The sequence below is a fragment of the Dipteris shenzhenensis genome, chromosome 28, assembly GCF_047967505.1.
Source record: "Dipteris shenzhenensis isolate YYH24624 ecotype China chromosome 28, Dip_SZ_1.0, whole genome shotgun sequence".
NCBI lineage: Eukaryota > Viridiplantae > Streptophyta > Polypodiopsida > Gleicheniales > Dipteridaceae > Dipteris > Dipteris shenzhenensis.
Genome location: NC_141623.1, coordinates 32,785,587 through 32,857,675, shown reverse-complemented (window position 1 = coordinate 32,857,675; position 72,089 = coordinate 32,785,587). Strand labels below are relative to the sequence as shown.

General features: G+C 44.5%; 2 protein-coding genes across 3 annotated transcripts; both read left to right on the top strand.

Annotated features, from left to right (window-relative positions):
* Positions 1 to 8,950: 8,950 nt before the first annotated feature.
* LOC147883470 (Fasciclin-like arabinogalactan family protein) lies at positions 8,951 to 10,891 on the top strand. Its single transcript, XM_087399866.1, has 2 exons — positions 8,951 to 9,934; positions 10,186 to 10,891. Exons 1-2 carry the CDS (start codon positions 9,337 to 9,339, stop codon positions 10,203 to 10,205), a joined length of 618 nt encoding a protein of 205 aa, XP_087255992.1. The 5' UTR covers positions 8,951 to 9,336; the 3' UTR covers positions 10,206 to 10,891.
* Positions 10,892 to 15,841: 4,950 nt separating this feature from the next.
* On the top strand, positions 15,842 to 68,949 carry LOC147883469 (magnesium transporter MRS2-1-like). Of its 2 annotated transcripts, none has more exons than XM_087399330.1 (5): positions 15,842 to 16,834; positions 46,058 to 46,186; positions 46,327 to 46,653; positions 46,749 to 46,796; positions 68,724 to 68,949. In XM_087399330.1, the coding sequence occupies exons 1-5, from the start codon at positions 16,244 to 16,246 to the stop codon at positions 68,781 to 68,783; spliced, it is 1,155 nt and encodes a 384-aa protein (XP_087255456.1). In that variant the 5' UTR covers positions 15,842 to 16,243; the 3' UTR covers positions 68,784 to 68,949. The 2 variants fall into 2 exon arrangements, with proteins under 2 accessions (XP_087255456.1, XP_087255455.1); XM_087399329.1 differs by having other exon boundaries at positions 68,564 to 68,949.
* Positions 68,950 to 72,089: the final 3,140 nt, after the last annotated feature.

Here is a 72,089-nt window from a genome sequence, read left to right as displayed (position 1 = left end):
AGAACACTAAGCTGTGGCATGAGAGGTTTGGTCATCTAAACCTTAGTTCTTTGAAGGAGATGCATAAAAGTGGAATGATTGCAAACCTACCAGAAATTACAGATCTGCCCGATGTATGTGAAGCTTGCATGATGGGCAAGCAGCATCGGCATCCCTTTCCTAAAGAGGCTAGCAGGGCAAAGGCTCCTCTAGAGCTCGTTCACACGGACCTCTATGAAAAGATGGAGATGGAAGCTTTGGGTGGTTTTTACTACTTCATGATGCTGATCGATGACTACAGTAGAAGGATATGGATATCCTTCCTAAAGACTAAAGATGAGGCTTTTAGTAAGTTCAAGGAATGGCATGTAATGGTCAAGAAAGAATCGGGGAGGAAGGTGAAGAAATTGAGATCAGACAGAGGTGGAGAGTTCACATCAAATGAATTCGAGAGTTACTACAAAAGTCACGGGATCAAGAGGCAGAAACCCCCGCCACATACATCACAACAAAATGGAGTAGTAGAATGCAAGATGCATGTCATCTGTGAAATGGGCAGAAGTATGATGAAAGGGAAAGATTTGCCAAAGACTTTGTGGGCTGAAGCATGTAACACGGTAGTTTACATTCTGAATCGTAGCTACATGAAGGCTATGAATGGGATGACTCCACTGCAGGCCTTTTTCTGGTAAAAAACCTTCAGCTGCACATTTCAGAGTTTTTGGATGTGACTGTTTTGTGCATGTACCTGATGCTAACAGGACCAAATGGGAACTGAAGAGCCGGAAGTGTAATTTCTTGAGCTACAGTGAAGAGGCGAAGGGTTACCGTCTCTATAACCTTGTTACCAAGAACGCAATTGTAAGTCGCAATGTGGCCTTCTCAGAACAGCCGCATCAATTGGAGGAGGATGCTTCATTCCCAGACAACCAGGACCAGGATATCCATCCAGTACAACTACCAACAACAGACTGAACTCCCTCAATAGTGCTTGGGAGGATTCAAGATAAATAAGAGGAAGAAGAGCCTGCAGAACCACAATGGCAACGGCCATTCCCAAAGTGGGTAAAGCAGCTTTTGGACGGCAGAGAACCTCCAGCCATTGAGGAGGAACCATGCGAACACCACCGGTCCAAGAGATTAGAGGAGCAAAGAAGGGTGTAGGAACACTTGGTCAACTACGCATTGATGACAGAGGTGATCTGTGCTGAAGAACCCGTGTCTTGAAGAGGCACAGGGTGATGAAAGGTGGATGGACGCTATGCAGTCGGAGTATGGCTCCATAATGAAGAACAACACTTGGGACCTTGTGGATTGACCACCAAAACGCAAGGTAATTGGAACCAAGTGGGTGTACAAGACCAAGTACAAGTTCGACGGCACGTTGGATAAGTATAAGGCTCAGCTCTTTTTGGGGATTGAAGTTTGGCAAGAGCCAAAACAGATCTTCATTTCATAGCTGAAGTGTGCTGGAGAGATACTGAAGGCATTTGGCATGGCTGAGTGCAAGACAGTTGGTACCCCTAAGGAGGTTGACGTGAAGCTCTCAAACGAGGATTCATCACCACTGGTGGACGGAGCGAAGTACAGAAGGCTTGTGGGCAGCTTGATTTACTTATGCCACACACAGTCAGACATCAGCTTTGCGACTAGTGTACTAAGCAGGTTTTCCAAAAAGCCCCAAGAGAACCATTGGAGGGCAGGGATGCAGGTGCTAAAATACATCAAAGGCACACTTGATTATGGCGTCACCTATACCAAGGGCAACATCTTGACCGGATTCTGTGACTCGGATTGGGCAGGAGACGTGGACAACAGGAGATAAGTGACAGGTTATTGTTTCTCACTTAGATATGGAGCTGTGTCATGGGTCAGCAAGAAGCAACCCTACAAAGCTTCTTGCGAGGCAGTGTGGTTGAGGAGGATTTTGGGGGACATGGGTGCAGTTCAGAACAAGCCTACGCAGTTATCATGTGACAATCAGAGTTGCATGGTGATTGCAAAGAACCCTATGTTCCACGCTCGGACAAAACACATTGAGATTCAATATCACTTTGTACGCGAGCTCATCATGGATGGAGAGGTTGCCTTGGTGTATTGTTCAACTACAGAGAATGCTGCGGATATCTTCATGAAGGCTCTTGGAAGAGACTTGCTGGAGAGGCATCTTCATCGACTTGGCATTGGGCCAAAAAAGTAAGTTCACTTGCAGGTGGACATTGAGGGGGGGTGTTAGATATCAATGCTCGACTCTCGTGTAACTACGCGGGAACCAGCTAACTCTACTTGTAAGCCCCCCATATGAGGAGAAGGCATTTGAGTAGCTCGGTTATCCAGTAGGTCCTGGTTTGGACACCAGATGGGGGCCACGTGTTGCCTGATGGCTAGACAGCTTCAAATAGAGTTGGCACATTGCCAACTAGGCTACATGCAAGTGCGAGAAGGCATCCCATGACTAACCGCACTAAGGGTAAATGGAGCATTTCCCGCAGCAGCCCACTCTCAGGTTATGGGGCCCGTTAGGAGCCTCAGATGACCGTACATGAGTTGCTCTATTTTGCGCACCAGTTCTATCATGTGGTCGGTGGCCTATTTCGGGACCGACCCCCAGTCAACCGTTTTGGGCGGACTGGGTCGGTCACCGAATTGGCTCTAACCAACTACTTGTGGTGGCTATATAAGAGCAAGCCCATGAAGCCCATTTCATCATCTGGCTATAGCAACCTTGATCCCTTAACATCCTCCATCTTCTACTATTTCCAGCACGCCATCGAAGCTTCTTTCATAGGGGCACACGGTTGGGACACAGCGCCATCCATTGTATCAGTTTTACAGTAATCAAAATTTGATTCTCCATACTATCTATTTTCTCTCTTGCATATGAGATCCTGTTATCTGTTGAGCACAGACGTTGTATTGTTTTCTTATAGTTTTGTATTGGATGTACATGTCATGCCATGTTGTGGTATCTTCATCGAGAGTTGGTTCATTTGTGTTGAAGGGAAGGAATATAGTGCAAAGTTCTCTGTAGTAATTTTCAGGGTCTTTGCTCTCACTATAGTTGTTGTGTCGGATTATCTCCTGTTTTTTCCTTTTCTTGGTTGTTTTGCTTGTAATTGTGTAGTCACTTGTAAAGGAGGCCAAGCAAATTGTGTGCAATGTAGCTTCTCACTTCAAGTATTTTGTAACAATGTCCTCAAAGAAAATATCTATACTAGTGGGGTTGAGTTTTTCTAGTTGTGACCTTCTCTTCAGAAGAAGCATACTATTGTTTGCTGTGTTTGTATTGATGTATTGGAATTGCCTTGTTGATGATGTAAGAGGCAAGGACAATGTCAAGTAGACTGCTTGTTGTGAACTTATGTGTTGTGTATTCAATATGGTATTTCCAACTCTACACAAGCATTCATTGGCAGTGGCATTGCAAGCAATGCTTTGGTTGTATGCTGCTTTCACAGCCTCAGTGGTTTCTTTGTCTATTTTTGTAATGTATGATGTGCAGTATGATGTAGCGCCATGAGGATTGATGATGAACTGAATGTCTGTGTTTGCTAACCAGAATCTTGACAGAGAATTGTTGTAATTATTTATAAATATGTTAATGGGAGATCTTTTGAGAAACAACATTGGTTGTGTTATTGTTGATCTCAAAGCATCGATGTACTCTTCCTCGCTTAGCTGGATTGGATTTAAGAAACTAGTGTGGCTTAGTGACAACATGGATTCTTCGAGAAGGGTTTCCTTTATACGCTTTATGTTTTTCTTCAGAGTGTTTGTTCTAAGTTCTTGTGGTAGAGGTGACAAAATCATTGTTCGTATCATTGGCATTCTAGGGAACCCAAACCTACTTTTTTTTTTTTTGGTAGCATGTTTTTCGATGCTTGTGAGTTTGAATTTCAGTTTGTTGTAGTGGGAACAATGAAATGTCTATAGAGATGAACTTGTCCACGAATGATTCTATTTCAGAATTAGAAGAAGTTCCTAGAGTAGGAGCTCCATCTATCCATATAAGACCATGGTTGTGCTGGCTACCTCGATTTTGGAATTCTATTATGAAGAAGAAATCATTGACTTTCCCTAGAATAGTTTCATCGTTTTTGAGGAGTGTTCAAAGATTGAAACTTGTGCACGTAGTATTGAGCTATTGTTATTGGATCAGATCGAATGAGGTCGCGGGCAACAATATTGGGATTGGCATGTTGCAAGTTTGCTTCTTTCTTAATTTTTTGAGGCATTCCATAAGTGGTTGCCATAGTTTTTCTGCTGAGGAAAGCGTAACAAAGAGTGTGGGTGGTCCAAGTTGTTGCAACACAGCAAAGACGTTTTTCTTCAAGTGGTATTTGTAATCTGCCAAAGTTCGAAGGTGCATAAAATCTCTATACCCTATATTGGATTGCAATATTTTCTCTATATTTGTGTCCAACAATGCATCCTTTACTTGCAATTGTTTTCCTCTAGTTTGAGCTTTGCACATGCGAACCCATGCTGACGACAAGACTTGCCGTACGAGGATTTTCATTGTTTTGAAAAACAAGTTTTCAACACATAGTGCGAAACAACGATCGACATTGAGAAGCTCCCATCGAACAATGTCTTGGCATAAAGTGTGTTCCGGAAGGTTGTATTGCCTTGCACTACCAAAGAACAATTTTGGAAATGAAAACTCTTCGCAAAATTTATCTTTGAAAATTTAGAGGAGAAAAACCTTCAGAAGGCACGACAACAATTGTCTGATCTTCAAAGTCTGCAACTTGTTGACTGGTGTAGATCCCATGGACTAAAGTATCTGTGAGGAAGTTGTCATCATCTAAGTCATTTTGTCGTACTGTCTCTTTATTATGTTGTTGCATCTCTTCTTGTTGCATGTTCTTAACATGTGCTTCCCATAATGAATTTAGTTTTACATTGGACATTTTGTATAGAGGAGTTTGGAGCATTTAGTTGAGTGCCACATTTGTTAAATTTGGCCGTACAATTCCACTCATGTAGTTATGCTTGTATTGTAACTTTCTTTTTATTGACACAGCTATTGTGTCTTGTTGGCTCAAAAACCTAGGAAGGACTTGTTGTGCTCTATCAACATCTACGAATACATTTACAACACTTCCATGTAATCCATATTGACCTTCATATGTAAGTTCTCTAATTTGTGAGAAGGGTATTCGAATTGAAATTAGTCTTTCTTCAATGGCATTTAGCTTTGCAGTATTTTGCAAAAATGGTGACGTTTTCATGTTAAATAAAGACATCAATGGGATTTTGTTCTATTTGAGTGATTTAAAACACAAGGAACATAATAGTTTATCATTGGAAGGAAAGTTGCTTACTTTAATGTTATAAAATTGAAGTGTAATAGCCATTGTTGGAGTGAGCTTACTCATACCTTTGTGAAATTTCAATGATCCGCAACATACACATGGAAAACAAGGACTATCTAAAATCTTCTTCTGTAATGAAGTATTATATTGTTTTCTCTTTTTGGAAGGATTATTTTGTGTCGACTCATATTGACTACTTTGCACAATGCCTTTATTTGAGACCAATGTTGGGTTAATGTAAGATGATTCTTCTTGAATAGTAGAAAAGGCTATTTTTCTTATTTTGTAGATTTTGTTGATTGTACTTTGAAGCGTGTAATTTCCTTATAATCAGAGGCTTTGATGGAGAGATGCAATTGTTTTTGCTGTTGAGTTTGAGAGCTCTAGCACAAGTTGCAATAATAATGTTTCATCTTGGTTAGTCCATTTGCAATAGGCACGATTATTAATCATTCGAATTAATGGAGTTATGGACCAAGGAAGAGTGGTTTCATTTATCAACAAAGAGTGTGCATTTGCTTATGTTGCTTTACCTATTGTAGCTTTTGTGGTGATTGTTGAACCATTGTAGCATAGCAATTTAAATGGTTACAAGAACATTGCATTGAAACGATTAAGGACATCTACAATTATAGCATAAGATCAGGATGATTTTTCCATCAAGTTTTGAATGACTCTTAAAGTCAACAAAGAATTAGGTACACCACTTAAGAGGTGCCATGGAGTAGTAGTGATTTGTGAGTTTGTCACTATGTTCTCAAAAATTACATCTAACAAATGTTGATATGTACTATTTGTAAAGAACTCTAGAAGACATAGAATGATGTTTTCATTCAAAGGATGCTTATCCAAGAACTTAGATATTTCTTTTAAGTTTTTTTGTTGAAGCACTTCATCTAGCCCCATGGCTAGATGATTATCCACCAAGAATACAAAAAATATTGATGTGAAGTCAATAACAATGGAAGAATAATCAGCAATGCATTTTACTTCATTTCAAGTGTACTAAGAGAATAGGCATACAATAAAGGAATACAAGTCATTCATTGGATTGAAATGCAATAATAAAGCCAAAACTATTGACAATGAAACTACCACTTGGCTTTGTTGACTTCAACTTGCTATGTGCCAACATGAGGTCAGCCTCATAAAACTCTGTGAAAGGTACATTGAGCTGAAGGACACTATCCACGCAAGGACCTCTGAGCTGAACTGGAATCCTCTCTCCTCCATGTTGATATATATCAGCAGTCAAACAAGGCACTTGAAGAATTGTCTGAACATTTTTGCAAGTGTAGCAAAAGGGTCGCAAAGGATCTTTGCTGACGCGCAAGCCGCCACAAGATTCGCACTCGAAGTCAAGCAAATCAGCATTCACATTAGTAAAGTGGAGCACTCCAAAGACCTACAAAAAATGGAACTTGTATTTTTCAAAACTTAAATGAAGGAAAAAACACAAATCTGCAGGGAAGATACCTTTGTTCCGTAACCCAAGCAAGCTACTTGGGTTGAAAAGGCTAACTTCAAACGTCACGACAAAGTTTTGCAAGTCCTGTGAGAAATACGATTGCACATCAGTTGAAGCAAATCTTACAACTGGGTACAGAGAAACACAGCATCAAGGAAGTAGAAATAAATGAGAGGACGGATGCCAACCGCAAGAAGAATTCACGATTTCGTAAATCCAAAGTTGAAGATTAAAGAAGAAAAGAAGCGAAGGAAGCGAAGAAAAGAAAATCGATGATGCATGGCAGTAAACCTCTGTCGAAAACGCCACTATCTATGTCCATGTACTTGAAGGAACCGTCCACTCCAGCCATGAAGCCAAAACAGAGTTTGCACGTCGAATGTGTACAAACTCTTGTGCCATGCACCTCAGTATATAGAATAGTCAGTATACAATAAGAAAGGCACGAGCTCTGACGAGCAATTACTGAGAAGGAGCACGAGATTCTTCTCCACACCTCACGAAAACAATTCTATCGAGCGGTAAGTGCATAATGACGAACCATCACCAAATCAATCTAGCAATAATCAATAGCACCATAATATCTCAACGCTGATTTTTGACTTTGTAGAATGATCACTGAATGGCGCACAGAGCCAAGCAGGCCTAGCATAATCTTCCTTCGCAAAAGAAACACAGTCTGCAACAAAAGCCTAGCAGCAAGGTGAGATGCGAGGTAAGTGCATAATGATGAACCAGCGCTGAATCAATCTGGCAATAATCAATAGCACCATAATATCTCAACGCTGATTTTAGATTTCGTAGAATGATCACTGAATGGCGCACAAAGCCAAGCAGGCCCATCATAATCTTCCTTTGCAAAAGAAACACAGTCTGCAACAACAACCTAGCAGCAAGGTGAGATGCATGCCGAAACGTAATAACAAAAGAGCAGAGGTAGGAGAGCAATTCATGCACACTGCCAAGTGGAGTTAGTCATTAAGCAGAAAACTGCCTGTGCCGTCAAACACTTCCACTTGCACCCAATCAACCAACGCAAAATTAGAATTTAGAAAAATTTAAAAATTCGGTATTCTAAAAATTCGACGATTGCTAAGGCCATGGCAGGCCAAAAAGAGTATTCACGACGAGGAGATCACTAGAATTTTCTGCTTTCTAAAAATTCAACGATTGCTAAGGCACCCCCCATGGCGTGCCAAAAAGAGTAGGAGGAGATCACTAGAAACCGTGGCTGGGAGGAAAGCATTGGAGAAGCCCTCTATTGGGGAGTACTTACGTCAAGTGGCGGGATGCTGGGACAGACTGAGTGACACAAAGAGAGATTTGGGGATGCAAATTTGAAGTCTGCGTTGGGAATTGTGTAATCGTCATCATGTAGCCTTCAGGCTGGTAAACAACCTACGAGGAGGGATTCGTACTTTTCACATCATCGAGGCTGGTCAAGCACATCTAGCCTCACATAGAGTGGCTAGTTGAAAGGCCTGGCCCGTTACTTTGCGATGTGCACAAAAGAAGTCGCAGCCTGGCAATCATCACACGCGATAGTTTCAGATAAAAGTACCGCTGCATGCTTAGTACTCGTGCTGGATAAATTCTAAGTCGATTGCAGACAGGCCCTTTGTTGCTCGCCCTCAAGCATGTGATCAAAACTACCAGAATACCGAACGTTGAATTCCCCTTTGTTGGTTGCAACGCCATATCTTTTGGTTTTTAAGAAAAAGATTCGGATAGCATTGAGCAAGCATAGAGGGCACAAGACAAATTTCGTCGTCACGAACCTTCACAGAGAAGCTGCTGTGGAGACAAAGAAGCCGCGGATCTGTGTGACGCAGGCAGCTATGGCTTGCTCAAGGAGGTTAAGGAGGTTGCCCGTCTAAGGTGTTTTTCAGTCCCTAAGAAAGGATCAACAGAGGGACATGATAGATCACATGGAGGACACACAGATTATTGGCACATTGCGGCTGTTTTTCAGTGGGAATTGAGCACTGTGGAAGTGGGAGGTCAAGTGATGCATAAGCTAAGCAATACCTCTACCGAGGTCAGAGTAAGTGGGAGGTTAAGTCATGTGCTGAGGTTAGCTGGCTAGTTAGGTTAAGTCAAAGGGTGAAGTTAACTAACTAGGGTAATTCATGTGGTGAGGTTAAGTCGTCCTCAACATAACATTCACTTTCTGAGGAGACTTGGCTATGGCGGACGGGTGCAGGGCGAATGGCTATGGCGGGCAAGCTGCAATGGTTTCTTGATCGCAATTCTTTGCGCATTTTCCCAAGATCTCAAGCCTTTCGTTTGCGATTCGCGTTCAAAGATGAGATTGTTGAATTTTGAGTCGCTCGCCACCCGACGGTGATCGCTCTTTTCTCGAGGTTATTGGCTTTACGTTCAGAGACATTCCTTCACGGAGGAGTCACGTCTGAAAGTCCGCGAGGAGCTTCTTCAAATCCTGCTGCAAAAGACCAAGTTGCTGCGCCACATTGTGATTTCGAAGAAAGATAATTGCCGATGGATTCAGGGAAGGTCTCTGGTGCAGAGAGGATTCTGTTTGGTCAGCAATGTCTCTTAGCCAATGCGTAAATGGCCAGATCCAAATCTCAGGCCACGAGGACCAACGAGAGGAGGAAATGGCTCTGCATATGGTCTCTCTCTTCGCTCGGAACCGCTTTTCTCACAGCGTTTCTGATCTCTACCTTGTGCATCTTGCATATATTGACTCGGACCGCTTCTGTTCCACTTCATTTTATTTACACTCGTCCCAGGAAATTTTTGGAAACAAAGCCTGAAAGTTCTGAATTAGGGCGCTTTGGGGAGATGATGGTCAGCTTTTTGAGGGACGATTTGCCTTTCACACTCTTTGTTCCCTCAGAGTCTTCGTTTGAAAGCATGTTTCATGCAATGAACGATAGATCCAACATGTCAGGCAATAATTGGAAGGTTGGCTTAAATGATTTCTACACAGAAGGAGTTTCAGTGTCAAACGAAGATGCATTTGCTGTGCTTTCCAGAATTTTTGGTTTTAGTGCTGTTCCCCGGCGCGTGTTCTCAGCCATGGTGCCTCTGCATGGTGAACTTGCCTTGGAATCTGTCTCTGGTAACAGATTGTATTTGGCTCGGGAGCCTGGAGGTGCTGTTCTGGTCAATAACATAGTCTGCAACCGAGTTGACATGACAAGAGGTTTGATTGTGATCCATCGCGTTGATGCTATTATCATGGATACTGAGTTTGAACAATCTGTTGTGCCATACCGAGATGAATTTGATGAGGAAAAAGGTTTTCTTGACTTTTAACTAGTGATTGCTCTAAACATTGGCCTGATATCTCCTCTGTGCCGAGAATTCCTTGGAGGTGTGTCCGAGGTAATTACGGTGCTGATCAATATGGGGATGCTGATTTTGGTTATATTTCGTTTCATGGCCATGTTACAGGCTGTCCTCAGTTTTGGTAGCTCAAATGTGGGTATTATGGTTGCTCACGCCCATTAACACAATTCAATGGAGTTGCCTATCCTAATGTTATCAATCTTGGATTGCTGCACTTATTCCCCTGCATTTGGAAAGATTGATACAGACAGCCAGTTCCAGAATCCAGGCTCTACATGTAGTGATAATTGCTGCATTTACCATGTACACTTGACATGAGTCCATGTTATCCCTGGACACCAGGCTATCTGCAAGTTGCAACATATACTTCACGCTTAATCCTCATCAGTCTTCATGTAACTCTTAGCTTCAATGAGGCTTCCTGTAAGGGTTTAAAATGGGACTTGCTCAGACCAAGGTATTCTGGGACATTTCCTTGCCAAAGAAATAAGAGGATGTTCAGAAACTAATGAGGTGATCAACTATGGTCCTGCATTTGGAAGCAATCATTCGGAGCTAATTTGGTTAGTGTGATGTATTTCTCAATATTGGTCATTTTTCATTTCATGTTGATATGCGTGTAGCACGATTATGTGCTATAACATAGTGTGACTTCATCATATAGCAATTGAGTGGAGTCAAAGCTTGTCATGGAATGTGGGACAGAGCGTCTTAGTGGAAGAAGCTTCTATCAAGGATACAGCCATGGCTCTTGAAGAGATTTGGTTAGAGATGGCAATGAAGCTAAGTTTGTGCGAGCTATTGTGCCTGAGTCGGGTGGACGCCCAACCTTTTGTACATTCTCTGAATCTTAATAAACTTCTTGTGCATTTTGCACTTGGTGCCTTTGTTCGGTTTCCATTGTAGAGAATAAGCACACATATGTTAATCCGGTTGAGCGCATGCGAAGGAGGAACGAGAGCCTTCCAGGTGCAAATTCACCACTCACAAGCGCCAGCACGAGGGCCCAAGGTGAGGAAATTTGAGGGATTGTATAGGAGGGGGCAAGGTAGGAATGAGAGCCGGAGCTACCACTCACAACCACGAGCAAGAGCGTCCTAAGTTAACTTTGAGGGACGGTAACCTTGCATCCAATTGGAGCATTTCTTAATTCGATGTGATGAGCTTTATTGGCTGAAGCTTCGGGTGACCTTGTCAGTTGGAAGTCAGAAGTAATTTTGCTAAAGGACCGAAGGATCATCTCAGGCTAGAGATTGGGAAGTTTGGCTAAGTTTGGAACGTCCATGTGTTACTAGGAGTCGACATAAATAGGACTTGAGTGCGACTAGGGTTTTCAAGAAGAATCGAAGCATCTTGGTCGTTGCTTTTTCATTGAAAGCTTTGCTTTCTATAGAAGCAAGATCTTACACCAGAGTCATGACTCTAGATAGGGCCATGGAACTCACGAAATGAGAGATTCATGATCTTTGTTTACTACACTATATATTTTGGGTCTTATGAGTACAATGAGGATGGAACTTTCCTTATTCAAATGAGCAGGAAAGTTCCTCCCTTGGTTCTCTCGGACTAGTAGGAAGCGAGTGAGGCAGTGCGTGTGAGGCTAACGGAGGGAATAGCTTAAACCTATCATGACCTTTAGCTTTGTTCTATTTTTTTGTGGTTTTACTCTATTCTTAGGAGCTTGTGGCTTCACTTTTACACCGAGAAGTACACATTTACAATGAGCTTGCTCTAGTACATAGTCATTACATAGATTATTATTGCCTACATGGCGAGGAAGCAGATTACATAGATTATTATTGCCTACATGGCGAGGAAGCAGCTCTCCTACTTGGTTGGTTTGGGTTTTAAACAGTTTGCACTAGCTTTTTGACATAGATTAGCTAACTTCCTTTATTACGTTGCTTTCATTTTTGTTATGCACAAGATTGGCTTTTGTAAAGTTTCTGCATAGACATGTGTGCATTCTCTATACTTAGTTAAAGATCTACTTCTCAAGGCTATTCTCTTGGCATTCTTGACCCTTGTTTTATATGTTAGTCATTCTCTTGCTTGGATTGTTTGTTACCTCATCAACTACACAGTACATAGTCATTACATAGATTATTATTGCCTACATGGCCAGGAAGTAGCTCTCCTGCTTGGTTGGTTTGGGTTTTAAACGGTTTGCACTAGCTTTTTGACATAGATTAGCTACCTTCCTTTATTACGTTGCTTTCATTTTTGTTATGCACAGGATTGGCTTTTGTAAAGTCTCTGCATAGACATGTATGCATTCTCTATACTTAGTTAAAGATCTACTTCTCAAGGCTATTCTCTTGGCATTCTTGACCCTTGTTTTATATGTTAGTCATTCTCTTGCTTGGATTGTTTGTTACCTCATCAACTACACAAAAGCCCTTTCCTAGTGCCACTTCTTTGTCTAGTTGTAGCTTTGATCCTACTTGATTAGCGAAGTGACTTCATATGTCGTTGTGTCATTGTAGCAAGTTTCCATTATCTTTTTCCTCGTTAAAACTATTAGCTCACATTTGTGTGACTTTAAACCAAGTGTCTTTTTTAGAAAAATAATGGTGCAACTACATGTTTCCTGGTCTTTTTGATACGTTGATGTAGACGTTTTCTTGGTTGTCTTGGACCCTCTTTTTAATAGTGCTATTCCTTTGTGCTCATTTTCATGCATGTAGTGCTCCAATAGCCCAGGCACTGTGCATTGGTAACGTTCCTTAAGGCTTTTCTCTTTCTAGGGGCTCATTAATGCTTTGCAGCCCATCCAAATTGTTTCCCCTCTCCAAATTCTTGCTCTAGCTTCTCCTTCCTTTTGATAGTTACTTGGCATTTTTACCAGCTTTAGGTAAAGCTATGTGTTTGATTTGCTTTGTTCATCTTGGCACCTCTATTCTCTCCTACCAATTTCTTTGGTGGCAACTGATACGTCAAAGAATGGCGTTCAAGTCATTCTTGTCATTCTTTGACGTCTCTCCTATTCACCTCTCCTACCAATTTCAATTAGTTTTCGTACATGGAGGCTTCATTAACCTATGTTTATCTATGTCTTAATTTATTTAAGCTTTAATTAAGCTATGTTTCTCTATGGCTTAATTTATTTATGCATGTCTTCATTTATTTTATGCATAGACTATGTGCAAGGGGGGCTTCCCCAAAGGTTCAACAAAAGGATTGAACCCTAAACTATCCTTTTGAAGGTAGTGAGCCCTACCATCAAGCTATGGGTATCTTGTCTATAGAAGAAACCTATGCATTACTAAGCCCTCGTGGTAGATGCTTATGTGTGAAGGACAATCTTGGCCTTTCATGGGACACAATGGTGTTATATTCACAATGGAAAGCATCCAAAGGCAATTATTTTGGCCAAAGATGAATCGCATAACATGTGCTTGCGTGTTTACCATGTCAACCAACAAAGTAATGAACATGGGAAGGCTTGGAAAGAACTAGAGTTAATTCCAATCCCAGAAGGACCATGGCATAATTTAGCTATTCGAGTTTCCTAAGACGTCCCAATGGTGTTAACCAAGTATTGATTATCAAATCATTTCATTTGGTTGGGGTGCTTTGGGTTGGGCAAATACTGGCATGTTTGGCGATGGGGATCATCTAGGAGCGGCTTCTTCTCAACCTTTAAGCTCGAGCTCTCTCTCACAATACCCTTTACAGTAGCTGCTAGGATTGGGCTTTCCTTACCCTTCAGGAGGGTAGCATACCTCTAGCTCCTGGGCTGGCTTGTTTCTTTGAGTTATGTGTTGATTTTGGGATGCCCAAGTGGGGTGATCTTTGTGCGTTTGGCTGGAGTATAGTTAATCGCTCGGACGCCTGCTGTGAGTTCTTTGTAGAGAGAAAATACTTGTTTATAACATTTGGTATCAGAGCTTGGAGTCACAGGAACTCGTCTGAGCGAAGTGATCAAGGATCTAATGCTAGTGAAGCGATTGTTTATAGGCGGTAATGCGCTCTCGTGATTTGATTTAATTCTTCGCAATCATTATGCGTGGGGAAGTTGTCGTGCGATGAGCCCACTGCTTGAATGCTTCAAGAGGCCTGCCAGCAGAGTCAAGAACTTCATCATGGTGAGCCAGGACATCCTTCTTCAGCATCATCCCGTGTGCAATGATCTTCTCCGCATCCATGACCCTTTCCCACCTTCTTGCCCTCCTCTGCTCTATATGCCCTGGGCGACACTTCAACAAGGCAGCCTACTCGCCACAACCTACATTACAATATAATTAGTCATGAGTCGCCAAATCAATCCTCTTAGAATCCTTGTTGATGCTTCATCGATCCACATCCAATCTTTAGCAACTACATCCATTTAGGGAAGCCCACAATTTGGCGCAATTCAAGCTCATGATTTTGGGTAGGCCTTTTGAATATCATCAATATTCACCTTGTTTCTGTTACTTTTCAAATGCAACCAAGTCTTTCATTGATAGCTCAATATAAGATTGTGAAAGGGAACAACTTTTGTCATCTCCATAGTCATTGCTTTTTGGTGTATGAGCGCTCATGTATTGTAAGTTGTAACACAAATGGAACTAAATCCATATATGTGAGGATGAAATCTTTGGGTGGACACAAAATCTTAAAAGAAGATTGTATGTATGTCTTGTGAAGTAATCAAAGGGAATATTCCCATGAAGATAGCATGAGATCCTAGGAGATGTTGTATTTCATGTCAAGTGTGTTAGCACTATAAAATTGGCTGTCCATGCCATGGGCCAAACCCTTTCATTACTCCCTCAATGTTGACAGCCAAGAAGATAAAACCTTACTTGTGGAGTGTGTAGCAAGGGTGAGTCCCATGGGCTTGTGGAGGTAGAGGGCTTGGGGGAGGTAGCTCCTAGATTAAGTATTATGCATACGTATTGAAACAGTATGCATCCTTGGAAACTGCTCACACATGGCAAGAGATGACATGCATGTGAGGATTTCATAAGCATTGTTGTCGTCTCCCTTGCATTTGATGCCATCATCTGCAAATCTCGAAAGGGAGCTACTATCATGTAAACAACGACCCTTGGAGATGCAAGCGTGTGATTAGCACAAGTGTTCCTCGAAAGACCCAAGACAAAAGTGGAGGGATATAACTCCAAATGTCAGGATGGACAACAGAGCAGTGGCAGCTGAGGCGATTTGGGCGCGTGTCGATCTGAGAGCAACTGCTGGCGTTGGAGTCTCCTCGGGAAAGGATATGAGCTACCGGTCCACGTAGCCGGTGTGTAGTTGGTCATGTGTGTGTGTGTGTGTGTGTGTTTGGGACACGTGTGTCTATAGTTGGCCCTGTGTTTGTATGTGGGGTGTGTATGTGTGGGGGGGCAACAACCTTTGAGAGTGTGACCAGCACAAGCGTTCCTCGGAAGATCCAAGACAAAAGTGGAGGGATATAACTTGATATGTCAGGATGGATGACAGGGCAGTGGTGGCAGTTGAGGCGGTTTGGGCGCTTGTCGATCTGAGAGGGATTACTACTGGCGGTGGAGTCTCCTCGGAAAGGATACGAGGTGCCGGTCCACGTAGCAGGTGTGTAGTTGGTCATATGTGTGTGTGTACTTTCACTTTAAAAAAAAGTGTGTGTGTGTAAGACACGTGTCCATAGTTGGGCCGTGTGTGTGCGTGTGGGGGGGCATGTTGGATGGTCCAATGAGTGCTGGTTCTGATTCATTTCTCCGAGGAGGAAGCATCCTCGCACGTGTGGGCGGGCGAGGGAACATTCCTCTGCCACACGTGTACGGTGTATCTTCAGTCTTGAGTCGTCCATGCTGATTTTGAGCTTGTGGGCTTTGAGCCCGTGAGCTTAAGCGGCTATGGCGACGAGAGCTTGGCTGTGGCCCGTGAGCTTGGCTATGGCGTCGCCTATACGCCACCTTTCCTTGCTTTCCCTTGCCTTTGTAGCTTCCTCAGCCTCACAATTTGTCGCTTCGAATGCCATTGCCTTTCGAATCTAGACTGCCTCGAAGACCTCACGGATCAACTGTGGATGCATGCGCGCATCAATTGATCGCAATGCACCCCTCCATGTCTGCTGCAGGCTCCCTGCACCATTCGCCTCATCTTTGCTCTTCGTTTCGATGCCTGCAACACCTTAGCCTGTAGCTGCTTGCCTTCCATTCTCGCAATTTGCATCTAGCCTGGCAGGCGGATTCCCATGGCGGATGCGAGAACGCGCCAGCTCCTGCGCCCTCGTCCGTTCACGCAAGGAGCTGCTCAGCCTATTCGAGGCGCGGATCTCTCAGCTGTCAAGAAAAGTAGACACGGTGTTCGTTCTTGGATTAGAATCGATACAAGCGGTAACTCTCAAGTGATGGATCTCGATAAGGTGGCGATTATGAAACGATGTCATCTACCTGCTCGTGATCTTCGTCTGCTTGATCCCTTATTTGTATACCCGTCGACAATTTTAGGTCGGGAGAAGGCCATCGTCGTGAATTTGGAGCAGATAAGATGCGTCATTACTGCAGATGAGGTGTTTATCCTCAACTCTTTGGACAGTTACGTGCTGCAGTACGTTGGAGAATTGCAGCGACGATTGGCAGCTAAGAGTGAGATGATGGGGCAAGGTTTGACGAGGCGAGCCTCTATGCACACAGACTATCCCGGTGCTAGTAGTTTTGTTTCTGGATTTGCCCGTCCGCGGCTGGTCAATTACGGAGGCTTTGCTTCTGCTGAAAATTTGCCTTTCGAATTTAAAGCCTTAGAGGTGGCTCTGGAAGCAGCTTGTACATTTCTCGATAGCCAGGTACTATCGATTGCCGTCGATAGAGTGAATTACACGTGAATGCACATAATGCATCGTTTGGTCGGAAGAAGAACTCTGGAGCTGCGATCTGTAGCAGGAGCTCTCGTGATGCATTTGTCGAACACTTTTTTTTTGGGGGGGGTAATAAAGACGCGGCAAGCTGACGTAGTGGCCTGTCAACCGTTCATCGACGAATCTGACTGATTGACCCTCAATAAACCCCATTATTAATATCATGGTTACTCCATGTTTTACATGCATATTTTTTAACGCCTTACCTCTTATAGCAAGAGCGCCCCCCCCCCCACACCTCCCTTCTTCTGCTCAGGTGTAGAGAAGATGAAGCATTGTCAGGAGAAACTAATTTGTAGCTTCGTATATTCCAAGACCTTGGATTCAGTACCATGAGGTAATCTGATTCACATGACCTGGGAATTCCAGAGTTTTGAGGTATTTCTTGACCTATCGCCAGTAGCATTGGGATGGCACAGCTCCCACACTTTTGGCCTTCACATCGACCAGTTAGAGAATGGATACATGATAAGGATATGAGTTCTCTCCTACCTGGGATCCGCGTCCCTATTTTGCCGTCTGTGGTTGCAAGCCCACCTAGGCACTTGCAATCGTTTTGTGACAGCAGGAAGCTGTCAATGAGTCTTTCCAAGACAAGGTCTTGATTTCAATACCTTGTATAAAGGCGTAGAAGTAGTAAAGTCTGACCCCTACCTCAAGATCAATTTTCTAGATTGTGCTTTAGCTCTGCGAGGGGTGCTGGATTGGGGGTAGGGACATGCAAATTTCATGTAAAGTTTTTGCCGATGTTGCATCTTCACAAATTCTATCTTCAGTGGGGCTTTGCCCTATCAGCTGGATAGAAATGCTCTTTTGGGAGAGAATAAGATGAGATCGTATTATGTATAGTCTTCACCAGCAGTTGTAGCTTGAATGAAGAGAATGGGGACTATTTTTTGGTTAGCCTTCTCCTTTAGTGCTAGCCTTTGTCACGGCTAAGTCTGCTCTTCACCTCTGGAGTGTTGACAAAAACTCAGTACGAAGACCTTTGTATAAATGGGTGCCTAAAAGGATGTGTGGATATGTGGATATGTGTGTGAGAGCATATGTATATACTATGGTCTACATCCATGGTAGCTAGTCCGTGCTATGCACAAAGGAGTTTATGGTTCTTGACCTTGTGATTGTCATGAAAATATGTTTTGTGCTTTTAGAGAATGAGTTTAGGCATGTTCTTGGATTCATCTTGATGTATACATTTCCAAGGTGGGGAGGCAAATCCCTTTCCCTTTACTCCTCAGTGAAACTAGCAGCCATGTATGCAAACACAATTTGAGATACTGATCAGCAACAGCACAGATTGCTCACACTTCCAAGCAGTTGAGGTAGATCTTCAGTTCCCCATGGCAGAGTCTGCAGCTACACTCTTCCAGCTAGGGGGGGGGATTCTACACAAAAAAAATTCTATAAGGATACTGAGATGTAGAGACATTGAATTGGGATGGCGTGTCTCTCTTGGCTTGCATTGGGGTCCTCACAGTAATTATCTTGTGTTGGACTATCAAGTTACTGCTACGTGTAGGTGATGATATGGTTTGATGCCTTGGGCTTCTTGGTATTTTTATGCCTGGGGCTTCTTGGCAGACATAATGCTTCTTTTTTCAGTATGAACTATCTTCGTGTAGGGTTTAGCACTCTTGATTGTGTTGATGTCTTGATATGAACACTCTCCTTCAGGCATCTAGACTTCCACCGGTGAGTTCAGGTATTTCTGGACCTATCATCAGGAACATTGTGAGAACATTGTGATGAAACAGCCCCCACACTTTGTGTCCTTTACATCTGTCTCGTCCAATTAGAGAGATAGATACACCGAAGGGATAAGGGGTCCCTCCTAGCTAGGATCTTTGTCCCAATTTTGCTATCTGTGAACATTGTGGTCTTGACATTTCCTTCCTGCACGCCTGCCCAGGCACTCCCAGGCACTTGCAATCATGTTGTGACAGAAGTAAGCTGTCAGTTTATCTTTCTAAGACAAGGTTCAATACCTTGTACAAAGGCAACCAAGGCTTCCCACTTTCATTTCAAAGGCAGAGGTCTCACATCTACCTCAAGATCAACTTTCTGGACCTTGATTGTGCTTTAGCTCTGCCAAGGCTGCTGTATTGGGGAAGGGCTATTTAGCTCTTTCCATGCTCGAATGTTAGTTCTTTTGTATACATTTCCAAGGTGGAGAGGCGAAATCCCTTTTCTTGACTCTTTAGTCAAGCTAGCAGCAGGCATGTATGCAAACACAATTAGAGATACTGATCGGCAACAACACATATTGGTCACACTTCCAAGCGTTTCAGGTAGACCTTCAGTTTTTCATCAATTGATTCTGGCAGTCTGCAGCTACACTCCTTCAGCTAGAGGGGGCATTCTAGACACCAAATATCCCAGAAAGGATATTGATATATAGAGACACTGAATTGGGGCGAGCCTGTCTCCCCTGGCTTGCACTGGAGTCTTTACAGTTATTACATTGTGTTGGGTTATTGAGTTTCTGGTACTCATAGATGATGACATGATTTGATGCCTGGGCTTCTTGATAGACATGGTTTGATGACTAGGGCTTCTAGACGTAATGCTTCCTTTTTGGGTATAGGCTTAGATAGGTAGCATGTAGCATGGTTTAGCAGTCTTGATTGTGTTGATGCCTTGACACAAACACTATCTCCTTATGTGGTGGCCGTCACTGAGTCAATGAGGTCTGTTTTGATGCCAGCGTTGGATGTCATGAGCTGTCAGCCTCCTCATTGGGTGGAAAGGAAGTACTTAATGTGGGTCTTAGTATGATATACTGACTGAACCACTGGTGGAAGTCTTACTGCTTTGATGTAATGCAGTTGGCACCAGCATTGGCACAGGCACCACCTTCTTTGCCCTAGACGGAGCCAAGTTTCTTTAGCTGGGCCACAGAAACACTGCTACATGACAAGGGACACTCTTTTCAGACAGTGACGTGTTAGAAACAGTGACATGTTAGAAGCAGAGACGGAGGTTGCTTGCTGTGGCTAACACTCCTGCAGAGGAAGAATGTAAAGAAATGTAGCTCATGAATACACAATGCTAAATTCAAATTTCACTCCTTTCCATTGTCTAACAAGTGTAGATAGAGATAGATCTTGAACAATGACTATAAGAGTAGAAATAGTAAACATATATTGTAGATTGGTCCAAAGATAGACAAAACCTGAAACAAAGATGTGCTCCGTGTGCCACGGTATAACTGATAGGGTACTGCCTAGATGTGGACCCTTGGCACAAGAGAATTATCTTATACCTCCTCTTGGCACCTCCAAAACATTTGTTAGCCTGCCTGCTCCTATGGAGCTTCAATGGGTGCACTCCATGAGACCCCCTTGCTGCACTGCAATGCAGCCAATGGTGATGCACTATATGTGTTCATCTGAGACCTCCTTGCATGCTCCTGTCTGCAGCCAGTGTCTGTGGTACAAGGACACTGATTCCTGCCCTCCCTGCTGCTGGAACAGCAGCAAATAATGAGGCTCCTGAATAGATTATCTAGGGGCCCTTTTGTAGGGCTGTATCCCCCTTCATCTTACCGATCCAATGTAGCATACAACCAAGCAGACCCATGGGCCAACACAGTCTGTGAATGCACATCCTGCTCCAGTCATCTGCTTCACATCTTGCAGCCTTGTACCAGCTCCAGCCACCTTTCTCTGCTGCTGCCAGCCTGGTACAGGCCTCTGAATGGCCGTGTACTGCGGGCCTTGCAGCCGTACTGGTCTGCTGTCCTCTGCAGGACCTGCTGCAGTTGGTGCCTACATGACAGGCTGACTGTATTCTAGGATCTGCCCATGCGGCAGTCTTTAGATCTGCCCACGTGGCTTCACTCAGACCCAAACCTATGCTGCAGGTAAACCTCCCCCATGTCCTCCTCATTTGGGGGCTCATAGGTGAGGAGGTGTCTACAATAATCCCACGATTCCCTCTCATCGACCCTGTGCCAACACCCATTGTCAATGCAGATGCTGCATCAGCTTCCACAGAGAAGCTCAGGAATAAGTCAAAGATGTTCTCAATCTTTGGTCTTTGAACCCGTATGTCCTGTTCCTCCACATCCAGCTTCACTGAGGTAAACCATCCCAGAACACAGTTACAATCTAGGTAGAACCAACCGTCCATGGTACCACCATCCTCCATCACGAACACACTCCTGTACTCGAGCATCCTTGGTACAAACATCGGTTACATCCAGCTGCCCCCTCAGAATCCAAGGACAGCTTGGTTCCCGCCAAGCACCATCTCCCAAAGTCTAATTTGACCTTTCACCAATTTAGCACCATCGGCAACCAGGTTCTCCACTTGAGCAATGAGATTCTTGTGGCTGATCCACATAAATCCCCATCACCAAGTATGTCTCCAAGACTGAAGTCCTAGACCATAAGCTCCACATGAGCTCACACTTAAGTAATCCACCAGAAACAACATACTCTCTCGATCTGTTGACATTCCCACCTCCACCATAAAGGCTGGTGTACCTTGTTCTACTACCAGTATCTTGCAACTAGCCTCCAAACTTCTATCCCTGTCAAGAAGTCATGCTCCTCGAAGCAATCATCACTGTCCTTGACAAAAGTCATGAAGGAGGTGGTAATGGCCCCTGCAACAAGTTTTCTCCCTCTGTTTTCCAGGAAGATTTTCATCCTCCATTTCCTCTGAATCTGAGTAACACAAGGCAGATACTTTGCCCAATGCATACTACTAAAGCCTAAATGTATGTACAAAGAATATGCATACCGTTGGATCAAAGCCCCCAGCAAGGAGGACTTTCTTGTGGCTTGAGAAATCCATGATTTGCGAATGGAGAGAAAGTAAGATCGATCTGTGTACCCGCTGAACCCTCGTCTTGGGCGGTCTCCTCTGAGGAAAGCTGTGATAGGTTGGACCTCAATCGAGTGTGCTCTGGTCACTTTCTGTGTCGCGGGTGGCCTCTGCAATCCATACTGACCACATATCAGATAGCTCCTCCTCCTTCACTCCACTGTGTCCTAGAGCTGACTCAAATGCATAGAAATCTATGACATGCTGCTGTGTCTGGTCAGCCTCTGTATCCTGTGGTTTGGTCACCTCCTGTAGCTCCCTGATCTGTTGTAGCAGGGTCTCCCTTTGTCGGCGCATCTCAAGTAGATAGAGCCCAATGCAAACCTGGTCATGGAAGTGGACCAATTGTGACAGTGGACCAAAGCCACTCCCATCCTGATAGAGGCAGTGGTATCGCCCCCGGATCTCATAGTAGGCTGGGCAGGCGCAGGGAAAGTACTCCTCTATCTCAATCACTCCTAGTGTGCATAGCATGCAGATCCGCTGCTCTCAGGGTATACGTGTTGCTCTCCCTGTCTCAATCCTCACTGATGGGATGAAACCCGCATCTGCCCAATGGCGATACTCAGTGCGTGTGAGACTCCTCTGTCCTCGAGATACTGGGGTCTGATGATGAATCCCTCCTCCGAGACTTTCAAGAAGTGGTTGTGGTAGAATTGGGTCTTGATGGGGAGTTCTTGATCTCCCCCCCAAGTCCGAGATGTGTGGAGTTGGAGTGGTCTAACCGTATGATACGGTGAATCTCCTCGCCGGATTGACTTAGGGGGTGCATCCATACTGTGCTGAAAGGGAGGGAGCCTATCCATCTGAATCCCGTGTCTGGCAAACCATGTGGATATATGTGCATTCCATGTGTCCGCCCCGCTCTCAGCTAGTCGTCTGGATGACTCCAGAGCCTATAGCCTCGATAGTCTCCACTGGCGTAAGTCCCAGACTCTATGAATGAATGTCAATGTCTAGAAGATGGCATCAATCTATAGTGGTTTCATGGCGAACTTGCCTGTACTATCTCATGCGGTACTCTGTGTGTGTGTGTGTGCGCGCGCGCGCAGTCCATCCTTATGGCATATATTCAATTTTACTTGCCATTGATCATGTTCACTAAGGCAAATCTTACATCTTTCATGTCTGTCTTTATGGAAATCTTCTGGCAATCCAAACATGGCAGAAAAAGTCTCAGGCTGCTTTCGATGCATCACATTTGTTCTCCCAAGATGCATGGTGGATTGAACATCACAGATATTCATGTGCATATTCTTGCCCACAAGGGAAAAATGTTATCGCAATTTTTGCAAGGTGATCAGCCTTAGGCTCTTATGATTAGGACTCTGGTCACTCATATCAGTATTTCTTCGTTTGGTCATTGGCAACTTGATCAATGGGATTTTCTTTTTGGCTGCACTGATGGCACTTTGCCTGGCTACCCTTTTGTCTCCCGCTTGCTTCTTGACTGGAAGCATGTTCTTTCTCATCTGGAATGGAATGGACGGCAATCTTTGCTTGGGAATACTTTGAGAGCTGAAAGCATTCATTGGTCGAAAGTCTTTCAGCCTCCCTTGGCTTTACAGGAACCTCGATGTTCCTACTTTGTCTCGTTTAAAGGCATCACCTCGATTGCTGATGTTATAGATGATGCTGGTATTGTGCTCTCCTTTTCTCTAGTAGCCACCAGATATGGATTGGGCTCTCATTATCGTCCTTTGTGTGGCAACAAATTACTTCTATGCTTTCACCTTTTGTTCCAATTCCTCCTTTGGAACTCAAGGACCGGCTGGAAGATTGGACTTTGACTTCTCCAGGGTCCTCTTCTCGTCCTTTGAGGCTATCTCAGATTATTATACCTGCATTGTATAAAATCCTTTTTCCTCAACCTTGGGTTTCAGAGAGAGATGATTCTATTTGGCGAATACATCGCCCAACCAAGTGGTGGAGAAAAAGATTACATCAACTTTGGGCCTATAAAGTACTGCTTCAGCAATAGGTTTTCTTTTGGCAAGCTCTTTTGGGAGTGTTTCCATCTGGACAGCTATTAGCTCATCGACACATTGCTCCTACACTTTGTCACAGATGTTCTGCTTCTTCAGAAACTGTGCCTCACTTGTTTTGGCATTGTCCATGCTCTCATGAGTTTTTTTATCTGCTTTGACAGCGCCTGCGAGCGAGATTCCCATCTGTTCCGTTTGGGAAGCTCTTCTGGCTATTTGGGTTTCATCCATCCAGACCGGAGTTTCATCTTTTCTTCATTTGGGTTAGCTACTGGGCACTATGGACTTTATGGACATATAGGAATTGTAAAGTCTTTGGTGATCCTACTTTCTGTCTATTTGGCTTTTTTAGGCATTCTCTACAACAATCTTTCTTTGATTGCTTGTAGACCCGCTGCATAGATCATGAGGTCCTTTTGGCATATACTGAAATTTTTAGTTGATGTAATTGTAGCACCTTGTTTTGAGGTTGCTACTCATATAATATAATCAATCAAAGATTTCACCCAAAAAACAAAAAAAGTGTGTGTGTGTGTGTGTGTGTGTGTGTGTGTGTGTGAGAGAGAGAGAGAGAGAGAGAGAGAGAGAGAGAGAATATATCAACGTCTATGAAAGACCAAAGAGTCTACTAGACTGAAAAGGTACTAGTTACAATATAAGCTAAGGGATGGGGCCACTAAAAATGGGCACCCTTACCCCAAGGCTGGTGTCTGAAACAAGAAAATAAGTACATCGCGTTGTGTAAGAAAGAGAACCCAAAATGTAAATGCCAATGAGATGCCGTTGGATGTCGGCCCAAAATCGGCTATCTAGACTGTCTGTGGGACCAACTCCACCATTTGGCTGAGGATAAACAAGATGATCTTGTCTGATAGTGGCTTTGGATCTGGTGAGGGGTGGCCTCAAAAAATGAGAGACAGAGACACAGAGAGAGAGAGAGAGAGAAAGTTTATTAAAGTCTTCAGAAGACCGATGGGTCTATGAGACTGTGAAAAACCTAGTACAAACGAGTTGTGGTGGTGGAGCGGTGGTGGAGCTACCAAACGAGCATCCACACCAATGCAAATGCAAAAAATGCAGAATGTCAGTACTAAATCCTAAGCACAACATAGTCATGTCGATAGTTGACTATCTCATCATCTCATCACCATCAGGACATCAGGGTGGACGAGGCAATGGGGGCATGAAATCAGCAATAGAGTGCTATCGGCCACTCAAAGGTGCAGCCCTAGCATGTCTCCTAGTCATAGCTATGCGTCTACTGTGACCCCCATTGAGCAAGACCCGCGACTCTAAATAGGGAGGGGATGTCCCCAAGTGTGATCTGTGTGTCAACCCTCTGTTTGAGCTGTCGGGTCACAGGCTCCACGGTCATGTCGAGGGTCCCATGGGTGTCCATTTGATTTGGTTGAAAAAACTCCGTGATAGAGCTCTGAGCAAGATCAGCCAAGGAAAAAGTCTGCTCGTGTCTCCGTGCTCAAAGTATCCTCTCGTGGTGTCTGAGTGCCTCATGAATGAAATGTGCCAAACATCGATGGTCTGGGTAGGAGATGAATCGGGCCAAAATCCCATAGCTGTCTGTGAAGAGGCAGTAGAAATGTCCGCAGATCTCATAATAAACAGGACACCTGAAGATGAAGTGCTCCTCTGTCTCAACCTCCTGCATGTCACACAAAGTGCGTATGCCCTGGGTAGTCACTTTGCTCTGCTGCTCTCAATATGAACTCTATGTGAAGAGACCCGAAACTGTGCCCAAGAGAGATCCTCAGTGAGTGGGGTAAGTAAATTTGTGTGTACCCTGGTAGGTCAATGAAACCCTCCGCTATGATATGTAAGAAGTGATGCCCAGCTTCACTGGAAGATCACTCGGGCCCAGCCAGGTCCGGAATGTGTGTAGCTGTAATCGATCCTCACAGATAATCTGGGCGACCTCATGTGGTAGGAGGGGAGAAAAGAGAGCATCCATGATGTACTGGAAGGGAGGTAGTCTGTCCACGAGCTCCAGTCCCTCAAACCATCTCTCTGTTCATGCATACCAGCACCTCTGGTCCCCTCCTGCTGCAAGTGCCATAGAAGAGGACAGTGCTAGCCATGGTAGCCTACTGCGCCCAGAGGTGTAATCCCCATACTCCCTGACTCGGTACAGATACGTGATGACCTGAAATGCAGCATCTAGCTGTAATGGGGGTGACCCAACCTCCGCTCGAATGATCTGGTGAGGAGCGGATGGCTTACCACGGATCATCCGTGATAACATGAGAACCTATAGCCGCTCCACCTTGGCCCACTCTGTATCCAACAAGTCTGGCCCCCAACATGGACTAGCATACATCCCCGCTAGATGGACCAAGGAGTCAAAAAGCAACCCTTTGGTCCGTGTATCTTGAAAGTGAGAGCGGAAGCACTGCCTCTCTAGTCTTGCCAATGAAGCATATCCTCTGCTCAAGCGTGCCTGCATCGCGGGTCTCATAGTGAAGATGGGTCTGGAAAAGACAACCCCAAGATAAGTGTATGATGAAACTACCTCAACAAGTGACCCATCAAATGCGAATTGCTCCTGGTGCATGACGGCTCGAGATGTATTGAAGATCATAACCTTGGTTTTACCCAGGTCGACCTTCAAATCATGAGACTCACAAAAGGACTGTAGTGCATCAAGGTGTCTTTGGAGCCCCTCTACTAAGGAAGACAAGAGAGCCACATCATCTGCGTAAAACAATATCCAGATCAGCGTGCCCGCAAGAGAGCAACCTACCCCCCCATGTCTGCATCACTGTCTCAAGCTCGTCAATGTAGAGGCCAAACAAGGTAGGTGATAATGGAAACCCTTGTTTGACCCCGATAGTGCTCATGATCTCGTCTGTCCACCCAAATCCTACCCGGACTCTGCCTGAAACTCTCTCGTAAAGTGCCATGACAGCCCAAATGATCTCCTGGTTGTAACCCAAATCATGTAGATGTCGTATGAGGCGGGCTCTCGGGACCGTGTCAAATGCCTTGCGAAAATCCACAAAGCAACAGTAAACCCTCTGCTTCCTTGTCCTCACCTCCTCGATGATACATCTGAGCATGAGAATGTGGTCCATGGTCCCATGATCACGCCAGAATCCGGCCTGTCCTGCTACTCTCAGTCCTCGACACTCTGCAAATCTATTGACCTCAAAATCAAGTACTGATGCATAAATCTTGGACATGACATGTCCAATCATAATGGTCGTGTAGTTCTCCGGGGGGCTCATGGGATCCCCTGCCTTGTGGATGGGTGAGATAGTGTTAATGATCCAAGTGCGTGGAAACCCCAAACAAATAGTTTCATTAAATAACTTTGCTAAGATTAGGGCTAGGAGGTTAATCCCATATGCAATGAACTCAGTGCATAGTCCCTCATGATCCTTCGCTCGGCCATTATGAAGTTTCATTACGGCATCCTTTACCCCCCCCCTAGTGAAGAGGGTGTAGGATGTAGGGTGTGGCATATGTGAGAGGTTAGGGACTGGCTGATTTGGGATATCATAGAGTGTGCATGCATAATCAAACCACACCTGAGTGTCAGTGAGTGGTGAGGGGGACCGTCCCTCTAGAAATCTCCGCAAAAAGTCCTTAGAGTTGTTATTGAACAAAGTGTTCAGTAGCTCCTCCTCGTTCCGACGAACAAAGTCTAGTTTCTTTCTGCGTACTCGTCAATGGTACTCGCGTAGCATCTTTGGCTTGCTCAGAAGACTGTTTTTGGTTTCGAATCTGAGCTGACGGCGTAAAGCCTTACACTCATCATCGTACCAACTATTACAAGGTACAGTCCCAAGGGGTGGTAGGCGGGTGGAGCTGGTGGTGTGGGGGAAAGCGTGAAGAGTAGCCTCGTGTATGACTAGGGCAGCACAATCCTCTAATAGGGGTATGAAGTCAATGTAGGTGAGAAGTATGTACAGACGGCCAAAGTAAGTAGGTGAGTGATCGCGATCAAAGCGTATATCATGGTAGGTGGAGTAAGAACCTAGCGGGGTGGAAAGTGCTGTGCGACAAGGAGTGGAAATGCTAAAGAAAAGATAGGTATGATTAGCCCCTAGAGGGAGAGGTGCTATGGTAAAGTCAGTGATGCGAGATGTGAAGGCAGGGAATCCCATGATGTAGCAACAACACTAGAGCCTCCCCCATGTGGAAAGCACGTGAAACCACCTGAGGCGGGCCATCTGTCAAGACCATTATAAATAATGAGATCATGCATCTTGCCGAGGTCTAATAGGGCCTGCCCATAAGATGTGAACGGTCTCATGTATACCCGCTGACTACTGGTAGTGGATGCTCTGGACTCTTATGTATCTCTGTATAAAAGACTATGCCGTGACCTATATAGGATTTCGAGAAGCTCCCTGGTTCTGACCATAAGGTACCATTACAGTTCCAGATGATGCAGGATAGGGTCTCGGATATCTGAGTCTCATAGACCCCGCCTCCCTATGTGGGAGGGGAGGTGGGTGCCCGACGGGGGCCTATAAGGAGTCGTCCATCTTGCACTACTACCCACTTTCCCTCCTTGCGGGTCTGATCCCGCTGCTGCAAGATTTGATCAGCATAGTACTTAGCAAGGATCCTAGCGGGCTATTTGCTGTAGCCCATTGAGGCTTGTATGAGTTTTCCTTTTTGGTGTATTTTGTACTTAATACCATAGGCCCGGGAGGCCTCCCGTAGACAATAATACATCTCTCTCCCTCCCTCCCTCCCTCCCTCCCTCTCTCTCTCTCTCTCTCTCTCTCTCTCTCTCTCTCGCACCCGTTGCCCGCTACCCTGTAGCTCCGCCCTCGTAGCCTCCCCCGCCCTGCACCTCTGCTACCAGTCGCTTCGCTCTCCTCCATTCTCCTCCATCCTCCGCTCTCGACTCTTCCTGGACCTTTGCGCTGCCTGCTGGCACTGCTGCTCCCGACTCTTCTTGGACCTCTGCGCTGCCCGTTTGTAGCCCGGCACTACTGCTCCCTCGACAGTGCTCTCCTGCCCGCAGCACTCCGCCAACCTCCATTTGCCCCCGCCTTGCAACCCTTTGCCTCGACCTTCAGCCCCCTCCGTAGAGCTCTCCCGCTCCCTACTGTCGCCTCCTCATCAGCTGACTACCCCCCCCATCCCCTCCTAGCCTCTAACTTAACCACCCCCCCCCCCCCCCTCTCCTAGCCTCTCCCCCAACCTCTTGCCTCAAATTCCCCCTCTCCCATAGTCTCTCACTTCCTCTTCGTTTTCAGCCCCCGGGACTGGGTGTGCCTCCCACCACGGGGGGGGGGGGGAGGGGCTCATGCTCCCGCTCCTACACTAAAAACCTGCATTGAACACGGGATCGGCCAAAAGAAATGGGGAAAGGTGGCAAAGATACAGATAAAACTGCCAAGAAAGACGACAACAAAACCAAGAAACAAACACAACTAAAACTCGAGGATGTGAAGACACGCTACAACAACTGAAGTGGACTTCAAAGCAAAGGCGGGGTCCACCTCAGCCTCAGCTTCAGTTTCAGCTTCATTCTCAGCTTCCGTCTCAGCTACATCCTCATCCTCCGCTTCAGCGCCAGCCTCAGTTTCAGCTTCAGTGTCGTCAGCCTCAATTTCAGTTTTAGCTCCAGTTCCATCCACAGCCTCTACATCCACAGCTACAGCTATTGGCAGTGATATACCCATACCCATGACATCAATTGCTCCACCCTGCCCTGAGATAGAGGGGTTGTCACTTGACATCATCTCTTCCATCTCTCCCTTCTTCTCCTGCTACAGTTTTCTCACCGATTATGATACCTACTTTGGAGGGGTCATACATTGTTCCGCACTACGCCTCGAGCTTTCTCTCCCCTCTCCCTCTTCCGATTCTCTCAGGAACTGGTCACGGTAGAACTAGGTCTTGGTGAGGAGCTCCTGATCCCCCCTGGCCCTAAGTCCGAGATGTATGGACCTGGAGGAGATCTAACCATATGACATTGTTAATCTCATCTCGTGGGATCAACTCAGGAGGTGCATCCATGCTATACTGAAAGGGGGGAAGCATGTCCATCTGAATACCATGCCTGGCAAACCATGTGGATATACGTGCATACCATGTCTTTGCTCCGCTCTTTGGTAGTCGTCTAGATGACTTTAGGGCCAGCCTCGATAGTCTCCATCGAGGTAAGTCCCAAACTCTATGGATGAATATCATTGTCTACAAGATGGCATCAACCTGTAGAGGTGTCATGGCGAACTTTGCCTGTACTATCTTATGTGGGACCGAGGGGTTACTCCAAATCATCCTAGACCCCATAGTCACCTATAGTAGCCGTTGCAATCTCCTCCACTCTGTCATTGGGAGATCACTCCCCTAGAAGGGTGCTGCATACATGGCAATCGGCTGCACTAAAGTGTTGAAAAGGCAGCCCTTTGTCGGTGGATCCTGAAAGTGTGCCTAGAAGCACTATCTCTCTAGTCGGACCAAAGCACTTTGCCCCTGTGTTGTGAAAATGGGTCTTGTGAAGACTGGTCCCAAGGCCTTCTGAATCGCGGGACAGCTTCGAAGGCCTTTTGAAAGTCTACAAAGGAGGTGTAGACTTTTTGGTGTTTGGACCTCGCCTCCTCAGTGATAGCCCTCAGAGTGAATATGTGATCTAGAGTGGAATGCTGCCTCCAAAATCCCACTTGTCCTAGTGCCTCTATATGACTGCGGAACTCCCTCTCTAATACCAACCCATAAATCTTGGCCAATGTGTGGCCAATCATGAGGGTGTGGTAATTCCCAATATCCATAGGCTCCCCGGGTTTGTGTATCGGCACAATAGTGGTGGTGCTCCAAGCAGGTGGGAAGCCATGGCATATAGCTTGGTTGAACATCTGTGCTAGGACCGGTGCTAAGACCTTTTGCCCATGTGCAAAGTGCTCAGTCCATAGGCCCTCATGATCCTGTGCTCTCCGGTTGTGTAGCCAACGGAGTGCAGCCCGTACATTCTGTGTAGTGAACAAGTGACAGGTAGTGGGCTTGGGCATAGAGGACATGTCCAGTGGTGTCTGCATCTAGGCATCATATAGAGGGAGCATGCATAAGTGTGCCACACACCTAGGTCACTGATGGGAATAGGTGGTTCCCCTTCAATAGAAACCCCCATCCAATGGTCGGATCTCCTTCTCGAAATGGTCTGATAATCTCATCCATCCTGTGTGGAAGGCCCACCTCTTACGGCATGTCAATCATTGGAAGATCCACTGTGCCTCAGATGACATCAGGTGACCCAAGGCCTGCTCCCATGTGAGGTGGCCTCTCGCCTCTCTATGCTCATCGTCGAACCAAGGATTTTGAGGTATCTTCCCATCGTAGACCCCATCTCAGACCCGTGTGAATCGGGTCGTGGGAAAGGATATGGTGGCAGTGTCCGGTATCACTGAGACAAGGGTGTCCGTGGCACGAGCGAGGTCTATATCATCTCCAAGTAGGCCGAAAAGAGCTCTCTGTCTAAGTGACTCTCATACACTGGGTCGAGGGCATGGTCAAAGTGGATCTGGATACGTGCAGGCGCGGGAGGGGCTCTCCCTGTGGGGCTGGAATAATAGTAGAGATACAGAAGGCCAGGTATGAGTGGTCAGTAGCTCTGAGTGCAGGAGGGGGAGGGACAATGAAGTTGTGTATCCGTGAGACGAAGGCTAATGGGCCTAGTAGGTAGTCCACTGTACTTGTCCCACCGCCACGTGGGAAACAAGTGAGTTCTCCAGTATGTGAGGTATCTGTAGAGTGCCTCAGTATCCCAAGCTCAGCTGCATCTATCTCTGGAACTATGTGGGTATCTCTCTCATATGCAAAGTCTAGCAGGCCCACTTATCCATGCATTGAAGTCCCCCAGAAGGAGGGTGGCTCTTTGTGTGGAGAACTTTGTGATGTCATCATTTATCATCTCGTAGGGGCTGTTCTCCTCTGTAGTGACCTCATGTGCATAAGATGACGTGTCTAGGGGAAAGTAGCACCCCGCAATAAAAATTGGTCAGGCATCTAGAGCTGGACTCGTATCAACATATGTTCCTCTCTCCGTACCATAGATATTAGTGGTCTCAAGTGTGATTTGAAAAGGACAGCTACTCCCCTAGAACCTCGTACTCTGCTCTCTCTCCTCAATTTCCTCTTATGAGCTGACTCCCATGTGTATCCTATCACTGTGGGCAGCCCTCTCTCTAGGCTCTTATGTGTCTCGGTGTAGAAGATCATATCTCTGTCAGTGTCTATCTCCAAGAACCGGACCACAGCGTGCCATTACAATTCCACACTACTATTTTCAGTTCAATGTGTGCACTCGTCCCATGGGCTTGACACTGTTCATAACTCCCCATCTTCCTTCTCCTCCTTGTCTCCTCTCTCTCAAATGATCACCTTACTATACCTGTATGCAGCCCATTTCCCTATCGGGTTCCTTATTCAAATGTGGAGGCTGTGATGGGCATGGTTATTTTCAAAGGTCTTAACATAACCTAGAGTAATGCTTGTGAAAATTATCATGTCCATCGGATATCATTTTCATGGTCTGAGAAGCATTTTTCACCATTCGTCATGCATAAGGGTTAAAAAATTTGCATCAGGGTGTCTCATTCAAACATGTGAGCCTTGGATGGGCACAATACTTTAACAAGCCCTATATCTCACCCAATTTAAGGCCCATGCAAAGTATCGTACCCATTGGAAGTCTCGTGTTCAAATGATACATCCCGATGCATCACCCCAATGCATGTTTGTTGAGCCTTGTGTATGATTGGACCATGCAAATACATATGGCTCAACGAACATGCATTGCAGTGTCTCATTTAAGAAAAAGAGTATCGAATGGGTACAGTACTGTGCACGGGCCTCAATCTCACCCACTTAATATCATTTTCATGGTCAAGGACACATATTTTCTTGTTTTGCACCACTCGTCATGCACAAGGGTCACAAAATTTGCATCCGGGTGTCTCATAATTAGAATGTTTGGGTCTTCAATGGGCCTGATACTTTTCAAAGGTCTCAATCTCAGCCACTTTAAGGCATGTACAAAGTATCACGCCCATCTGATATCATAGCTGCCATTACTCGTACCATTTCTCTACTTCTCTTGCTGCCATTACTCGTACCTCCGGTGGTCCTGCTGTAGGAGAGTGAGGTCATCATCCAAGTAAATTTGGGTTCCTTTCAAGGTCGCCCTCATGCTCATTGTAATGAAGGGGAAAATGGTCTAATTTAGAGGCCCTTTAGGGGGATTTTAGGTGGGACATGTGGAAGGACTATATAAGTCTAGCACCTTTTGATGTGACATCTAATCCTATCTACTCCCTCCTCCTTCCTCCTACGTGCTGCCTACTCTCTCTCCCAATCTCTCCCTATCTCTCTCTTCCTCTCACTCTTTCTCTCTCTCTTCCTCTCCCTTTACCCCTTTCTCTCCTTCTCCCCCTTTCTCCCTCTCCCTCCTACCAATTCTACTCCTTTCTCTAACCTGCCCTTGCATTAGTATCAGAGCACCGACCTTGGCACCATTGTTTTTCCCATTCACTTTCATTCCAGACTCCAAAAATACGACCAACGTGAGAGTCTGACATCCAACGCACAATCTGATCAACTATCAAGGTTCATGACTGTGGGGTTTAAGCGGCACTAGAGCAAGCAGGCAAGCATGGAGCAGAACAACCATTGCTACTCTTCCCTTCCATGAAATTGTGAATTAAAAAAAAGGGAAAACAAAACATGTATGAGCACAACCCTCTCTCTGTAGTTGCCGTCGAGCTTGCCCGTCGGTAGCGTGAAGCATTTGATCCTGCCCGTCGCCTGTCTTGTGATGCCCGTCGAGCTCTACTCCGCCCACACCGCTCGCCAATCATGGCCGCCCTCGCCGCATTTCTCCGCTGCCCTCGCTGCACCGCCTTGCCCGTAGCCTCCTACAAACCTTAGCGTACAAGGTTCTAAGTCTTAGGTTAGATTTTAACCAGGGTTAGTTTAGGTACTAGGTTAGTACTAACTAGGGTTAAAGGGAGGGTTAGGCTAGCCTAAGTCAGTGTCTTAACAGTCCTAATAGTCTTAGGGTAGTGTTGTCCTAACTGTCCTAGGTGACTTAGGACCCCCCCCCCCCCCCCAAAAAAAAAAAAAAAAACTCAAAATTTTCCAACCTCTTTTAGGGGCTTTTCACAACCCTATTTTGGCTCATTCGGGCCCCGTTTCGAAGCTTCTTCGACGAGTTTTCTCCTGAGCCTCTCCATCGATGTTTTTGTGTTTCCACACACTATCTCAAGTGCTCATGACAATAGGGATTTGCTATCCATTTCTCTTTGCCTACATTCGAGCTTCTCTCTCCAGAGCCATTCACCATGCCACCGAAGCATGCCCTCGTGATATGTTGCATGATAGTGATGAGGCTGCTCAGTATGAGCAAGTGCCTGCCACAGTGGCTGCATCCACTGGTGGTACAGAGGTTCCTACCACTCAGCCTCTCTCTCCTGCATCCCTGGAAACGTAGGTAGCACAGACACAGTTTTTGGATGCCCTCTCCAGGCCCTCTCCTTTATGCTCCAGGGAGGATAGGAGTTCAGCCAACAGCTTACCACAGCCATGGCTATGCAGGATACTGCTCTTGTCCAGATGGGACAACAGATTGGTCAGCATATCACATCTGCCATTGCTATGTAGAATAAGGGTAAGCAGCCCGCACCCCAGCATGGGGATCAGTCAGATAGCCATGATGAGTTATCGAGCCCATGCAGAGGGTTTATGGCTGATGCATGCCATGCCTATGAGCATGTACCGCAGCATGGGGATTACACTGATTTGGATGATGCTTTTTTTGTGCCGCAGAGCACTTTCTTGACAAATACCAGACCATCTTTTGGCTCACAGTTTCGTGCTTCTACCTAGGCTGGGCCGACCTTTGGGTATGCATTCATTCAGTACTGCACCCTTGAGCGTGCTTGGATATGGTTTTGGGTTTTACAGGGCAGCTGGGAAAGAGGTCAGTCCTCTTCTCAGGCTTTTACCGCACCATCTTTTCAAAGGGATGCCTTTGGAAGGCAGACTCAGCCCGGGCTGCATGTTTCTATGGCTCATGTCATCACGTATCTGTACCGAGTTAGGGAATATGGGGATTATACCTCGGGGCGTAGGAGGCTACCATGGATAGCTCTATCCTCTTCTATGGCACTTGTAGCAGGAGGAGACGAAAGGTGCTGGTATGCACATATAGAGAGATGGTTTGAGCGATTGGGGCTCCACATGGATAGACTACCTCCCTTCCAGTATAGCATGGATGCTCCGTTTTCTCCCCTCTTATCACACGAGGTCAACCAGGTTATCCGTGAGGATCTACTATAGCTACACACATTTCGGACCTGGTTGGGACCAAGTGAACTCCCAGTGAAGCTTAGCTTCTACAGAGATCACTTCTTACATATCACAGCGGAGGGTTTCATTGACCCACCAGGGTACACACAGATTCACCTACCCCACTCGCTGAGGATCTCTCTTGGGCAGTTCTGGTCCTCTTCACATAAACTTCGCATCAAGAGTGGCAGAGCAGAGCGACTACCCAGGGAGAGGTGCATATGCACACTGTGTGACATGCAGGAGGTTGAGACAGAGGAGCATTTCATCTTCAGGTGTCCTGTGTACTATGAGATCCGAGGGTGTTTCCACTGCCTCTTCAGGGATAGTTATGGGATTTTGGCATGTTTCCTCTCCTACTTAGACTAGCGGTGTTTGGCAGGTCTCATTCATGAGGCACTTAGACACCGTGAGAGGTTACTCTGAGCACGGAGACAAGAGCATACTTCTTCCTCAGCTGATCCCTCTCAAAGCTCTATCACGGAGTTCTTTCAGCTAGATCACATGGACCCCCACGAGATGAGGCCTCAACATGACCGTGACCCAGAGCCTGTGACCCGACAGCTCAGACAGAGGGTCGACACACAAATCACACTTGGGGACATCCCCTCCTTGTTTAGAGTCGGAGCCTGACCGACGGGGGTCACAGTAGCCCTAGTCAAACGCTGAGCTACGACTAGGAGATGTGCCAGGACCGCACCTCTGAGTGGCCGACAACACTCTTTTACTGACTTCATGCCTCCACTGCCTCATCCATCATGATATCTTGCTGCTGCCGATGATGATGATGATATTGATGACAATGCTGAGATTGATATATAGTCAACCATCAACATGACTATGTTGTACTTAGGACTTAGTACTGCCATTCTGCATTTTTGCATTTTGCATTGGTATGGCCACTCGTTTAGTAGCTCCACTACCACAGCTTGTTGTATTAGGATTTTCACAGTCTCATAGACCCATCGGTCTTCCGAAGACTTTAATAAACTTTCTTTCTTTCTTTCTTTTTGTCAGAGAATACCTTCAGTCGTACACCTTCAGTCATACACAGCCCATGCATTAGGTTGGTGGGCTTATTACATAGCGGAATGCTATAAATGGGTAGCAAGTGACCACATACGATATGCTCTCAGATGCCTTACGCTCTTACAGAGCGTTGCCGGAGGAAGTGCGGGATGAGATGCCCTTTGCTCAGTATGTGAGCCTTAAGCGTGAGGATGCTAAACATTCTGCTGGGTACACTAAGCAGTATGCAGCCAAGGATGTGAAGGATAAGCTCTCTGTGCATAAGTTTAAAGGGGACACTCGCACTTCCAATGAGTTGGAGGAGTGGCTGACGAAGCTAGAAGACTATTTCCGCTTCTACCCCAAGTTTGAGGAGGAGTGCATCATTTTTGCAAGTATGCATATGCAGGACTAAGCCCACACATGGTGGCGATACATGAGGGATTTGCCTCAGAGACCAACCACCTGAAGGGGTTTCAAGGAATTGATGGTCACTACATTCGTATCCCCACTCGTCTTGGATCAGTACTTGGCTGAATTCTATGCCTTGTCAGACCGGTACGGTCCAAGAGTATTTGCAGCGCTTTTGGAGGCTTTTCCTACTTGTGCAGGATGTATTTGAAAAGGGAAAGCTGCTGCATTTCATCCAGGGGTTAAGTCCTTCTCTGGCTGCAGATGTGAAGGCGCATAACCTTTAAATTATTAAGAGGGCAGCTTAGCTGGCAGAGGTATTTGAGCCGAAATATTCCAGCAAGTATAAGAGTGGAACGGGAAGCATAGGATCTGGATGTGAGCCCTCAGGATTATGACCCACATCCAGATTCTTTAGACTACACTTGGGGGATGGTGGCCTGGTTGGCTGAGGGAGGTCACGCACTCTAGATTGATGAGGTCTCTCCAGCTTACCGGTGATAAGAAAAAAAGAGGAAAGACAGCCAGGAAATTATGTACTTTACCACATCAATATCATAGCTGAGACTTCATAGGGATCAGCAGCAATGTGGGCTCGTAGATGATGAGCTTATACACCAGATTCCAGAATATGTGTCTTTGTACTAGGCATCGAGACAAACCCCCACAAAACTGACTGAACATGGATCACACAGACTCAGAGAGAACCAAAAGACTACACAACCCAAAACAGATAAACTTAGAACTGAACTTCCCCCCAAAACTCAGAGAACAGTCAGCCTCGGAATACTATGAACCCACTGCCAAAACTCGTAAGCTTCCATCAAGGACTACAGCTCGTAACTCTCCCCAAAGTTGCAGTCAACGACCAAAGAGTGAAAGGGACTCGCTAGCAGATCGCATTGCGAGGAGCCGGTGGTAAGTCCAAAAGGCATTTTCCCGTAACAAAAACAGCCCCAAGGTGTGATGAAGGTAGTCTTGATTTGATCTTCCTGGGCTATGGCTATCTGGAAGTACCCTGAATACCCGTCACACAAGCTGTATATTTCATGACCCGCCACTATAATCTAGAAAAGGGAGAGGATAGTGGTTTCTCTTTGTTACTGCATTCAAAGGTTTGTAATCAACATAGACTCTCCATTTGTCTACACCTTTCGGCACTATGACCACAGGACTTATCCAATCAGAGTGAACTATAGGATAAAGAATTCCTGCCTTGAGAAGCTTATCTACCTCTTCCTTCAGCACATCTCTTTGTTCCGGGCTTAATCTCCTTATCCTCTGGAAAACGGGTTTGACACCTTCCTTCAGCTCAATCCTCAGAGGCTTCCCTTTAAATCCCCTGATCTCCTCCTAAGAGGTGATAAACAGATTGGGGTATTTCTACAACATCTTCAAATATTCTTCTTTCTCCTCAACATTGAGATCAGGATTCAATGATTGCTCAATCAACACCTGGGTTGATTCTTGAGAACATTTGGGCTGCATCAAGTTCTTGATAACCTCAAACCTATCCACCTCTTCCTCACCGAACCCTGCTGCTCCCACAAAATCTACCTGTGAATCCTCATCTACTAGATCCACCAATGCTATTGTTCCTTCATTACTTTTTGAAGTCACCGAGCTCTCATCCTCACAGCTGGTCTCACTTCTCTCTTCCTCTTCACTTGCTGAATCTGAAACTTCAGCCGTGCTTACCATATCGAAATTCAATTTCTTCCCATTCGTATGTACAGAAAAGATTCTTTTCTGCCAATTCTGAATTGCACCTACCTTCCTCAACCACGGCCTTCCAAGAATCAAAAGATAGGCTCCCAACCCAGTAGGCATCACATGACAATCCACTCGACAAGAAACACTGAATGCCTCAACCTCCAGGCCATGTACTATCCCTTAAGTCTTCACCTTGGAGTAGTTTGCCATTTTGATGCAATAAGTGGAGGAGTGGGATATCTTCAGTCCTAATCTCTCCATACAAACCTGGGTAGTCACACAAACCTGTGCACCCCCATCTATAAAGGCCTCTCCAAACCCCTTTCCTTTATGCTAGGCTTCCACAGCATGTAAAAGATCTGGCAACTCTGAGACAGACTTCAGCTTAGTTGTACCTTTATGAGAGTTCTTCTTTGCTGGATTTACAGCCCGCCTCCATTCTTTTTTAAGCTTTGGGCACAGACCAATCATTTGGGCAGATGTAATGTCCAGTTTCCTCGCTGAAAGATCTTCCACCAAATCATACTCACCCTGCTCCTTCCCCATGGGATAATCTGCAGTTATGTACTTCCTTCTAGGCATCCTGCTCTTCTTCTTTTGGTAGGTCATCATCTCCTCAAACTGCTTCCCCTTCTTTGCACTCGGACCAACCTTCTCTTCTCTATCTCTTTTCCCTAATGGCATGACATCTTTAACTATCTTACCTTTCCCTTTCTCTTCTCCAGTGGATTTGAGGTACTAGGCTGAGCTGCATCTTTTACTTGTACTTTTACTTGTACACTGTGATCATTCACCCTATTATCTAACCCTGTTGGCAGTGGATAAACATCACCTCCAACACGAGGAGGCTTATCATAGTGTGTGCTATAATGTCCCCACTCTCCACAATTAAAGCACTGGACACAAGGTGCAAATGACCCTTGACCTCATCCTACGTGCCACGGGGCTGAATCATTTGAAGAAGGCATGCTGCCGGCATGCTGCCATAACCACCCAATGATCTACCTCTTCCCCTACCGTTCATCAAATTCAGACTCAAACTCTTCATAAGCTTCGACATTTCGTGAATTTCTTCTTTTATATTCTCCTCCTTTCTAACTTCAGGCTTCTATATTTCTGCCTTCACATGAGAGAGAATTAATTTCAGGCACATGCTGAACCACTGGCATCTCCTGCATCATTTGTGACAATCTTTTCTGCTTCCTCTCCTTCTCTTTTGGTACCCTGAGAGCATCCTCATAAGTGACCAGCTCTTTACATTCAATCTTTATCCTAATCTCCGGCTTCAGACTAGCAACAAACCTATCCTTTTTTATGACTCTGGGAGGAACTTCAGGCAATAAGGCCACCTGCCATTTATTCCACAACACAGTGAACTTACCGACATATTCATCCACTGACTGGGTCGGCTGTTGCTGCAGTAAACATAGCTCTCTTTAAATGCCATCAGGATCTCTAACACACATAAACCTATCCAGGAAAGCTGTCCTCACCTCTAGATAAGTCGGGTTTCTGTTAGCACCCTGATCATCACGCATCCTTGCAGAGAAAGTCTGCAGCCAAGTTCTCGCTTCTCCCAACAGACAAAAGGATAGAATCTGAAGAAGGACTTCTGGAGCATTCTTGTCTTTAACAAGAGCTGTGAACTCTAGGAACTCTAAAAACCTCTCTGGGTATTCATTGGGCAACCCGTGAAATCGAGGAAATTCATGAGCCATCTCTCCTCCTGACTGACTTATCTCAGACACACTCCCAACTAGAAATACCACCCAGCCTCTTCTGGGAAGAAAACAAAAATAATTACTCTACTGAAGGAAACTTACCCTACATCTAACTGGCATTCTTCTTCCTAAGAGCAATCACTTTCAAAGCCTTCTGAACCTTAGCACGGAGACGTATCACTCGAAGTTCAACATCAAGGCATCTCTGTCTCCTGTATCCACACTCCCAACATAACTCACAATAAATCACTCTCATGCAAGGCTTTTTCTTCATAGTTTCAATCCCTAACCACACAGAAATTCAAGCAACATTCCCTAGCCAATCTTCTAGGCTGTTTTGTCTTGAGTACCTAATCTCAATTCAAAACTCCGATTCCCCAGCATGATCGCCAAAAAAGATGATAAGAAAAAAAGAGAAAGACAGCCAGGAAATTATGTACTTTACCACATTAGTGTCATAGCTGAGACTTCATAGGGATACGCAACAATGTGGGCTCGTAGATGATGAGCTAATATAACAGATTCTAGAGTATGTGTCTTTGTACTAGGCACCGAGACAAACCCCTAGAAAAACTGACTGAACATGGATCACACAGACTCAGAGAGAACCAAAAGACTACACAGCCCGAAACAGATAAACTTAGAACTGAACTTCCCCCCAAGACTCAGAGAACAGTCATAGCCTCAAAATACTATGAACCCACAGCCAAAACTCCTAAGCTTCCATCAAGGACAACAGCTCGAAACTCTCCCCAAAGCTGCAGTCAATGACCAAAGAGTGAAAGGGACTGGCTGGCAGATCGCATCAACCATCTCTGCCTTACAAATCCACTTCCAGCGTATGTATCCTTCTCTTGCCCAGAGTACTCCACTCTCATACTTCACGTCGCCACAACAGTCCTTCAGCGAGCAGAAAACGATACACAGTTACACCTCAAGCTTTAATAATCCATAGCTCATCACCAATCACGCACAAACCCAATGGAAGACACCTCCAGCAACAACCCTTTCATATGATCCTAGCCAGACCACGCATTCTCTGCATCATTTTCTGTTACACCCACATTTGAATTCCTTCCTATAACGTTGATATTTCGTAGCCTCTCTTGCATCTGCTCACGTGCAAAAGGACGACCGCTCTGCATGTGTGGTACCCATGCTCAGCCAACTACAAACAGCTTGCTATCTCTGGAGATCTCCAGTGCCAAGGTCTTCTCAGCATACACAAGCTCACAAACTCCCTTACGTGAAGATAACCAGCAGCGTCCGCAATAACCCTTCTCTCCCATTCGATATGAATTCACCACGTAGCTGTAATCCCGGAGCACCCAGAGCTTATCCTTTCCAAACCTGGAGTCCCTTTGTGCCAAGCATATAGTCGGAAATCCCCATCCCGTCACGTACGTAGGACTTCACTTGATGGGTGCTCAGCCTTTTGCTTATGCACACCCTCTGTTTCATCTACGAGACTCCCACAAATCTGGTCGTCCAAGTGCAATGTAGATCCTTCCAGTGTCGACCCGATCAGCTCCCAGCCGCCATCTTCAGCGTCGAGCCCCCAAGTGCAATGTAGATCCTTCCAGCGTCGACCCGATCAGCTCCCAGCCGCCATCTTCACGTAGCTCTAGCTCACAGTCTAGAAGCTCCCCTTCATCCATCACTCAGCCTAATTTGCCACCTCATCAGTGACATTTTACCACTCTCCAATAAAAAAATGCAAATACCCCCCAAGGCACATTAAACGCACATTTTGGACCTTTAGTCACACAAATCCCACACACATTAGCATGCACATTAAGGCTTGCATGCACCCCCGTAATCCCACATGAAAAGCCCCTTAACATGGGCACCAGAACATATCAAATTCTTGTAACATGCAAGACCGCATTGACTCAGGAAAATTAAAAAAACCCCTTCTTGACCTGACTTTACATGACCCCAAAAACATTGTCACTTGACCACACACTAGATACCCTTGCTCTGGAGGTCTGGTACAACCACATTGCATTTCATAATTTCCCATGAAGTCCCTGCAAAACATACTTTATTGTCTCAAAAAACTATACATCAGTCCATCATGCTTGTGAAAGAAAAATCCACAAATACTAAAAGCCTATACCTACCTTAGATGTGTACATCTATGTGCCTACCCACAGCTATATACAGTGCTCAAAAACTTGATACATTTTTTGTCCTATCACCGGATACAGTATCAGAGCATTCAGAGGATAGAGCTCCATGAGGCAGTCCTTCCTGATAGCTGGGATCATCATTCCCCTTTGGAGGATAGCTTGTGGGAGGTAGTAGTCAGTATCACAGTGTGGAAGACTATCACGAGGTGCGCACGTTTTTGCAAGGCTTCACCTATAGGAGTTTTCTACATATTCACTCCGCGAGGGATTTGCTGGTTGTTTAGTCTCCCCACCTAGCTATTAACCCTTGTACCAAAGATTCCTTGGGCAGTGAGCTGGGTTTCTCTAGAACAGGTTGGTTTTCTTCTTTCAGACTTTATCTAGTTTTTTTTCGATACTCAGCACCTTTAGGGCTGCTGTTTTGTATGAAGTTTTCAAACATTAATAGAAGGTTCCTTTCTTTGCAAAAAAAAAGAAAGAGAACATTCAAGCCAAGACCCATGGCTAGTAAAAGTTGGACATAGACAGCTTCTACATCTAAGGATTTGCAGCAAAGCCCTTTCCAAGGTTTCCTACGTTTCAGGTAGTAAAATGCCCTATGCCAGGCCATATAGGCCATCAGATGCCAAGTCAGGAACTAAGCCTACTGCTGGAAAGGAAAAAGCAGAAATTTAGTAGTATACCAGGGCCATAATGGACAACTTATGCTTTAAGTGTGGGGAGAAATGGACCCTTGAGCATCGGGATGTTTGCAAGATGTGAAATACTGGTTCAGCCAAGCTCAATATGATCATTGAAATCTCTGATGATGAGGATTTGGTTGATGCCATAGATTCATTCGATGCCTCTCATGATGAGACAACAAGATCACAGGATGCGGATGAGGCTCTTGACAATGGAGCCACAAAGAGGATTGATTTTCCTTTTGATCTAGGTGGTGCAACTGGTCATGATATTCATGATAAGTCATCACTGGACATTCACGCCACTCGTGGCATGCGAGGTTGTAGACCTACATCTTTTCTTATGCTAGGGATTTTCATGCATGTGAGGATTCTCATGGAAATGCTCTTGTGGACGAAGACAAAATTTATTGGGATGCCCAGCCAACACTTTATACCATCTCTCTTCATGCCTTGATGGGTGCTAAAAGTGCTGAAACTATTAGGTTGAAAGGGCAAATTAATGGCAAGACTGTTCACATGCTTGTGAACAGCAGTAGCACTGATAGTTTCACCAATTCTAAGACCCCTCTTTCCTGGGAGAAAAGCCCTTTGTTTTAGGACATTAATTGATGTATATTTGAAAGTACTTTGATAGGTAAAATATTATATATAAATTTGGATAGAGCTTTAATATAAAGTTCAGATTGTTTGGATCTTTATTTGCTTCATACAACGTTAGCCCTTAGCTAACCTGGAGGTTCTACTCTACGCTAATCTCTATCCTCAAGCTACATGTAAGACCAATAGAGGTTAGATCACTAACACAAGGACCCACATGGTAGCATCACCAACCAATTGTAGATCCTCAAGGACCAACTCCAACCTGAAAGTCAGGCAACCCGACCAATTGTCTCCTAGGTAAGACTACACATCCCATACCATGCAACCCCATCTGCATACAGATGACTTTAGGGAGCGGAGACATAGGCCCAGTAGATAAGTGTGAGCCTTAGCTCATTCCACATTGTGAACAAGGATGGAATTCAGGTAGATCCAGCCAAGGTAAAATGCATAAGGGACTGGCCACAGCCGCAAAATCCCACCCAACTTAGGCTTTTTGGGTCAGGCTTCTTTCTACAGGAGATTTATTAAGCATTTTGCCAAGAGGGCAGCCCCTCTCAATGAATTGTTCAAAAAGGATGCTTTCAAATGGTCAAGAGAAGCACAACTCAGTTTTGAGGACCTCAAACATGCCTTGAGTAATGCACTTGTATTAGTGTGACCTGATTTTTCACACCCTTTCATTGTAGAGACGGATGCAAGTGGTAAAGGATCTGGGGGCTGTTCTGAGACAGCAACATGGAGTTATAGCTTTTGAGAGCAGAAAATTTACAGCCAAGGAATTGGACTATCATATTTATGATCAGGAAATGCTGGCCATACTACATGCTTTCGAGAAATGGCACCACTACCTGTACGGTAGTAGGATTAAGGTTAAGACGGATCATAGGACACTCAAGCAGGATTAAGATTAAGACGGATCATAGGACACTCAAGTACTTCCTTACGCAACACAATTTGTCCATGAAGCAGAAGAGGTGGTTGCTTGCAGTCCAGTCTTACAATTTTGACATTGAGTACAGGAAGAGGCAAGAAAATGTGGTTGCCGATGTTTTGTCTAGAATGTGGGCTTGTAGTCTGTTTGCTGTTTCCACCATCTATCAAGATTCATGGGATTCAGGAAGAGTATATGGAGGATTCGAAAGCAGCTCCCATATTTCTGGAGTTACAGGAGCCTTCAAACCAAGGGCATGCTGAATTTAAGCTTCATAATGTGCTGTTGTACCGTAAGTACAGAATTTATATTGTGCTAGATTCAAAGTATAAACGGCTTATTTTGCAGGAAATGCACTCATCTCCTACAACAGGACATGCTGGTATCACTAAGACATATAAATCAGACAGAGTTTCATCTGGGATGGCATGTCAATCTCTCCCTATCTCTCTCTTCCCCTCACTCTTTCTCTCTCTCTTCCTCTCCCTCTACCCCTTTCTCTCCTTCTCCCCCTCTCTCCCTCTCCCTCCTACCAATTCTACTCCTTTCTCTAACCTGCCCTGCCCTTCCCCCTTTCATCGCACTCATGAAGGTCTTCCTATCCATAGCTATCCGGAGCTTCATCACTAGTGGCCTTGTAGATGCCTCGGGCTTGCCCTCTCTCCAAGCTGTCTCGCATGTAAGGTTCACACCCATTTTGGTTAACAAAACATGTGCATCCGCCATAGGGGTGTCTCCCATTGTGAGACCTTGAACCAAAACATTTAGAGCCTTGCTGTTCGCCCTTTTATCTTCCTCCAAAGCATCTGAAATAATCTCTTTCTTGGGGGCAGCTGTGCCTTCCTTGATTACAGGTTTCCATTCTAGGATTGCAGCCTCTCCTTCTGTGATCTTTTGTGTGAATTCAGCGTGCTATGGTGGCCTGCAAGGATTCGAGGCCTTTTTTTAGTTTTTCGTTCTCAGATTTCAGCTCTTCCATTGCTTTGTGTGCTCCTTCCAAAGCTCCTTGTGCATCTCTCAACTGTTGTAGCTCGGTTCCCGTAGCTTGCATTTGATCTTGAGGCTGGGTTTTTCTGATTCCCATATTGCTCCTTCTCCCAGTCTCCCTTCTTGCTTTTCTCCTTCAGCCATTCATCTTGCATGCGTCTGCTCTGTTTCTTGAACTCAGCCAATGCCTTGTCTACATGCGCTTTTTCATTCAACAATGCTACATTGGTGGCTTCCAAACCCTCCAACCAAGGCAAATCTTGTGAAAGTGAGAGATCACCTTCGAGATCCCACTCTTGGGCACTCCTCCTGTTGTGTAGACATTTATAGCAGCTTCCAAAGCTTCCTTTCCCTGTATCTTCCATACAACCTCGTGTAGGCATCTTAACATATATTTATGTAATTCCCTGTTGTGTTCCGCTTACTTGCCTGGCATATTGTGCTATCTATCCTCTATTTTCCTCAGCTTCTAGTATTTTCACACACAGAGAGAGAGAGAGAGAGAGAGAGAGAGAGAGAGAGTCGTATTAACGTCTGCAGGAGGCCTCACGGGCCTATGGGACAAAATGCAAAATGTCAAAATGACTTAACAGCATCTGGATAAACAAGATAGTTAAGGACTGCACATGGTATCTCAGAGAGAGAGAGAGAGAGAGAGAGAGAGAGAGAGAGAGAGAGTCAAATTACTTAATTGTGGGCTGACAACTTCTTAACTAGATCAAATCTATGTCAAAATGCTGCTTTAAGCAATATTGCTTTGTGTTTTCTGCCATTGAGTGATTTCTTTGTTGATTATGGTCATAACGCATTTACTCAAATCAGGCCATGGAATTGGAAGTTGAGGCATACCCTGTTCTAGATGAGCTGACTTCAAAACTCAATACACTAAATTTGGAACGTGTCCGTAGACTCAAAAGCAAGCTTGTCGCTTTGACTAGTCGTGTGCAAAAGGTAATATCCTGCAATATAGTTGAAATATTTGTAATGATGTTCTTGAGTAAAATGTCTAATTGATCTGAATAAATAACACTTTACTCTCTTTGTCTGTATAGATTAAAGTGCAGAAATCATATAATTTGTTTTTGTTACAGGTGAGAGATGAAATTGAACAATTGATGGATGATGATGGAGACATGGCTGAGATATATTTGACTGAGAAAAAGGAGCGCATGGAGTTTGCCTTGCAAAAGGAGCATCTTATGTCATTTGGGACTAGAGCATCTATGTCTGCCCCAGTCTCTCCTGTCTCTTCGCCAGAATCCAAAAATTTGGGGAGGTCGTTTAGTTGTGCATCGAGTCAAGCAAGAAGTAGAAGTTCGGGGAGCTCAAAAGAAGATAGTGAAAACATAGAAGAGCTGGAGATGCTTTTAGAAGCTTACTTTGTGGTCATTGATGGAACACTCCACAAGCTAACATCTGTATGTGATTTTACGTATGATCAATACAAGTTTTGCTAAGTCTGGCTTCTTGCAGTTTGGAGGATTTGCTTACGCTTTGATATTGTGGTATGCAGTTGAAGGAATATATCGATGATACAGAAGATTTTATCAATATTCAATTGGTAAGTCGTGGCTTTGTTTTTGGTTGATCTCATTTGGATTTTGTAATTCATCTAGAAGTATAGCTAGTATGCAGCTTTAGTAGTGTGCCTTAAGTATGTCATGCCCACCAACAGAATTAAGGTTTGAGTGTGTTAGGAGTGTATTTAGCCACCTTTTCAATACATATTACTTGCTTCTACAAGTCCTAATTTTATAGGAAACATTTACTTGTGGTGCAAGTATGCATCATCACTGAGTAAAGGGGGTTTTTCTTTAATGCCTGCCATGGATCCAAAGTAGTTGGTTTTAGAGATTGTCCTAACTACATCATGCCCTTTTTTTCTTTTGTAAATTCTTCCATTGCTATTTCATTGAGAAATGTTTCCTCCTTGCTCTGTTTGACACTCTTCTTCTGCCCCCACTCCTTTTGTCACTGGTATTACTGTTTCCAATGTGAGTTCCTAGCCTCTTGCTACCTTGCACATCCTTTATGAAACTTGCCCCCAATCTTCCCCCTTCATGGAGTTCCCCACTCCCCTTTTGGTGCAACCTTTTCTCCTCCATGGGTAGCATTGTCCTTAGCTGCTTTGTAAGCTTTGGCACAGGGGCCTCCCCCTTGCCTAGTCTCCCTAGATAGTCCCAAGCTTAGTTTCAACAGGTAAATTGTTGTAGGTAGCTCTTTATTGCTACTTTGGCAAGAAAATCTTTCCCCCCTTGTCATTTGAACCCCCCCTAGCTTCATCTTTCCATGGAGCAGGTTGATTAACTGCTTTTTTCTAGCTTCTCTTTGGAAACAGGAAAGGATGCCTCTGATGATAGCCTTGCACGTACAAGATTCTTTTTCTTTCAAACCCTCATTTCAAAGCAGACATTGCCAACTTTCGATGTTTTGAATTGCTTGTCAAGCTTGTCTTGATGCAAACAGCAGCCAAAAGCAGTGTTTTGCAGGGTTTGAACTTCTGTAATTGTTCAAGAATCAGGCTAGAAAGTGTATTTTTTACTGCTTTGGGAAATGTCCAAATTTTGCAGAAACTTGCAGTCAAAGTTTGCTTGTGTTACACTGAAATGCAGCAAATCTTGATATGAGATTGACTGTTGCACATTTTGGGATGTGTGCTACAGCATTGACCTCTGACTTGTTCAAAATGACCTCTGTAAGTGTTCCCATGATTGGTAATCCCTATGAGTTGGAGGGATCATCCAACGACCATGTCAAGAAGAACATTTTCAAGAGTATCTGCTTGCATTTGCCTTCAAGGAGATTGTGGATGGTACATAGAAAAAGCCTGAATTGGGTGTGAAGGACATATAGGAGGGAAGGAAGCATCACACATGGGACTTGTTGGAGACCTCAGGGAGATAGGGTCATTGGCACCCTTGGATACACAGATTCAAGAGGATTGAGAGGGCAAAATTGAGAAGTGTAAACTGAATTGGTAGTCAAGGGATATAGTGACATTGAAGTTAGTGAATCTTTTGAAACATTGTGAGTTCTATAGCTGCACAAAAGGGAAATCCTTTCTCTTAGAAGGATGTTAAGAGTACTTTCTTGATTGAGCTTTCAGTATCAAAAAAGTTTGTCTAAAAATCACGGGAACTTTATGTGTAGGTTGGAATAGGCATTGCATGGCCTAAAGCAGGAACCTAGGCTTGGTATGCTAGGATTGATCACTGGTTGAGGACAGGTTTCTGAAAGAGCTTTGTTGATCCAAGTCTGCACTTTATGCATAATATGCAGGTAAAGCGCTTGTCTTCTTAAATGTAAGATGACATAGTATTTACAGGCACTAATGGTGCCTTGGTGGCAGAAGCCAATCCATTCAAGACGTCAACATTGGCCCTGATGCTCTATACCTATGGATTGAGGAGTGGCAGATGTTATACTCCTAACAAAATATACAATCGATATTTTTGGCAAGTTTCAGCATGCAGGCTTGTCATGCTCTTATGAACCACAGTGATAAGTTGAAAGCTGATGATAAGTTAGCTTGTGTTGATGCAACTTCATATAGGCAGCTTGTGGGAAGCACTACCATGCCAGGAATCTCTTTGTTTGTGCACTAAATCAGCCAGTTTATGCAGCAGCCTAGGGAGGTTCACTAAGGAGAAGCCAAAAAGATTTTGAGTAACTAACGGGCACAATGCATTTGGGCATGGTTTTTTTCGAATCTGATGAGTAGAGTTGCATGACGTAGCTGGTGCATCAACTAGTATATGTTTTTACTTGGATCGTGGGCAATTTTTCATTGTAAGAGGCAACAAATAGCTGCATGGTTGTCTACTGAAGCTGATTATAATGCAGCTAGTATGGCAGTGTATGAAGCCGCACAGATAAATCGGGATGCCACAAGCTGCTGATATGGCAATGCCCCCTAATCGGCTGAAAAATTTAACTAGCCCATTGCATATCAATAAGCTACCCTAATAAGCTTAATTGATGGAAGAAATAAAAAATGGCGCAGCCCTTTCATTCCAACATGCATTCCTAGATCGTACCCTTCATGGTTATCACTGTGAGAGTGGGTGCAAGCTAGCCATGCTTTGCGACCCCAATTGTCTGACATCTCTCTCTCAGAGAAAGGCCTTGTCTGGCTTATCAAATATAGAAGAGGTGATCTAGTGATGCTCTTTACGGCAGGCAGCCTAGGGAGATGTTTGGGTTTTCTCACACTCCCTTGAGCCACGTGTCATGAATCTAAGCCCTTGATTTGGTTTCATCTTATGCCCTTGATTTCGTTTGATGCAAAAGCTAAGCTTTTGAGTAAAGCACTAAAAGCATATAGGTGTTTTTCACAATAAAAGACTATATAAATGTTTCAAACCTATTTGATTTGCAAGTTTGGGCTTATTGGCATGTGAAGCTTTGGAGAGCCTCAAGGTGATCTTATGCTTTACTCTCACAAGCCTAAAATCTTGACTTACTACTTTGATCAAACTCCCGTTTTCCCGAGATTGGAGAGGCACGTAATGCTAGCTAAGTGAGAGTGAGAATGTTACGTGCTCTACTTCGGACTTCCTCTAATGATAGCTGTCTTTTTGTGCTATCTAGAGTCTGCTAAACGACCTGAGAATGTTGGAATCATCCCGCTCAAGGACACACGTATACCCTCTTAGGGTCACATTGGCAAGTTTTTCGGATATTGTCTCTCGGCATTCAACTACAATTACGACTATTGACATTCAGGTAAATTACCAGTTTCTTAACCATTCTCGATACAACCTCACGACTGTTGTATCGCAAGGTTGTTTGGCACACAATCACCTGCTTGTCATCTTGCTGCTTTTGAACTATTGGAATCGTCCTTGTCTTCCTCATGGGGGGTGAATCCGGTGGCTTCCATGGGGAAACTAGCATGAGATTGTTGCTTGTACGCCATAAAACCGAGCTGTTTTGATCCCAAGCGGCGGTTGATGGCGAGGAAAGCATCTTGTTGCAAACGGGAGACTTTGCTCTCTTCTTGGTAAGGCACCCGTGATCTCCTCTTACAACGATTGTCGCTCTGGTAGGTGATATGCAATGGCTCGGGGGTAAGGATTCTCCGGTGATGGATACTGGCTTCACTTTCGCGTTACCTAGTCTCATATATAGCCTGGTGTTGGCAAACGAAATCACTGCAGCAGTGGATGTATAGAGACTAGAAGTTTTCTTACAAGAGTATGCCATATACGAAATACACTTAAATATTGAGATGACAACAATGGTGGGGTGTTCAAACATTGCAGAACTGTAGCTGAAAGAGGCATAAAGGTAGGTAGCAATCTGCTGGACTAAGATGGCACTGGAGGGGAGGAAGCCGCGGCAGCCCAGTGGTAGGCCTGCCAGCCTACCAGGACGGCGGCCCTCATTCGATTCCCAAGGGGAATAGAGGTAGGGCGGTGTCCCCTCGATAGCCTCAACTGTGTGTGTAAGTTGAGTGGGTGAGTCAAAAAAAAAAAAGATGGTACCGGAGATGGAGAGTAGCGCGAGGATGGCAAGGTAGGTACAAGAGGCGGGTGGGAGGGCAGCATCAAGCAGCAGCATAACGAAAGGGAGGGTAACAGATGGCATCTAGATGTTTCTGGAATTTCGCAAATAGGATCTTTGAATTTCTAAGAATGCATAGAAGTGCCTTAGGAAATAAGGTTTGCTGTCTTTAGACTTTATGAGAAAGTAAAATGTCAATTAAAATGTAAGGATGGGATGTCACAAGAATTTTATAGCAATATGGGGGTCAAACAAGGATGCCCACTCTCACCCACCTTGTTTGGTTTATGCATTGATAGACTTGAGGAACTGATGCACACAGAAGCAGGTAAAACAGGGTTGTCCAGCCTCTACCTAGCAGATTTTGAGATTCACTTGCTTCTTTATGCGGATGATGTGGTTGTTTTCACTAATAGTGAGGGTAAGATGCAACAAATGATGGATATCCTCAACATGTTCTGTTCGGAAAGTGGGCTGGCTGTGAATGTTTCCAAAACTAAACTCATGATAGTCAAGACTATACAGCCAAGTAATCCCCCTTCAATCTCATATATGGGTCAACTTGTTGATACAGTGCACTCATTCAAATACTTAGGCATTGAAATTCCAGCCAATAACAAATGGAGCAGCTGTGTGCAATGGAGAATTGATGCAGGATGGGGAAAGTATTATCAATTTGAAAATGACTGCAACAATACCAACATAAGAAGGTGGCAAGTACGAAACATGATTTTTGGGACATATGTGGTACAAACAGTGCTCTATGGGGTGGAGGTGTGGGGGGGAGTATAGCATCATCAAAATGGAATGATGTAGAAAAAATGCAAAAATCTTTCATTAGAAGACACCTTGGCATCAAGGCTACCACACCCTACTCTCTCCTACTCCTAGAGACAGGATGCATACCCATAGAGTTGCATGCCTTGAAGAGAGTACTCAGATACATCACAAAGGTCAAGCGCATGAATAATGAAAGGCTGCCAAAGAGGGCATGGGTAGAAAGTCAAAAGTCCCAAAAGACGAATAAGGGTAAGATTTTGGCATCTGGATGGGCACTAGATTTTAAAAAATGGTTCCAAAAATGGAAGGTCGAGAGGTACTTGGACTACTCTCCAGAGAAGGTAGATGAGGATGCCTTTCATCATGACCTGCTGAATGCACTACACAGGAAATGGCAAACAGCTGAAAACAGAGATAAGTTTGAGTACTACTGTACATTTATCAACCCCGAATATTGGGCTACTTATACAGGAAGAGAAACAGCCACGCAGAAGTACATTTGCACACCTATGGCAATACATAAGCGAAGAGCTTTGGCCTCACTTCGCACCCGATCACACCAGCTGTAGATTGAAATAGGAGGATGGAAAGATATGCCAAAAGAGAGCAGAATATGCCAATTATGTGACCAGGGTATGGTAGAAACTAAAGAACACATGGTAATGATATGCCCTTACTATACTCACATCCGGAAAGCATTTAGCTCTCTTCTCGAGGGACATAACAGACTGGCTGATATGCTACATAGCGGGTCACCCCTAGCTTTAGGAACGTTTGTCTATAAGCTTTTCAAGCACAGGAACTCACCTAAGACATAAAGGTAGTTTCTCTTAATACCCTCCCCTCCAAGGGAGGAGTCTTTGTGTACGAGGATTTTGTATTGCTCAAGTCCCATAGGCCGATTTTTGGTCTTCAGAGGACGATAATATATTCTTCTTCTTCTTCTTCTTCTTCTTCTTCTCTCCTTTATCTAATCAGTAAAACACTATTTGTTGAATGCAAAATCCTATTTGCGAAACAAATTGCTATGTGTAAAGTAGTATCTATAGAATGCAATGTGCAATGTACTCAATGTAACATTCAATCTACCCAAGGAAGGGCACGTTCCTTGGTCTTATAATTTTTGGAGAGGAAGCATGCCAACTCTTCCCCCACAATAATATGTGGTTCTATGAAAAGTACAACGTGTATGTGCCAAATATAAAGTGCTATATGTTGAATGCAATTTGCTAAATGCAACATGCAATCTACCCAAGGAAGGGCAGTTGACAATTTTAAAGATCCTTCATATATCAATATTTAAGTACTTTTTTACAACTCTGTCCTCTCTCAGCAATGCTGCCTGCCCAGACCTAGTTAAAGCCCTAAGGCAATATTTTCTTCCTCACCACTTGGAGAGCCAAGGCGTAGCTTTTATTATGGATAATAAGGTGAGGTGAGTAGTTTACTATGTTTCTAGGTCTTCCCATGAAGTATTACCCCTTGCTTTGACACATAGGAGAGTTGTGTGAGATACGGGTTTAGATTGTCATAGAATGACAACTTGCAAAGATGAACACCTCTTCCCCTCCTCAACTGCCCAATCTTCGCTTAATTAGATTTTTTTACAAACCCTCCCCCTTGCCCCTTGTCCCGTTATGGAATTCGGAAATGTTGTTTGTTAGAATTATAGATATAATTCAGCAGTGACCAATGTAATATAATAAGCTAGTTAGGGGCACTTTTCCCTCTTTAAGAGGTTTTTCCCCCTAACCGCAGTTAGTTCACTAACTATGGTTAGTGACTACTAAGGTTTTGTCACTAGGACAAAACCTTATCTTTCTCACTTTGAGTTGTACTCACTTACTCTATTCTATTGCAACTACGTCTTCAGCTTCCAAGCTTCCTACTCTCTCAATCTCTCTTACTCTCACTCATTCTCTCTATCCTTCATTTGGTATCAGAGCAGGTTCAAGAGTCTCTGGCTCCCTGCTCCCTCAACGTACTCCCCCTGCTCCAACTTGTCCGTACAGTATTCGCCGTCTGCCTCCGTACATGTCGCCATCTGCTTCCGTACAGTTCCGTACATCACATCGCCGCTGTACGGTTTACCGTACAGTCCTGTACTGTACCTGCTAGCCGTACCAGCCGTACCTGCGTAGGAATCCCGTACTGTACCTGCTCACCGTACATCGATCGCCGTACAGTTCCGTCAAGTTCCGTACATCGCAGCCGTACAGTACCTGTCGTCGTACAGTACCAGCCGTACAGTGCCGTACAAACTGTACGGCATTTCCGTACTGTTCTCATTGTCCGTACTGAATCCGCTTCAGTACAACAGGTAGCTGCTTTGTTTCGAAAAGAACCAGCAGGTGTTTTTGACAGACAAATTGTGCAGACAGCCATTGTTTGGCTCAGTATTCTGCGAGTACATTTGGGGCATTTTGTATATTGCAGACATTGCAATCATTGTGCAAGTTTGGAGCTACATCTGGAGCAAAATTGCAGATCTAGTCTGAAATTTGGGGCTTTTGTTTAAAAATTGCAGATTTGGGGCTTTTAGCATTTTTGCCCCTTTCTGGCTGCAATTTCTAGCCACAAATTGGGGCTTTTGTGTTGAGAGAGCATTTTTTTGGAGTATTCAGTACATACTGCCTTTCTTGGAGTGTTTGGAACACTTTTGGCAGATTTTGGAGAGTTTTAGATGCTTGGACAGATTTCTGACAGCTCAAGTACAGAAATCTAAGTTGCATATACAGCCCGTGCTTGGCTGTGTTTTTGGGAGTTGTGCATTTTATTCCCAGTAAGGGAATTCAGCTTTATATCTGCTTCAATCTCTTTCTCTGATATGGCCCATCAAAATCAGAATGAGTTCCAGTTCGGTGGTCTTTCACAGGAAGACAAGTTGGATGGTACCAACTACTCCCTCTGGAGTTTCATGGTACGTAATATTCTGATTTCTCGCAATTTATGGGATTATGTCAATGGGGATGAAATCCGACCAGCAGATATTGCACCTGCTACCCCTCCTCAGCAAGGAGGTGGAAGAGGTCGTGCACAGGGTGCAGCTGCAGGACAAGTTGTTGGTGCAGCTACAGTCAATACTCCAGAGCAGAAGAGATGGGATTCAAGAGATGCCTTAGCCTTGTCATGCATCTCTCTTTCAGTGAAAAGATCAATCATTCCGCATATCCGGTCGTGTAAGACCTCCAGGGTAGCGTGGGATATTTTGGAAAGCATGTATGCAGCACGGAATGATGCCAGGGTATCTTTCTTAAAAAGAGAGTTGAGCAATACACATATGGAGGAGGGTGACTCCATGTCAGTCCACCTCACAAAGCTACAGGATCTCAGAGAGCAATTGTTAAACATAGATGAAATTATTCCTGATTCAGAGATGATCACAACCACTCTGAATTCTCTTCCTGAGTCTTATCTCAGCTTTCACACTTCGCTGAATTTATCATTGAGGGGGGGTGCAAATCCTCTCACTTTTCATGAGTTGATAGGACTTCTGCTTCAGGAAGAGCAGACCAGGAAAAATTTGGCTTCACGTGCAGGTGAACAAGCCATGCTCTCAAAATTTAAATAAAAAACAAAGGGACAGGCAAAGACAGCAGTAAATCAGCCTTCCAGTGGGTCAGGACAGCCTTCACAAAAGGCTAAAAGTGATGCAAGTAAGCCCAAAAAGAAGGGTTTTTGTCACTACTGCAAAAAGCCAGGTCATCACATAGCAGAATGCAAGAAAAGGATTGCAAAAGAAAAGAAAAACAGCACAGGAATGGCTGTTTCAGATTCAGCCCCTTGTGCATCTGACAATGGGGGTGCTACAGCCAACTTTGTTGGTCAAGATTATGCCTTTTTCTCTTGCATTTCAGATTCTAGGTTGGCTGTTCCAGATGCTCGGGATAGTACAGCCTCTTGCAGTGATGATACATATGCATTTTTGACTTGCAGCTTTGACTCTTCTACAGATGCATCTGCTTTCAGTGTTAATGAAACACTGAACACATGGTATTTTGACAGCAGTGCATCCAAGCACATCACTTCTAGGAAGTGTCTTTTTGCTTCCTTGCATCCACCTCCTGTTGGTAAGAAAGTCACTTGTGCCAACAATTCCTCATATTCAGTACGTGACACAAGAGAAGTTGAGCTCACTGCAATTGATGGCTCAATTTTCAGACTTTCAGATGTCTTATATGTGCCTGGCATAACCAAAAATCTCCTTTCAGTGTCCACTCTTAACAGAGGGGGATTTCAGGTCATCTTTGAGGATGACAAATGTGCTGTCCGAGACAGGGAAGCTAACTATGCCTTAAAGTTATCTGGTAATTTGCTGCGTGGGCTTTTTCAGCTTGATATTTTTGAGAAAAGAGCAGCCCATGCTCTGGCAGTTTCTACCCCTACAACTGCCATGCAAAATGCAGCACTATGGCATGCCAGATATGGCCACATGCATTATAACAGCTTAATGACACTTCAGAAATTTTCAATGGTTGATGCATTGCCACCTCTTGAGATACCTCCTCCACATGCCTGTGAAGGGTGCATTTTAGGTAAAATGCATAGATTCCCCTTCAAAAAGGATGGTTCAGTTAAAGCTGTTCGCAAATTGTAGCTTATACACAGTGATGTCTGTGGTCCCATGAGGACTCCGTCATTGGGTGGTCATCTCTACTTTGTCACATTTATTGATGATTACTCCAATTTTACTTAGGTTTATGGGCTGAAAAAGAAATCTGAAGTGTTCACAGTGTTTAAACACTTTTCAGCCATGGTTGAAAATGAAACCGGACTCAAGATACAGACATTACGCACGGATAGAGGTGGGGAATACCTATCAGCAGAATTTGATGCTTTTCTCAAGCAAAAGGGTATTGTGCATCAGCTCACAGTCAGGCTGACCCCTCAGCAAAATGGCAAAGCTGAGAGGAAAAATAGAACTCTCATGGAGATGGACAGATGTATGCTGAAAAGCAAACACATGCCTCATAAATTCTGGCTAGAGGGTTTAATGTGTGCCAATTACATTTTGAACAGGGCTCCCACTAAGGCTTTAAAAACTAAAACTCCTTTTGAGGTCTGGAATGACAGGAAGCCTTCAGTGGATCACTTCCGAGTCTTTGGATGCCTTGCCTATGCACATGTGCCAGTTGAATTTAGGCACAAATTGTCAGATAAAGCCATCAAATGCATATTTGTTGGATACAGTGCAGAAAGCAAGGGGTATCGTCTCTACAATCCTGCTACACGCAAAATCATTGTAAGTAGAGATGTAATATTTTCTGAAAATTCAGCTCACACTCAGGCTGAATTTCAAATGCCTTCATCTTCAGAGGATGTCTTTCAAGGGTTGCTACCCATTGCTTTGGGTTCCTCTGCTGATTTTTCTGATCCAAATCAGAATTTACAGCAACCTTCAAATGCTTCAGTTCCGCCACAGGATGTCTTGCCTCCTCCACAGGCAGTGGAACAGGTGGTGCAGCAAGAAATTGCAGACATACATGCAGCAAAAACAGTCCCAAACTGGCTGTTACAGACTCTCAGGGAAAGTAAACTTGATGCTCCGTTACCTGGCAGGACTCGCAGTGCAGCAAGGCACATGGAAGGTGCTAATTCAGTGGAATCAGCATATGCAGGTACTCTCCTTGATGAAGAGGAGCCTGCCACATTTGAAGAGGCAAAAGGTAATGTGCATTGGATGAATGCCATGCACGATGAGTTGCAGTCCATTGCTAAAAATCAGACTTGGGATGTTGTGGACTTGCCACAAGGTAAACATGCTATTGGCACACGATGGGTATTTAAAGTCAAACGGAAGCCCGATGGCTCCATTGACAGATATAAAGCCAGGCTGGTTGCTAAGGGCTATGCTCAGAAAAAGGGCATAGATTATGAGGAGACTTTTGCTCCTACATCCCGGATGACCACCATCCGATCAGTAATTGCAATGGCTGCACATTTTGAGTGGAATGTTCATCAGTTGGACATAAAAACAGCCTTCTTAAATGGGGACTTGCTGGAAGAGGTGTATGTCAAACCGCCTCCAGGCTTTGAAATTACAGCAAATGCACTTCAAGTATGTAAGCTCAATAAAGCTTTATATGGGCTGAAACAGGCCCCTCGTGCATGGTATGCCAAGATACATGCCTTTTTGACCAGCAAGGGGCTGCACAATAGTCCTACTGAGAGCACCCTCTACATCAAGATGGATGGGGGGGAAATCTTAGTCATCCTTCTTTATGTTGATGACTTACTGCTCACAGGGTCCAATGAAGAAAAAATTGCAGATTTCAAAGCTGATTTGCAGACCAACTTTGACATGTCAGATTTGGGGCTGCTTCACTTTTATTTGGGTATCCAGTTCTCTCATGAGAGACGTGGCACTGTTATGTCTCAGTCCAAGTATGTTCAAAAACTCTTGGACAGATTTAACATGCAAGAGTGTAAGCCCATATCCACTCCTATGGAACCGGGGCTGAAACTCACAATGCATGATGCAGGAGAATCAGTTGATGCCACACTTTACAGTCAAGCTGTTGGATGCCTCATATATCTCTGCAATACTAGGCCTGATATTCAGTTTGTAGTATCTCAGGTGAGCAGGTACATGCACAGCCCCAAAACTATGCATTGGCAGGCAGTTAAGCGCATCTTCCGTTATTTGCAGGGCACCAAGTCTTTTGGCTTACTATTTCCCAGGGGGGGTGACTTGCAGATGCATGCCTACAGTGATTCAGATTGGGCTGGTGATTATGACACTAGGCAGTCCACTAGTGGCAATTGTTTCTTTTTGGGTAAATCTTGTATTTCATGGCTGAGCAAGAAACAATCTACAGTGGCTACCTCATCATGTGAAGCTGAGTACAGGGCAGCTTTCACAGCAACAGTTGAATGTGTCTGGCTGAGACGTTTATTTGCTGATCTTCATCTGTCTTTGGAGGGTCCTTCTCCAATTCTCACTGATAGTCAGAGTGCCATTGCAGTGGCAAAGAATCCAGTGTTTCATGCTCGCACGAAGCACATTGAGGTTCACTATCATTACGTCAGAGAGAAGTTGCATGCAGGAGAGATCAGTATGATCTTTGTGTCCACACATGACAACGTTGCAGATATTTTCACCAAAGCGCTACCACGTGAGGAGTTTGAGGCATTTCGCAGTGCCCTGAACTTATATCCATTTGGTGATTGATCAGCCTTGTACATGACATTGGCACTGCAGGGGGGTGTTAGAATTATAGATATAATTCAGCAGTGACCAATGTAATATAATAAGCTAGTTAGGGGCACTTTTCCCTCTTTAAGAGGTTTTTCCCCCTAACCGCAGTTAGTTCACTAACTATGGTTAGTGACTACTAAGGTTTTGTCACTAGGACAAAACCTTATCTTTCTCACTTTGAGTTGTACTCACTTACTCTATTCTATTGCAACTACGTCTTCAGCTTCCAAGCTTCCTACTCTCTCAATCTCTCTTACTCTCACTCATTCTCTCTATCCTTCATTGTTTTGGGTAGGGAAACATATTGGGCACTTTGACATTTTGTTTCACTTATAAAAACAATGTTGTTTTGCTTTCCTTGTTGCAGTAAATTTCCTAGTGATGTCATTGCACTTTAATTGTTTTTTCTTTCCTTGTTGCAGTAAATGGCCTGGTGATGTCATTGCAATTTAAAGTGTACACTGTTGGAAAATGAAGTGGTCACCTCCCCATCTATAAGCCCCCAAATGAGGAGAGCATGGGGGAGGAGGACCTAGGGCAAGATCTGCCACATGGGCATCTGTTTGGATGCCATGTGGGCAGCATGCCTAGAGAAAAGCTAATGGAGAGGGGGCTGCCACATGGGCAGCACCTCATAGTAAAAAGAAAGGGGCTGCCACATGGACAGCATCATAGCTGTCATGTGGACAGCACACAGGCAGTAAAGAGGCTGCCCTATGGGCAGCAAGCCAAGATTCATACCTGGAGGAACACAAGCATCGTGGAGGGCCTGGAGCCATGTCTTTGGGCTGGAGGGATCTGCAGCAGACGTGCATGCTGACAGCACCAATGTACGGGACTGTACGGCGGGCAGAGAGTAAGGTACGGAGCAGGTACAACTGCCAAAGGGCTGGAGCAAAGGTTCGGTACAGGCAAGGCAGTAGGCACAGGTGAAGGGCGTAGAACATAGTGCAATCATAGTGGGGGGAGCAGGAGATGGGTAAGGTGGGGCTAACTAAACTAAGGGGAGGAGGGATGAATGATGAGGCCCTCCTCAAATTGCACCATGGCATAGATGCCAAAGCATATGCTAGGGAACCACTCGAGGAGGGCTCTTTTCTCCCTCATTCATTTGTTAATTTATACTAAAGTGTGCCCTAATCAAGTATAAGTAAGTGTGTTTACCTTAGTAGAGATATCCATGTGAAGAACAATGGTGTTGGGTCCAATTCTCACTTATGCACACAAACCCCCTTTAATAGAATGATGCTTGGGTTCAATTCTTGCTTGTGCAAAAATTGTACACTCTCTCACATGGATTAATTAACTAATTGAGTGAATGAGATAGCTAATTGAGATTATGTGGGTAACATGAACCATTTTTGCCCATAAGATAGCTCTAAGATAGTCACTATTTTACTCTCTTATGAGAAGGATGGTTGGTATGTAGAAGTCCATCTTGTTGGCCTCTTATTGTCTCTTAAGAGTCCAGAATATGAATAGTATGCTACTTTCTTGACATGTAATTATTTTCTTTAAAAATAAGGGCTCATGAAGAGAAGGCTACCCAGCCTATAAATGAGGCACCTTGTACTTGCTCTTGAATCAATTAACATCGATCCACAGTTGCCTCATCTCGTTTCCATCATGTGATTGCTGTTCGCTTCTCTCACTTTCACGCTAATTCCAACATGTGGTATCAGAGCTAGCTAGCTGATCACCTCTTCCTTGCTATGGTTTTGCTGAAGATGGGATTGACGTCGCTGCTCTTGGCTGAGGCTGGAGTTCACATCGTAAGCATTTGTGGCCGGCCTTGATAGAGGAAGATCACATCGTGTTTTGCTGTGGTGGCTGGATGATACGGAGGATTCTTGGACATAGGCTGGTCGGCAGTTTTTGGGGCTCAAGATGGAGCTACCGAAGCAAATATGGAACTACGAATATTTCCTTGTTACTGGTGACCAGATTGATTGGATTCTTGTGCCTTTACGGGAGAGGATCTTCATCGGAAACAAAGATTTATTTGATGGCTCTACTCCACGTCAACTTGCATTGCCTCTTCTCACCTGTTTTGCCATTTGACATCACTCGTTAGGTTATCATTGCAAGAGCCTAGGCTATCAAATCTAGACTTCGCTCAAGAGATGCCGTACAACAATCTATGAAGCTTGCAGGCAATTCTGAAATCGACGCCGTCTCCTAAAGCTGTTGTAAAAAGCCCGTGTGCTCAATCTTCTCAAACTAGAATCAGCTGCCATCATTCTTAGGAGCAGCAAAAGCACTGATGGAATCAGCACCATACAACTGACCGACATATTTACTTACTATCTTGTTCTAGAATACGAAAGGAGGATCATAACTGAGACGGAAATAGCATTCAATCTGACGCTCAATCTCTACCTTTGTGTTGCCCCCATGATAACTGCCACTATTGGGTAAAGAAATTTCTTTGGCTACTCTTGGTCAAGTCAAATGCTTGTTTTTTTGGAGGTACAGACCCGATCAGCTCAAGCAACCACTTACTCACAAAATTTTGGGGCTTTTTCCATTTTTCCTTTATCTGAATTGAAGCTCCAACCATGTAATCTTTTGGGGCTCATTGACCGGTTTTAAGGCCACCTACTCGACATTTGTAACTCCCCGCTCAACACTCTGAGAGTCATGCTGTGATTGCATCACGCAGCTGCTCCTATGGACTTCACCAACATATCATTTGAGGACATTCGTGCTGAGTGCTTCATCGACATTCAGATGTAGGATGTGCATACATTTGTATGCAGCAGCTGTGCGAGGACGTCTCTCAATTCAAGAGATCTACATTTTTTATTCCTTTATTTACTTTGTGTGAATGGGTCCTCTGCCCGGGTTGTCCCCCAAAATGAATGTAATAAAGTGTCATTGAGTCAATAAAGGTTCTCTGCCTAGAGTAGTCTCTCTAAAATGAATGTTTGAAGAGTCAATAAAGGTCATCTGCCTTAGATAGTCCTCCTAAAATGATGTATTTCTTTTATATTTATGGTGTGTGGCTCCATGTTCCTAGTTAGTCCCTGGAGTCAAGAGGGGGATGTACTGTGGGAGCAATGTATTGACATTGATAGGGTCTAGTTATCAAGCCTGGCATATGAGTTCCAGGATGTTGGTGCATTGGTTTTCTAGACCCCTAAGTTGGTCATGCATCCATGTTGATACATGAGCCTTTGAGTCATTTTGGGACGTAAATCCATGTGAGTGCTCAATCCAACCTCTAAACCATGCTCAAACTTCAGCCTCTGAGTTAGCATGGGAGCCATGTCTAGTTTAGACAATGCATAGAGTAGTAGATACCGTCATTGTCATGTTCTGTCCTTGGTTCCATTCTAGTAGTCTCTCACCTTGCCTTCATGGGGGGGTGTTAGAACATGAAGCCAAGTTGAGTCAGTTTGGTGTGAATGTGTCTAGTAGGTGAACAATCGGTGCCACCTCGTAGAGTTAGGTGACTTAGGTGTGTGAGGTGGAGGTCTAGGGACCTCACCTATGATGTCAGAAGAGAAGGCTACCCATCCTATAAATGAGGCACCTTGTACTTGCTTATGAATCAATCAACATCTATCCACAGTTGCCTCATCTCGTTTCCACCATGTGATTGTTGTTCGCTTCTCTCACTTTCACCCTAATTCCAACAGGTAGACCTAGGGGCTGGACACCTGCCTGGAAGTAAGGGTCAGAGTGCCCAGGTTTTGTGAGCCCCTATAACATGCAACGGTGAATGATCATGTAATGTGCAGCAAGACCTTAAAATCTTTGTGTGAGGCGTATGCGTATGTACCATAAGATATAGAGAGAGAGTTAGATGATACAAGATTGGGACCCTGTACCAACTGAGGTCCTAGAGAGAGAGTTAGATGATACCAGATTGGGTCCCTGTACCCACTGAGGCACCTGTTAGGAAATGGAGTCAAGCTGAGTCTGTTTTGGTTTATTCTAGTGAGTCCTAGTGTGAGTTTTATAGTATTAGGTATCTAGGAGTGCCATGTGTCATATTGGGAGTTATCCTATATACAGTTGGTACTTAGTGTGTGTGTTAAAGGCATTGTACTTACACTTGTCAAATCAATCATGGTGGGCAAATTGGAGCAAAAAATGAGAAGAAGGGTCAGCATAAGTGCAGGCATAATGGTGGCTAGGCAAAGAATAGCGGGCATAAAACGGCGGCAGTTAGAGTGGACAAAAAATCGCGGCTGCAGCTGAAATCATCAATGTTTGTTGAGGGCGACCTTGAAGAATCCATTGTTTGAGAAGCCACAATGTCGTTGGAGAAGCTCATTGTTGGAGAAGCCAATTGTCGGGGAAGATGGGTTGAAGGGGAAGGGAGCTCTATCTTGGAAGGGAGGTTAGCCTCCATTTATGAGGCTCCCTCATCCTCTAGATTGAGGGGGATATACTGTGGGAGCCATGTATTGGCTTTGATAGGTCTATTATTAGGCCTGGCATGTGAGTTCTAGGATTTTGGTGCATTGGTCTCCTAGACCTCTGAGTTTGTCATGCATCCATGCATGATGAGCCTCTGAGCCATGCTAGGTAAGCCTCTGGGTCTATACCATGCTCACCAGCCTCTTAGCCATGCTCACTTGCCTTTGAGTTAGCATGGGAGCCATGTCTAGTTCTAGACCGTCATTGCACAGTTCGATGACTGTCATTGTCATGTTCTATTCTTGGTTCCATTCCAGTAGTCACTCACCTTTCCTCCATGGTGGTGTGTTAGGAAATAGAGTCGAGTCGAGTCAGTTTTGGTTTGTTCTAGTGAGTCCTAGCGTGAGTTTTATAGTACTAGGTGTCTAGGAGTGTCACGTGTCATATTGGGGGTTATTCCATATGCATTTGGTACTTAGTGTGTGTGTGCCTATCCTATAAAGGCATTGTACTTACACTTTCAAATTATTAAGACTCAAGCCTCTTTTGGTTATGTAAGTACTTTACTTTGGTTGTTCATTTCTTTCTAGCATTTCATTTCCATTTCCATTGTGTTTGCTATCTAGTCTAGTCTTTCATGTCTTAGCCTAGACTACCTTGCCTTCCATCTAGTTCCAACAGGACCCCCTCTCCAAATGGGGAAGAATTTGCTTTATATCTTGGAGAACTGCAAAAGAATACAATCAACACTCCTTCAGAGAGCTCGAGAGACAACTCTGATGATGACCCTTCGATACGGAGAGCTGACCCACAAATGCCTGAGAAGCAACTTAAATCAGCCCGATGCAGCCCTCAACCTTCCAGAAGTCCTCTGCAAGATAGCAAACAGTTCAGCAGTCCCTAAGGGTGATCCAAGAAGGAGACCACGCAGCACCATAGCTCGGCATGGAGTTGAGGTTTGGGGTTCCTATTTCAGCTGTTCTTTTCACAATTTCTTTTACATTTCTTAGCTCACTCACAACTCTTATCACTCAGCTCTCTTTTAGCTTCCATTACTCTCAGATTTCTGTCTCCCTTCATCTCTCGCACTCACGCAGCTCCGCTGCATGCCCGAAGACAGCACAAGCCTCTTCAATAGCCTTGCACCATAGTCCACACCTTCTGTGTGGGAAGTGTAGTCTTGGTCAAAGGAAATGGAGGCTGTTTGTTGGGGGTTGGATGAAAAATGAAGGCAGAAGCCCCCCCTTTATATAGGGGGCTGTAGGGCTGCTAGGGAGTGAGCCAACGAGCCTTAAAAAGGCCGACCAACTAGTCGGCTGGTTGGCTGGCTGGTTTGGGCTTACTTCCCTATCCCTAGTAGCTGCCTAGGGAGGGGTGTAGGGCAGCCTAAAAAGACAGCCCTTCCCCTAGCCCATTCTCCCTTGATGGGAGTTCATTGTCTCAGTCCTGAGGGGGCCCTTCTGGGCTCCTATCCTAGGCTGCGACCTAGACCTACCTAGAACCCTAGGGCAGAAACACTAACCTACTGTTCTCCAGTGAGTACTACTGAACAAGGACTGACTTTCTGACTTGACCTAAGGCTGAGAGACTGGCCTATCCTAGGCTGAGACCTAGACCTACCTAGAACCCTAGGATGGAAACACTAACCTACTGCTTTCTAGTGAGTACTAGTGAACAAGGACTGACTTTCTGACTTGACCTAAGGCTGAGAGACTGGCCTACGTAGCTCGTGCCTAACTGTCCCTAGACAATGGGGTCACGGTATATGACAAAATATCCTATCATATGACCTATTTGCACTTTGTTGATGAAGCCACCAGTTGTCACCTTGCACCCAATTGCAGGGGTGCATGAATCTCGAAACTTCGTGTAGAAGTTGCGGATCGGGCGTCCTGACCACGCTTCCATTTGTGGAGAAGAATTTGCTCCGGCTCAATGACTTCTACCTCGTCGATCACCTCGGGCAGTTGCTCATCAGAGATATCACTAAGTGCTGGCCCAATATATGTCTTCAACTATGCCACGTGAAAGACTTATGCATCGTTCAACTTTCTAGTAACCGCAGCTTCATAGAGACATCATTGATCTTTTTAATGATGGGGAATGGTCTAAAACTTTTGAAGGATAACTTAGGGCATCACTTGCCCACCTGCTTTAGCCTTTTCTTTATAATCCTCAGATAAACCCAATCACCCTCTTTATAATGGACATCTTGTCGGGGTATGCCCAATACTTGAAGAGTAGGTATTGTGCAATATGGCTTGTACTAACAGAAGGTATTGCTCCCACTTGGACTGTGAATCATGACAATACGATTTTAGTACATTAAAAGCCATTTTATTGGATACCTCTGATTGCTCGTCGGTTTGTGGATGGAATGCACTGGACATTTGAAGCTTGGTGCCAAAGTTTTTGAATAGAGACCTCCATAAGTGTGAGGTGAATTTGGAATCTCTGTCCGTGGTAATGGTCCATGGCAATCCTCTAATCGGGTACCAATACCAGATAAATAAGCAGGCTACGTCTTCTGCACTGGTTGTTTGCTTGCACGGAATAAGCATACATAATTTACTAAACCAATCAACAATGGTTAGACATTGAGTATTTCGCGTACCTGCAAATGTAGGAAGGGGTCTACAAAATCCATTGTGATGTCCTCGAAAGGACCTTTGGGGATTGGTAAGGGCTGAAGCAATCCTGCCATCTTCTGATGGGATACGCTTACCTTTTGGCATATTTGGCATTTCTGCACATAGCTATATACATCCTTCCACATTCTAGGCCAGTAAAAATATCGCTCTAGCTTCTCCGATGTATTGGTGATGCCTCAATGGCCGCCTGTGAGGGCGTCATGGGTGTCATGGAGTAGAGCTTTCCGCTTGTCTTTGAGCACACAAAGTCTTTGCCTATAGAATAACCATCCATCTTGAATTGTATAATGGATAGGTAAGAGTATGAGCAACTTGATATTAAGTGCCAAACTGTACGGAGTCCGCATACTGTGTTTTCATAGAGTCAAGGTCCTTCCCTTGAATCTCTAGTACGTTGGCCTTTTCTATGGTCTGAATGGAGGCTTTCTTGCTAAGAGCGTCTGCGACAAGGTTGTTCTTGCCAAGGACATGCTCAATTATGCCCCCAAACTGCTGGAAGATCTGACTCCATCGGGATTACCGACTGCTCCACTAGGAGCTGGGCATCGTTTGCAACCACTTTAAAGCTTGGTGGTCTATCTTGACTAAAGATCCGTCCATAAAGGAACGGCTTCCGGTGTTTTAATGCTTGGATAACACCAAGTAATTCTCTGTCGTAGACTGAGTAATTCTTTTCGGTAGGGTTAAGCTTTCTGTTGTAGTATGCCACAGGTCTTTCTTCCTGTTGTAAGACTGCCTCGATGGCTACATTGCTGGCATCGGTGATAACCAAGAATGGATCATCCCATGATGCGATTTTCATTATTGGAGATGTTGTGGCCAATCGTTGTAGGTCATGGAAGGCCTACGAAGCTGCGGCAGTTACTAATATCTTGTGCTGGCGAATCTTCACCCCTTTCAATAAATCAGTCAAGGGGGTTGAGGTGGTAGAGAATCCGAGCATATGTGAGCTGCTGTAGGCCTGGCAAATTCCTACGAATGATCAGATATCTTGGGCCGTCATCGGGACTGCCCAGCTGGTGATAGCTTGAATTTTTTCAAGATCCAAGTGAATGCCATTAGCGCTGATGATGTAACCCAAGTACTGGATTTCCATTCGGCCAAACTCACTTTTCTTGGCATTTAGATATAATTGATTATCGCATAAAAGCTGTAGAGCTTCTTGTACATCCCATATATGTTGCTCTGCTGTGGCTGAGAAGGTTAAGATATCATCTAAAAAGCATCACTCCTTTATGCTCATTGAACACCTGCAACATCATATTGTTGAATGTTGGTGGTGAATTTTTGAGACTGAACGGCATGACTACGAACTCGTAATGAGCTCGCTTTGTCTCTCTTTCTTTCTTTCCTCTTTACCTACACAGATTGATGCCCAAGAGGTATTTCTTTGCCATGTTCAAACCCATTCTCTCTTAGGATGAGGCGCATGCATTGGAGTTTCCATTCCTTGATCAAGAGTTGAACACGTCATTGTCCAGCTTGGGTTGCTCCAAATCCCCGGGTTGGGATGGCCTCACCGTTGAGTTTTTTGCTGAATTTTGGGATCAATTGAGCCTTGTATTGCTATACATGATTAATGAGGCATAGCTTTCTAGCTCCCTCATTAGCACATCTTCAGCCTAGAAAGGCATATTTCTTGCATCGTCTGGGGATTTCTATAGTGGGTCATGTGGTGGATGACTGGGGATCCAGACTCTGTTGTCGTGAGGCGCCTTCCCCCAGTCGGTTTACTACTCTTCCTCTAGTGGATTGGAGTTTGATCGGAGAATGCCGGGTTACTCTTTTTTGTTCGCAAATCTTCTGCCAAGAAATCTCATCATATATTACTTCCACGGCCATGGATTTAGGAGCATGGGGATCAATGTTGGCATCTTGATAAGTCTCTTACTTGGCAGAAGGTTTGTCTTCGATGCATCTGGAGCTGTACAATTCCTCCCAGGCAGAGGGTTTCTTGTGGCACTGTTTGGTTGATGCAATACTGATCGGTTCTTTGCTGGCTACCAAGCGTATAGCCTCTTTGGTTTGCCCTACCTGTTCGCATCCAAGGAAGGCTGTCTTGCATCTTCTCTGAACCTGTCCTACTACTCGGGATCTTTTTTTAAGACTGGGGATGTTTCCCCAGGCTTTCGTTTGGCAGGCAGTTTTGATTATTTGGTAGATATGCCTCTACACCAGTCTATATTCAGTTCTTTTGCTGGTGTCGCTACTGGGCTTTGTGGTCCTTACATCATGCTCGTAACATTTGACTGTACGGGCACTCTTTGGTGGATGTTTCTCACTTTTTCCGTTCCTTCCTGCATCGATCTCTTCAAGATGTGCATTCCCTTGGAGATCTTCCTAAGGCCCCCATCTAGCAGTGTTTTATCAATGTTACTAGTTTTCTGAGTAGTAGCTGCTCCATTATGGGGTAGTTATGAATGTACATTTTTATAAATGAGATGCTTCTTTTCACCCCAAAAAAGTATGTGGGTACGCATGCCCGCACGTGTGTGCGCATGCATGTGTGTGTTTTATGAGAGAGAGAGAGAGAGAGAGAGAATTTATTAATTCTTCAAAAGACGGAAGTGTCTATGAGACTAAAGAAAACCAAATATACTAAAGCGGGCATCCACACCTAAGCTGATGTCTGAGAATAAAGAGATACACCACCGCGATGTCTCTGCAGAAGGGTTACACATAGCCTAGCATAATTTTTTATTTTTGTGTGTGTGTGTGTGTGTGAGAGAGAGAGAGAGAGAGAGAGAGAGAGAGAAGGGGGGGGCGGGGGGTACATGTAATATGGTATGATATGGTTAAAGCTCACTGTAGAGTTTGACATGACAGGACAATGTTCGCAATCAGCTCATTCAGTTTGAGCTTCTGTTGACAACCGCTACATTTGTGGTAGCAATCTATGGAGTTGTTGCTGGAGTGTTTGGTATGAATATTGAAATTGATATATTTGAACAGCCAAGGGCATTCAAGTGGATTCTCACTGTCGCAGGGGTTTGTGGGCTGTTGCTGTTCTGCTGCTTTATTCTATTCTTCAAGTGGAAAGGCTTGATCCCGCTGTAATCATCATCTCTCATGACTGAACTTGAGGGGCCTGATGAAGAGTAAAGCAAAAAAGAAGGGTATATTTATGTCACCCTTGATCGACGTGGATTCTAACAAAAATGCAAATGGTAGCTAGACTGGCTGTCAGAGCTGGTCTATTTTTTCTAAGAATTACCCAGATGTAAGCAATATCGATGTGACCACTGAGAGCGTAATGCATGAAAGGATGACAAACGACAAAATGCAAGAAAAGCAGAGATACGTGATAGGACAGGAAAGAAGGCTTGCAGCATGATGGAAATGTACTTGAGGCAAATCAAGGTATGCTATTTATTTGACCAAACTCCCAGAGGGTGACATGATGGAGATGCCACCGCATGAAGTTGAGCTAGAACATGTTGAGTATGACAACGGTAGATGCCAAAAAGGCAGATGAAAATGCACCAAGTCGTCCCATTCCTAAGTGTCAGCAAACAGAAGTATAACAATCCTCAACATCGTGCTCTCGCTCCACTTCGGAGTGTGAGATTGGCTCTAGATCAAGTTGTATTGAGACTCACAACCAATGATCCCTTCAAGTGATTTACCTACCATAATCATCTTGTACGATAGCTATGTGGTAGCATTTAATGCAAAATAGCAACAATCGCAAATGATATTTGTTAGAACACTTAACTAAAGCATGGACATTCTCACAATTGATGGAATACAGTGACCAACTAAGGCCATGATTCAACATTATCTGATGAGAAAAGTCCAAACTTTTGGCCTTTTGAGCATAGCCTAATCCATAAATCCCACCAGAGGGGTTTGGAACTAGTCAGTCCGTATAGAGCACATGGTGCCAAAGATGAAAGGCACTGTAACAGTTTAAGTTTTTCCATGCTTTAAATATAAAGGCTTTGATTATGCTTAATGGTAGTGTAAAAGTTCAATTGCAAAGAAATTGATCACCAAATTAGCAAATAACATCTCCACATGCATAATTTTTAGGTTATTGGAGACTTGCATGCTTGCCAACACCAAGAGAAAATGCATTACAGAAGAATTTCCCTAATGCTGTAGACCTTTTCTTTGTAGGTAACCTTCTCAACTGTTACCATCTTCCATAAATTGCTTGTTTATAAATACAGCACGCCAATTTACACAAACAACTACAAGAGGAAGAGATTTTTAAGTGCCTGCCTTGCAAATCCTCTCTACTTTAGACAACACTGTTCCAGATCGTGTGCACTGACTTTCAACTGTTTAGATTGCAGTGCATGAGCACATTTTGAGCGGTACCTTCTGGATTAAAGTACCAACCTGCATTTGATGAGATATAGAACAGTTCAAAGATGGACTTCAAATATGGAGTGGGGTCCCACAAGGGAATAAAATGATGGATTATCCCAAATGATGAATCCAGAAGCACTTTGTTCAAGTGAAAAAAACGCTAGGTTAACCTTCGCCATGTACACTATACGATCGACTGTGAAGTCCCTTACACAATGCTAAGTTCCCTTGCATTCTTACTCTGCTCACAATAATGTGTTATACCTTTGTTAGGCATTGGAATCAAAGCACCATACTTTTTGGGAGTATTAGGCGTTGTTTGGACCTGTTCCCTCTATTGATGGGTAGGTGTCTTTATCCTTGTGGAGCTTATTACTAGGCAGAATATGCTGGGTAGGTATCTTTGTCCTTGTGGAGCTTACTTTTAGGCAGAATATGTGCTTGGCAGTCCCGGTTTGTTCCAGCTAGTGTCTTTTGCCCATCCAGTTTGCCCATCTGAGTTGGGTTCATTCAAATCTCTCTTGCAAGGAAGCTTTTTTGAGTACTCATCATAATGACAAAGAGGGCATTACATCTAATTTTTCTCAAGTTGGCTCAAATTGTTAACTTTTCCTCCCATTCTGCCTTTAAATCATGGAATTGTGTCTACAATGCATTCCTTTCTTCTTGCACATTTGCAAGGGTAGAGCTGGGTGGTTAGGCTACTTGTAATGTGATTTTTCTTCTTCAAGCTGATTGATTCTCTTAGCCTAGACATGGCTAACGTTCTTGTATTTTGCAACATGGCCTAGAAAGTATTTGGCATGTCCTGCCTGCTCCACCTGTATAGCCGCTTATTCCTTTTGAATGTAAATGAGTGTACTAAGAGTGCAATTTGCCTCTGCTAATACTCAATTCTAGAAGAACTGCATCTGTTTTTCTTGGTTGCACTTTCTGAGGAATAAAAGAGAATGTATAGCAAGGCCGATGGCTGGGGTACATCGCCATCCTTGCCATTTGTTGATAAGAGGATGTCCCTTAAGATCTCCATGTGTACCTGCTACTGGTTCAGTTTCTCCTGTTGAGTTGGCTACGTCCTTCACTTCTTCAGCGTCAAGAGCAATCATGTCTGCTAGAGATTTTTTGGGCAGCACATTAGCATCCACCTCCATCGGGTCATGACTCCTTGTTCCGATCTTGCCTGTCAATTAGGCACGTACGCTTGCTTTCGTTTGCTATTTGCAGTCTTCAATTCCTTGAGAATCGGCTACTTGGGAGATTGTTGTCGCCTTACCAGGGTCCTCTGAGGTTGCTCCTCTATTGGAGAGGGGATTTCTCAGTATGCTTTATAGTTGGCTCTAGTTTGCGTTACTCATCTCGATAAGATATGTTTGTAGCTGCTACAACTTTAACCTCTAGTTACTTTAGTACTATCAGTCTTTTCACTAGGCCGTTGGAACCAATAATCACATGCTGAAGGACTTTTTGAGGAAGCTTTTCCACCAATTCCATAGAGAGAGAGTCACAAGTTCCTCGGAGTATTGTGACTTGGAGTGAATGAGTTTGTTGGCACTACCCCGCTAGGGCTAGCCTAAGATGCTTTCCAGTGAATTACTTTTGTTTCAATTTCTTGCGAATATACTTTCCTTTTTACCACGTTTCACCTCTTCATCAACATCTCCCAATAGTGGCTTTTGGACATAGAAATGGATTCTTGAATTCCTAGCACATATGCTTGGCTGGATACTAAGCAAAGGACGATTGCAAACGAATTCCTTTCTCTGGGATTTACGCGGCCAATTTTCATTCATTTCTTTGGTCGAAGTGTGCTTGTTTCTTGGATCCGTATCGAGTCCGACCGATTTCCCATTGAATGATGGAGTTTTGAATTCTACTTATGGTTGGATCTCACATGATTGTAGCTCGATCGATCTTCCATTCTGTCATATGCTCTCCTTATGAGGCTTCAAAGATGCCACAACTTGAAGACTCATAAGCCTCACAACCCCTATTCCCAGAAAATGGTGGTTATGTGGTATGGATATCGATAATGTTTGGC

Bases quoted from the DNA above. Each gene is read 5' to 3' on its own strand.
- LOC147883470 (XM_087399866.1), top strand. From the start codon at position 9,337: ATGGCCAGATCCAAATCTCAGGCCACGAGGACCAACGAGAGGAGGAAA. The intron at 9,935-10,185 runs GTTTGATTGTGA...GCCATGTTACAG, and splicing joins CCGAGTTGACATGACAAGAG to GCTGTCCTCAGTTTTGGTAG.
- LOC147883469 (XM_087399329.1), top strand. From the start codon at position 16,244: ATGGCGGATGCGAGAACGCGCCAGCTCCTGCGCCCTCGTCCGTTCACG. The intron at 46,654-46,748 runs GTATGTGATTTT...TGTGGTATGCAG, and splicing joins CACTCCACAAGCTAACATCT to TTGAAGGAATATATCGATGA. The intron at 46,797-68,563 runs GTAAGTCGTGGC...TTGACATGACAG, and splicing joins ATTTTATCAATATTCAATTG to GACAATGTTCGCAATCAGCT.